Source organism: Porites lutea, chromosome 4 (assembly GCF_958299795.1).
Source record: "Porites lutea chromosome 4, jaPorLute2.1, whole genome shotgun sequence".
NCBI lineage: Eukaryota > Metazoa > Cnidaria > Anthozoa > Scleractinia > Poritidae > Porites > Porites lutea.
Window position 1 is genome coordinate 42,011,302 of NC_133204.1, and position 71,021 is coordinate 42,082,322.

A 71,021-nucleotide genomic window follows, 5' to 3' on the forward strand; every position below is an offset into this window, starting at 1 on the left:
GATTCTCAAATGGAGCCTCCGCAGTATTTGCTTTATCCGTCTTGTCCCTGTGTTATGGGCCATAGGACAATGATTAGTTTAAGTTTTTATATCTGAACTCGGATAACCAGATATGTATCTGCCTAGTAGTTGTTAATACATTTGGCAAGACAAATGCCATCCTACACGATGCTACATACATACATACATACATACATACTTTATTGGCTCGTCCCCACGGGGCTTTTCAGAGTCAATTTTACATTACAAAATTATAAACCAAGTACATGACAATAAGAATATAACAATGATAAAAGAAGACAAAGGTCAATAAAATTAATTAAATTAATTAAATAAAGCAGTCATTAAGAAGCTTTTGCCTGAGTAAACACTTGAATTCCGTCACGGATGGGCTAAGTTTGAGCGCAGGCTGCAACTCATTCCAGAGAGAGGTTGCTCTATATTGAAAGGTCCTTTGGCCGCTGGCAGTGCGGAAGAGTGGTATGTTCAAAAGTTGAGAATTTCTCGTATTCCTTGTCGAGACGGCGGATCTTCCAACGAGCTTTGATGTCAAATACTCCGGAGCACAACTCGTCATGCACTTAAAAACCAGAACAGCAAAACGAAAATAAAGTTGTTGCCTGATTGGTAGCCAGCGCAAGTCTTTTAGCAAAGGAGTTATGTGATCGAATTTTTTAGCGCCGCTCAAAATACGACAAGCGAAATTCTGTACTGCTTGGAGCTTGTCCAGATTAGTTTGAGTAGTATTGCTCCAAACAGAAGAGCAATAGAATAATTTACTAAAAACTAAGGCATTTATAATAATAATTAGCGCGTGTTTATTAAAAATGTATTTAACGCGGTTAATTTGACCCAAACGTGACATGCATGAGGATACAGTAGAAACAATATGCTCATTATATGTTAAGTTAGAGTCCAGTGTGACACCAAGGTCTCTTGCAGCCTTAACGGGCTCGAGTTCCTTCCCCAATAGAAATAGCCTAAAGTCGCTAACCTTAGCAGTCATTTGCCGGCTGCCGAATATCACTAGTTTTGTTTTATCTGGGTTGAGTAAAAGCTGATTATCAAAGCACCAATTCCTAATGCTTAACAAGTCCTTGTTCATTTTTTCTATCGTTTCGTGCTGATCGCGGAGTTGAAATGACATGAGAAGTTTGGTATCGTCGACGTAACACTGCGATGTACAATTTTCTGGCACAGAAGGGAGATCATTAACGTAGATGTTAAAGAGTAATGGGCCAAGGATGCTCCCTTGTGGAACGCCAGAACTAACAGGTAGTTTGGTCGACAGAGTTGTATTTATTCGCACAAATTGGTATCGCGAGGTTAAATAGCTTCCGAGCCATTTTATCGCAGGTCTGGACGCACCAATGTCCTGTAACTTAGCGAGGAGTATTTGATGGTCAATACTGTCGAAAGCTTTGCTTAGATCAAGGAGGACAACTGCAGTCAGTTTCTTTTTGTCAATGGCATTTAGGATTTCGTCAGTTGTTTGAATGACAGATGTTTCCGTTGAATGCCACTGCTTATTTCCGCTTTGTTTGGATGATAAACGGCCTCTCGAAAGTAGATATGACGTAAGTTGATTGTGAGCGACACGTTCACAGACTTTAGAAAGGACAGGGAGTAATGAAATCGGTCTATTATTGTTTGGAATATCGTGGTCTCCAGCCTTGAGTATCGGTGTCACTTCAGCTGTTTTCCAGGCCAAAGGGAAGGTGTCAAACTCAAAGGTAGCATTAATAATAGACGTTAACGATGGCAAGATAGCAGGCAAACAATCTTTGATCGCATGGATTGGGATTTTATCAATCCCAGGGGCCTTACCACTGGCCATTGATGTGACAATTTTTTGTACCTGTTCGCACTTCACTGCGTTGAAGGTGAACTGCTCTGACAATGGGTAGATTCTCGGAATAAATGAACATTGATTAAGAGTATAATTCGATTCCTCTGCCAATTTAGTAATTCTATTGATGGTACTCTTTCCTACAGAGGAAAAGAAATTATTAAATTCATCAGCAACAATTTTGTCATCTTTGGAATAATTCCTTTGAGAAGCGGACTTCTTGGGTATGCACAAGCGGATTGCTCTCCAGAGGCAATTAGAGTTGTTTTTGTTGTTTACAACTTGCTCCGCGATGAATATTTTCTCAGCCGTCCTTATTTCATGTTTGACTTCGCGACAAAGGTTTTTGTATTCAGACCAAGCATGTGGATCTTTGTTTCTTTGCTACCAGATATATCCAGCCTCGTTTCCATGTATGGGGTCACGTGACACTACTAAGTGGTACCAATCGATGCAAGATGTCTAACTGACTAAGGTGAGCAAGTTTGGCATGATAAGGATTTTTTTTGACAAATTTATGGAAAATTATGTGTTCAGCCTCGCTTTCATGCGTAAGGTCACGTGACCTACGTAAATTAGCATAAATCAACAGGGAGGATCATGTCCAATCATGTGAGCAAGTTTGGTGTATTTTCGTCTATTATTAACAAAGTTATGAGGAATTATGTGTTTTAGCCTCGTTTCCATGCTGGATTTCATGGGTCAGAATTTAACCTCCCTTAAAAGCCGTCTGAGCAAGTTGCAAAGCTGGCACCAAAACTTTTCATGTTTAGTAGGTCCTAATGAACACTTTTACACTAGGTGCTTGCTTTCAGCACGAACTTCACACGGGACCACATTTGCTCCCAGACTATATATGGCCGGTAACCGGTCAAGGTTTTCAAAACACTTAATGGCCGGCAGTCCCATATTCTCAGTAAATTTCACAAATCGAAAAAATTCAGCCGTTCTGAACTATCATGATCCATATCGTGATCCTGATCGTCATCCTGATCAAACCAGCCGGTTTTGTGGGATTTCTATATCATGTTTTTGTTGGTCTCGAGTCTTTGGATGTTCGTTACTATTCTCTGTCCAAGGCATGGCGTGACAGGCGACGTTTGACGTCATAACATCTTGACCTTTCATGCGGCCTCCGCGGAAAACTGGCGGGAAAAGTTTCTAAGCGTTTAATAGTTCCCTTCTGGAGCTGAGCTTGTTTCATCATAACGTCGACAAGATAATGTTGAAGCGTATTTCAGCTCCAGAAGGGAACTAACGCGTAGAGACTTTGATCAGGATCACGATTTATGATAGTTCAGAACGGCTGAATTTTTTCGATTTGTGAAATTTACTGAGAATATGGGACTGCCGGCCATTTAGTGTTTTGAAAACCTTGACCGGCAGTCGAGCTGAAAAAATTTCGAAGTGTCGCAAAACATGATTTCCTCCTCTGAGCCCAGCGCAAACCAAACACTAGACTTGAGATCTGTAAAGCATTTCAGGATCGCTTGACTTTTCTAAATCGACATATGATAGTTTACATTAGTAGCTGGAATCTTTCGATTTTGTGAAATTTACTGAGAATATAGAACTGCCGTAGCCTGAAATTTATCCGATTGCTTCGAGTCGTTTTCTCCTCTCAACAACGTTACTGAGGGAGTAATAACGACTCGAAGTAATCGGATGAAATTCAGGCTAGAACTGCCGGCCATTTAGTGTTTTGAAAACCTTGACCGGCAGTCGAGCTGAAAAAATTTCGAAGTGTCACAAAACATGATTTCCTCCTCTGAGCCCAGCGCAAACCAAACACTAGACTTAATTGAGATCTGTAAAGCATTTCAGGATCGCTTGACTTTTCTAAATCGACATATGATAGTTTAGATTAGCTAGAATCTGTGAAATTTACTGATAATATAGGACTGCCGGCCATTTAGTGTTTTGAAAACCTTGACCGGTTACCGGCCATATATAAAATTCCGAAAATAAGCCCCGGGGCTTATATTTTTCAAGGCCCTTTTTGGGGGGCTTATTTTTGGAGGGGCTTATATTCGGAGGGAAATTTGCGTTTAAAAATCGATTAGGCTAGCCTTATTCTTGGTAGGAAATTTACCGTTTTTCTTTGTTTTACTTTGTATTTGAGGGCAATTTCTAAGTACAAGCCCCCCAGGGGGCTTATATTTGGAGAGGCGATTTAACGAAGGGTTTTTTGCGTTACGAATTTGGGGGGCTTATATTTGGAGGGGCTTATACATAGAGGGCTTATTTTCGGAATTTTACGGTAGCCACTTAATTCTCCTTTACTTTCATTATTCGCGTCTCAGGCTGGCCAGTGTTCTGTTCTTTGTGACCATCACGGTGCTTGATGAGGTTGTAAGATAAATGGTCTTGTGTATTCACACGAAACTGATCATTGTTTGCCGTAGACTGCGAGCAGTAAAAAAAATGAGAGACTGCTCGTAGTCTATGTTTGTCGTGTTTGCTGCGGGAGCAAGAACAGTAAAAATGTTTCATTTCGCTCGATTATGATATCACCCTAAAAAAGCGTCTCAACTTGACAATTTCCGGTAAACAAAGTAAGTAAGTTCGGACCATGCTGAGAAGCCCCGTACTTATGATTGGTCACGTACTGACAGTGACATTATCGGATTAGTTGAGAAAATGGTGGGCGGATTACAAAAACACCGGCTCTTATAGCAGGCGCTCCCTTCCCTTTCCCCTCTTTCGTGCCTTTCTCCCTCCCCCTCTCCTCCCCTTTTTGCGCCGCGCCTGCCACGCAGGCTAGGCCAAAAAAGGCATGCTCTGCTCGCCAAGAGGTCGACTTGTAGCAAGTCTAACCTAACCTGAGTATCAGGCCTTCCTTAGGGATTGGGGCAGAAGAGATTTTAGAGGGCGGAGAGAGGAGGCGAGAGAGAGAGAGAGAGAGAGAGAGGGGGTGGGGGGGAAGTCTTTCTTTGCTGTCTCCCCTTTTCGTTTCTCTCTTCCCACCTTTCCCCCAGAAACGCCCAATGTTCAGGTGACTTCCCATCCCAATATATGACGTCAACCGTTCCACTAAATGAAGCCTTGAAAACAGACTAGGAACAGCTAGTCGAGGAGGGAGGGGTGGGGGACTAAGAGAGTAACTCGCTGTTTTGATAGTCTAGTTTACTCGCTCAGTCAAAAATAAAGAACCAATCAATCATGGGCTCCAAGGATGTACAAAGTTTGGAGATTTCTATCTCTTCCATCATTAAAACAGAAAAGAAACAAAGTAAAGCCATTTCACTCTGAATCGTATTGAAATGGACAACAAAACCACAAATCTTGATGGTACAAAACTTTATTCAGTAAAGCGATACTACTCCACTGTAACGGCATGAACGGCGTAAAAAATTGACACCGTGTGTAGGATTTCGGTATTTAAATATCTAAATAAGGCTACAGGAAATCCGACAACCGGCGACAAGTTCTTAATCGAAAAAAAGCACAACGTTTGTACTCTCTGTACATTATGTTACCACGTATAAATAAGGCAAAATGATTATATACAAACATGAATGTGTAACCGCTTTGAAAATATGAGCAAGCAAATTCGCGCTCAGTGCCCAACTAAACTAACAGAGTGGCCGTAAAAACAGTTCGTCAATTATCCCGACAATTTTATTTTGGCATAGACTAACTCGATAATCTGTATCTCAATAAACCTTCACGGATTGGTAATAAACGCACCATTTTGGTGCGTTTTGTGGAAACACTGTTTAAGATCTATATCACAAGAGTACTGTACAAAATAATTATATTAATCATGCTTAAGATCTTTGAATTAAGATTGTACTTATAACTTATTGTACTAATTGTACTTATGGTAAGTGCATCTGATTGTGTGTTAACGTATACCATTATCTTATCAACCTATGTCCAACCTTTTACAAACAAGAAAACCCCCTTATTGCATGTGATCAGATGTAAAGTATTTTCCAACCAGTATAACAACTGGGGCGACTAAAGAATCACTGCGCAACTAACATTTTTCAGCAGCCTAACCTTCTAACGTCTGGGCACAAAAAAGACATACGACTCACTCACTTCAATCATACGTAAAGAAAATACGACGTATCAGCAATTGCTTTGACGACAGTGCTCTCTGTCAAAATCGAAGAAATTAAACTAGTCCTCAGGTTGTTCGATTCTGACCACAAATATCCAGTTTCCTTCCATAGCTACCTACCGTTTCTGTGGACTTAACTAGGGACAAGTGAGTACAAAATTGTGTACGTGTCAGACAAAATTGTATGCTTGTCAGACCCCGTTGATTTTTTAGATCGATCTTCTTGGGCATCAAGATGAATGTGTCCAAATCATTAGAAGAGGTTATTAAAAGGGTTACAAGAAGATTTTCTATACAGAGACAGTTATGACTATAATATGTTATATATAATGCTCTAGATCGATCCAAGAGGCTAGTTCCGCGCTGCCATCTGTCTAGCGCCCAGATGAAGAGTTATATTCTGTTATATATTATTCTCTAGAAGGATGAGATTAGGGAGTTTAAGCAGTGACGTTTTTCAGTGATGCAGGTCAACCGAACGTGAACCTTTTTTCTTTTAATACGCTTTGACGCTACCAAATTTGGATTCCTAATTGTGCTAAACTCCAAGAATTTGTTCAAAAAAATCACAGCCGAAGAGTGCAAAACGTCCACTTCCGGTTGACGTATGTCGCTCAAAAACGTCGTTGCTTAAATTCCCTAATAAGTAGTCCAGAACTGTTATCTCTCTAGCGCCCAAATGAAGGTGTTCGAGTCACTGGAAGAGGCTTTTCTGTGGGGAGACAACTCCGAAAGACAGGCGGCTACAGCATGAGCAGCTTCGGAGTTTGACATGGCCACAATTGACAAGTGACTTTCGTGTCGTCTCAGCATACTGCAGGTAGAACAAAAAAGACCGTTAAAGAGGGTGCAAATGGAGTCAAAACATTAAAAATGTCACTAAAGATTTTGACAAAATATTTCTCCAGGGTACACCCAAAATGTATAAGAAAAGTGTGCAGAATACACCGTGACAAATTGATGTAAAAAATAAACGCCCACTTCTAAATAAACGCCCCCTGTCTAATACACGCCTCCTGTGAGAAATACTCCAAAATACTAGTAATCAGAAAAAAGGAGTAATTCATTCAGTTTCCTGTTTGATTAACCAGGGTTTGCGTATTTCATCTTGTTCAATGTCAAGATCAAAGTAAGGACAGACTAATGATGGCAACACAATAACCCTGAGCGAGGATTCTGACATCGTTGTTGGGAGCTGAAAGAGCGATATGGGCTCCTAGACGGCCTAGACATATCAATGGACGGAGTGGATATTCCGCTCTTTTTTTAACTCTCTTGATATTTTTGCCGAAAGCATACAGTATTAGTTTTTTTGAGCTTGTTACAGTTATGAAAATAAACGCCCCTCTCGCTTAGACCCCTGAAATTAAATAGACGCCCCGGGCGTTTATTAGGTCGTTTACGGTACATATGATCCCTATTGGCGCCACCCAAATGACACATGCAAATTCGAGAAACCCCCAGATTTTATCTCCAAACAAACAGAAAACCTATAGCTTTCAAGTGAAAGTACTGCTAAAAAGTTTCAGCTGAAAGGTCACATCACAGGATTTGGTCTCCAGACTTGAGAGTTAGTAGCATCCTCTGTGTCAAATTGATTGACACAGTGAAAAGGCAAATTTAAGACTAAGAGAGTAAGAGTGAATCTCTAGGTGCGCCTAACTCTCAGGTTAGGTTTAAGCAAACTTAAGTTGTCGTAGTGATCGACCTGCATCAGCGCAATGCATCAATTACGCTTCAACGGAAGCGGCCCTGGTAACGTAACATGATCCGTAGCCGGGTAGGGCTACTAATGGTGCATTCGGATCAGAATCAGTGATGCGAGATCACTCGGATCATAGCCATCAAAGGAACCGACGAATATAACCTGGGAAAGGATTAAACGGTTTTTTTGATGTATCATGGTCGACTGACCTCGGATCACTGATCCTAATCTGGATCATCCCATATGACCGCAAACTTTTCAAAAGTCCATCTCTGAAAAGTTTGCAATAGACTCCATATTAAGTTGTCATGGTAGTAAGTGGGTCTGTTAGGGGATGATAAAGATTGGGTGAGTAAGGGGACTCTAAATACTGAGAGCCAGGCTTTTAGCCAGACAATGCAGAAAACTGGCCGTCCAGAAGGCATGTTTTCCCATAAAATTATAAGAGATTAAGTAAGTGTATTTTCCTTGCATTTCTTCCAAAAATGGGCGTCCATAGGACGGCTGGACACCCTTCTGACTAAACCCTTGCTGAAAACAAACGTACCTTCTCGCCAAAGCAGAATATTGGGCGACGTTTCTAAGGACAAGCGCTGCAGTTAGTCTTACTGTCTTAGTCAGTGGTGTCTCTTCCTCGCCCTAATAATGCAAACAAGTATGATAGGACATTACGAATTACATGCAAACTTCTGCCTTGGTGTTAGAGCACCTGCTGTCACCAAATGTTGTCATGTCAATCGGAAAAATCGAAAGACAGAAAAAAAAGCTCACAAAATGACACGATAGTTTTCGCAACACTTGCAAAAATTCAAGTTTGCCCCTAACTGCCTAGAAGGGGAGTGTAACGATGAAATTGGACAGGGAACGAGCAACGAACATGACTCTCGCCTAGTTCGTGTTACATGGGGCCTCAATGCCTGCTTTTTGAGCCCACGAAAACTGAAGTTCGTTATATAAACCTAAACAAATAACCTCTCTACACTGCTTTTACCTGAAATGATTGAAGCATCCGAGCTAGAAAGTGATAGGCTGGTACAAAGGTCGTTTTCTGATTTGGAGGCGGAGCCTGCGGCTGAGGAGGAGGCTGGACCGGGGGAGGCTGGTGCTGAGCTGGAGCTGCCTGTGGCGGTAGAGTACTGGGAACTGGTGATGGCTCACTGTGCTTTTGCTGGAATAAAATATACCTTATTATGCTTCAAAAGTATTTATTTGCCTAGAACTCTACACACCACACAACCTGGAGGTGACTGCATCACCGGGCCAAAAAAGTTACCGCACTGCAAGAAATTAAGTCGCTGCATTTTTTACCCCTTGTGATATCTTTATCATCAGCAGAAGCAATGGAATGATAATATAGAATCATTTTTTCCTCTTGAATAACAAACGCATATCTTAACGCGCTAGAAAATATCGCTAATGTTTGTGCAAGACAAATCGTTGGATATTCCGCCAAGTTGACATCCATCGTCATCTGCGCCTTAGTTACTGGGCGACTAAAACAATCAGATTACAGGCAGAGAACAATGAAGAGCAAACTGATGATTAAAAAGTTACCAATACAGGTAATCGTCTTTTAGACTTAAAAGTTCTGTATTTTCTGTTGTCTAGAATAAACAGGTTCCACGGCAATTTCTTGTATTGGCAGAATTAATCATCTGTTTGCTCCCCGCCCCAAGAGAAACCACGTGACATTGCTTTTATCTCATCGGTCCTTACGCAAAGATGGCGATTGTATCATGAATAAGGTCTGTTCACTGTCCACTTAACAGTAATCCGATTCCTTAGTACTTTTCAAGTGGTCCAGTTTAACGTGTAAGAACGACTCCTCATTTTTTACTACATTAATTGGTATATAACGCACGTATAAACAACATTTGACTTGCTAACCTGCAAATGAAAGAGCAGAGAGGAACGTGAGCGGCGAACAGGCGGACATCCTTCCCACATACACGACAAAACCAAGCTGTCTCTAGGAACATGTTCTTTTACCACGTGCGAGAACAGATCTTTACTTGTATCAAACGAGCTAGTTAAGGAGAAAAATAAGTCAAGGTTACCATTGAATAAACTGCATATCTTATTACTTAAAGTGTACTCGTGTTAGAGTCACATCTGAAGAAAAAGTTCTAAGACAAAATGCATGTATTTGGTGGAAAGTGCAAACAGATCTATTAAAAAATGACTTTAAAAACAGAAACGGAAATCCACATATTTTTCAATTAACTTCTTCAGAAACTTCAGAGAGAATGGGTAAAAGCTTTGGGTGCAGTGATTTCTGGGATCGCTTGGGTGGACAAGCGATGTTATGATTGGTCGATGGTATTCAAGGCAACCAATAACCAATCACAAGTAACGCTTGTCCGCCCAAACGATCCCAGACGTCGTTGCGCCGAAAGCTTGTACTCATTTCCCTTGTAGATTCTAGCATGGACAATGCCAACAGGAAATTCCAGTAGACAATAATAAGATTTAAATCATAAATCATGCGTTCCTTCATTCATTTAACAGACGATCTAGTCAGTTATACCTCTATAAACGCATTACCTGAAGCAAGTAGCCCACCGACATCTGTATGGTTTAAATGACATGACTGGAGGTACAACAGAGTCAGACAGGTGTCCCTTTGCAGGTAGAGTGGAAGGAAATTCCTGTGAGCCAGCTATGACTGGATTGGACGCCGCCGCTACTGGGTTTTGCACCCCAGGCTGCACAGTCTGCTGATATTGTGAAGGCTGCTGTCTACTCTGAGATGCACAAGTAGTGTCGTACATGACTGAAGCTGGAGTGGCACTAATTTGAGTCCTTATGTCTGGATAAACATTCACAGTTTTTTGCTGGTACCCCGAAGGTAGCGAAACGTTTGGAGGTCCAGAAGGTACTTGTGCTCCAGCTACAGCATTCTGCTGTAAAACAACCTGCCCAACCCGTTGCGAATTTCTTTCCACTAAACCTAGCTGTTGTTGAACTCCAGTCTGTGCCCAAGCAACTGACTGAATTCCTCCACTGGAATCAGCATTCACTCTTGGTAAAGACGTTTGAATCGAGGGCGCTCCTTGAAAAGGAGGTCGTACTGACAAAGGCTGCTGCACGCCTGATCCTTGAATCCCAGGAGCTATACTGTTAATGGTACTAGGACCGTGTGACCCAGGCAATGTATTTTGAAGCGCACCAGATCGATTCATTACAGCTGGGGGTTCCTGAGCAGTTCTCACTCGCTGCGGGTTAGACTGAATATTCTGATGTTGAAAAACACGCTTTTGACTCGCGACTGTTGTTAACTGAGACTCTGTGCTGCTTATATTATCCAAAGGCGGCCTAATACCTACATGCTGCGGCGTGAGACCCTGTTGTGAGTAACCAGGCAATCTCTGCTGAACATCAGGAGCAATTCGTTGATTAACATATCCCAGTTTTGACGTTTGAGAAACAGTGTTTGTAGCATTCCAAGTAGAATTTACGGCAGATGGATTCCTACTGATAGCAACATTGACAGCTCCTTCGTGAAGTCTTTGTGTATCTGATCTAACTGAGGGAGGTATTGGAATTTTTCCTTGTTGTTCTGTAACGACCGAAGAAGCTCCTTTTACATTTAGCACATTACCACTGTCGTGAAAAGGTGCTTCAGTAAAAGTAGGCATCTTTGACGACTGTACAGGGTGAGTTCCTTCAGTGCCATTCTCCATTGGATCAATTCTAAGATCTCCTTGTAGGACATCACTAAACAGCCCCGTGTCAGTATCACTTTCCTCCAGATATTTCCCGAAATCCGAGTTTGTTTCACTTCCGAACAAATCTGGCGAAGAAGCTTTGCTGCCGCTGAGTCTCTCTCCATCAGAAGCCAAAAGGTCCAAGTCAGAAGCATCAATACCGCAAACCCCATTCAGGGGCAACCGAAGATCTTTGTCCAAGAGTTTATCCATGAGCTTATTTCTTGGATCTCCCTTGATGTCACCATTGACAAGATGCGTTGGACTGCCAGTCCTAGAGGGTACAGATGTCGAGTTGTCCAGTTCACTTTCTAGCGATGACATTCTCTTCTCCAGCCTCGGTCTCTTTGCAGGACCACAATCACCGCCGATACTGTTGTCTCTTCGGCCATTGAGATTTTCCTCGACCGTTTCATGCATCATGTGTGCATTCAAGTCTCTTTTTAAACTGCCATTGCTAGAGGGGTGACTTCCCTGTGGCTTTTGAGGATTACCGGTATTTGATGCAAATAACTCACCACGACTATGTTGTACAATGTCAACTTGATTTGTTGGGATATCATGAGTTGTCCGTGCATTTTCAGAGTATACTGAGTGGTTTGTTCTATTTTTATTTTCCACCACTACAATTTGCTGCTCCTCTGCACCGTCTAAGAGCCCTGATGAAACAACGTCGGCAGCTCGTTCTTCCTGTGCTATGAGAACGACGCCTTCTGGCCGCCTATAACAAAACAAAAAATCTGTTACAGGTGACAAAGTAGCAGCAATTGCTGAGAGGGAAAGTGAGAAGTAGTGTTATTCAAGAAAACTTCAAGTTGAGACTACTAAAGTTAACAAACAGCCAAGGTAAAACAAAAACGAAAACATCACAGTGGAATCCCGATTATTCCAACAACCTGGGAAAAGAAAAGTGGTTCGAATTATCAGGAGGTTTTGAAAACCTTGGAGTAAAATTACAGTGTTTGACTGGCGAAGGGAGTTAGATTTGGTCCGAATCATTGGTAATTAGCTGAGGGTTTAGCAGTTTAATCAGTAATCAATCTGAGGGTTCGGGAAATTGGGATTATATTCTAAGTTGAACATGGAAGACGCTTACCAAGGTAGCAACAAGCCTAGCTATTGGGGAACAGTGGGGTTTATTGATCATACTAATAACTACTTTGATGGTGGACAGAATGAAAAAAGAGTGGAATCACATGAAAACAAGTGAGAGAGAATAATTGGACAGAGGGCATTGGCCTGGTTAGGTGAATTTCACTGCAGTTATTTTTAGAGTTGTAATTAAACGGAAGTCTGATTCCAGAGACGTCTGCACAATTTAATCGATCGTTTGAAACGTCATCAAGTCCACCCACAACAGCCTCAAAGGAAACAATGCAGAAAATTGTAATGGTGACTGTTGAATTCTCTCTTGACAACACTGAATAAAAGTTTCTTGACTCTTCAAAAACCAACTTTTGATTAATTCAAGCATTAAATTGGTCTAAAAATAACTTTGGTGAAATTCACATATCCCAAGGGCTAGACTAAGCATTTTCCTCTCTCTTCCATTATTCTCTCTTGCAACAACGAAGAGTTTCACACAAACAGAAAAGAACTTTAACCTGGTTGATTGTCTACTATCTTGCCCAACTGCAGTCTGAGTCAATCCACCATGTACATCCTGCTGAGAACGAGAAAACGGTTGCCCACTTGGCAAGTTGGGAGGGACCAGTGGAGACCGGGCTATGTTGAGGGGTGGTACTTGTGGCTGGAAGTTCTGCCTCCCAGCATCAGACTGCTGGAGTGGAGAGCTAGGAACTGGCCTGGCATGTCTTCCAATAGCAACGGTATTGGGAGGAATTTGTTGTCTAGCTTGGTACTGCTGTGAAAGCTGCACAGTCATTTCTGGGGCAGGCTTTGGGGCTAGAGGTGGATAGTTCCCGTAGTATGTAGGTCGGCTGTTGTATGCGGGTGGAGCAGGTCTTATGTTATGCTGCTGAGGATAGGGAGGCGGTGACTGCTGGTAACCTGCTGGTGGTTCTGCAGCTAAAGACGGCCTTCGCACTGAACTTGTTGGAGGTGTTGTCTGAGCTGGTTGAGCAGTAGAGGGTTGTATAGGCCTAGGAGGTACAAGTGGAGACCTAGACAAAAGGCTTTGTGGGGGACGGTTATTTCCAGTCATACCAACAGTCGCACCCTGAGGAGGCTTTGCCATCAATTGTGCACCAGGCACTGCCATCCTTTGACCCGGCAACATTGGCACAGTCTGTGGCTGAATTCCCTGAGCAGGATAAGTGGTTTGTTGTTTCTCCTCTCTGAGTGGACCTGGACTTGGAGGAGGTAAGGAAGTTCTTTGTACTGCCTGCCCTTGACTATGATATTGAATGGATTGTGTACCTTGGCCTGGCAGCGAATTCAATCCCTCCACACTTGCTCTACGCATGGCTGTGATTCTTTCAAGAGGTTGCTCATTGCCTGTTGAAGCAATGGTCCTCTGTATCTGCCCTGCCATCATCTGCCTACAATCAGTAGCTGTTTTGGACACTTGTTGCTGGATGGTTGCCGCTGGATACTGTCTAATACCCTGATCAGTGAAAAAAGCAAACCAACATCAAGAGATTACACAAAAGGATAAATGCATTAAAAAAAACGAAAAGAAATTAAGGAGATGATTATATACTATTGTAGAAAAAAATTCCCTAAACCACTGTGAAAAGCTAAACTTCGGTGAAAAATTTGGGAAACCTTTATTCATCTTCAAAATATTTTTTAGCACACACATGTGTTCCAAACTAGCGTGCAGGTAGTTAAACCCGTGCTTGGGACTTAAGAGTCACAGGGTTAAAAAAAATACCTGATCAGGAGTTGTTGACATGTTTCCTTGGTTGGAAAAGCTTGGTCTTCTAGGCACTCGAACCATTCCAGGTTGATGCTGCTGCTGCTGACTTCCTCCTGCAAACTGTGAAGGTCGCTGCTCAACTGTTCTTGTCATGGACTGCACGGGTGTTGGCTGTGCAGCAACTGCATTTTGCTGCCGAGGATTCCATGCAGGCTGCAATTGACTCTGAACAGGTAGGGTAGGGGTTCTAGAGATACTTTGTTGTCCTGGGGATACTCTGTGTCCTGCTGAATGGGGACTCGCAGCACTAGGTTGTCTAGCTGTAGCTGGTGAGTCAGTACGGGTTTCGACCGGGAGAGGGTTAGCTCTTCTTTTTATCCCAGCTAGAACATATTGCGCATTATCCCCTGACTGCACTCTTCGAAGCTGGCCATCAGGGAAAGCCAATCTGCAATTGCAAAAGGAAAACTGAGTTCTTTACCCAAAGCCAACTGTATCTTACCATTCATGCTTAGGTTTTTTCTCTTTGAGGGTGATGGAATTGAGGGCGAAGCCGTAAAAGCAAGCTGCAAAGCACCAAGAAAGACGTTCACTCAGCATATTTATGCTTCTCACCGCTGGTGAGCAAGAAGACTTCTGGTATCCAGGGTAACTGTATCTAGGTAGCACCTGTATATGGGTATCATTGATTGTTTTACTGCTACTGTAACTTGTTACCAATAGCCTTCATTATACTTAGTTGGCCTTTTGCAACAGCTGGTCACATGATCAACTTTCTCACATGATCATTTTTCTCTATTAAACTCATCACCAATAGATGAGATTGGGCGCTGCTGCCCACAAGGTTGATGGAGCCAGCCAATGCTTGAGCTTGAGAAAGGAGGTATGCATGGTAACCTTGCAAGCGGCCCGCACTAGGTACTGTCACACTGAACTGTTCAGTGGGAATACTCACAAACAAATACTTACCCTGCAATGAAAAAAACTGGGAGGGTTGGGAAAAACACAGCACACAAACGGCAAGCAAGCAACAAGGCTATAGCAAAGACACTTTGTGAAGAACCGCAAGCAAACGACTGTGTATGCAAATCACTAGGTGCCCTGCTAGAGGCTATCATGCTGCCCCCGGCATAGTACAGAAAACTGCTAACCAGCATTGGTTCAAAAATAACTTTGCCTAAATAATTTACATTTAAGCCCCATTTACACGGCCGAAAATTTTTGGCACGGCTTGGATGAAAAAAGTACGCGTACCAAAAAAATTGGTTCGGCACGCATAGATTTAGTCGTGTAAACGACTTTGGCCCATCCCTGCCGGAGCAAAATTTCACCCGTGCTCGGACCATGTCAAGAGGTAGTCCGAGCACGGATAAAACTGGTACGTGATCCTGAAAATCTAGCCCAGCTCGGATAAAGTGTGCAGTGTAAACGATTAGCCGTGCTGAGCTAATTTTTCTCTGATGAGCCTTCGTGCCTTTAACCAAAAATATAAAATATAAAATATTAAATATAAACCAAAAGTTCAATAAACATGACAGTGGTTTAATGACCACACGTTAGTTCATTGATGAGCGTGGACAACATGCAGCTGCGGGGGAAATAGCCACAAATACGTTAGAATTTTTTAATATAAATGTGTAGTATTAACTAAGTGGTAAATACTTTTTCGTTAGTTCAGTGTGTTCAATAACCACACAATAATTCAATAACCGCACCAGTATTCAATGACCACCCATTTGTTCCTTGTGCGTAGACTACATGCAGCTGTGGGAATTCTAAGAACTTTTCGTCCACCATGTTTTTACAGAGGAAGCATCATGCGCACTAGGCAAGAATCGAGTACGCTGGCCGACATGCTGAGCCTTTTACCCGTACCAAATCATAATTTCACATCGTTTAGCACGGTAGAAAAAAGAACGTGTAAATGAGTAATCAGTACTATTTTTTTGGTACGCGTACCACTTTCATCCAAGCCGCGCCAAAAATTTTCCGCCGTGTAAATGGGGCTTTAATGACATGACACAAAAATGATTCTTTTTTTGAAAAAATAGCTGAACTACAAAATGTTCAGGCTTACATCTCAAAAGAAGTGAGTGCTTTGGCCGCCGAAAAATTAAGGGGATTTGTATGGGAAGAACCACTCTTGGAGGGGGCAGCTGTACACAAGCTACCACTCTTCCTACCCAGTCATGGATCACCGGTTTTCCATACAGACCCTTGTAAAAAGCTTTTATATCCATCCCAATCTTCCCTATAATAAGGCACCCTTTCTTTTGAAAGAGGTTAATAATAGATATTTTACCTGGGAGGTAAGAAAGCAGGGTTGTCAAAAGTAGCCGGCTGCCAGTGAAAATCGCCGCCTACTTGGTTAGTACTGGCCGGCTACTCTGCTTGGAATTTCTTTACAGATGGTGTTTTTTAAATAAAATATCCCTGGACTAGCCACTTACTTTGACAACTCAGCCATCTACTTCAAAACTTTCTGACAACCCTGAAGAAAGGCTTTGTCAATCTTTAATTACCACTAAGGGGCAAACTCACCTAAACTCTTCTGGTGACCAAAATGCGAATAGTGTTATAATAATATTACTATCTTACTTGCGCTTTTCACAAACATGCGAATTCTGAAGTTCAAAAGCCAACTGATGATTGCATTTTTCGCTGCCGTCAATCATCTTAACGGACCTCTTAGGAAACAAAACTTTACTTTGACGGGTTCAAAAGGTCAAGGTTTGTGATTTGTGATTGGTGGATTTCGATCCGTTTTATGTGTTTCTGTGTTTCAAGGTTCGTTGCTTGTGATCATAATTGTGATTGACGGAAGCGAAAAACGCAATTGTGAAGGCAGCTTTTGAACTTTAGAGTTCGCATGTTTGTGAAAAGCTCAGTAAATCACAGAAGATTAAGCTTACTTGATAATTCTATTAAATGCTGTTGCATTTAGAATCCCTATTCTGGCCAACTTGCTACAAGATGATAGGTAGTCAGCATAGATGTCAATGCGGGACACAGAACTGCCGGGACAAGACTCATAAGTTCCTTGCAACCTGTAATACAGTAATGGAATTGTAAAAAATAAAAAGTTACCAGAACTAAGAATACTGTCTAAAAGCAGAAGGGAAGGTATTATCTCCTACATGCACATGCAGGAACAGCACGGACACATGAGTGGTACTAATACTGTGTCACACATTGCATCTTGTGTTCAGACGTTTAGACTCACCAGTTATAAGTGAATGTCTCTGGTTCTATCTCAGTTCCAGTTGTTTTGATTGGCACTGGGCTGGGCGATGGGCTGCGTATTGGACCAGGTGAAGGGCTAGATGGTGGTGCTTGGTGCTGAACGACTGGCTCCTTAGGTTGCTGTGGAACAACTAAGCAACAACAAAAAATACTCTGAATTAAGACGTATTCAAAAGTATGATTATCCCAACCAGTGAATCAGCTGGTTTGGAAATTCTGGTTTGTAATGCAATATTGAACATCCCTTTAATAAAATGCTCTGCACCAACTGTTCAGATTACATATATATTTATGTTTCTAAAGCTTACAGCTTTGGGTGGCAACTAACTGAAGCCTGTAATCATAATCATTAGCTTGGTCGAAAACGGGCATGCATGGGCTGCTAAGACACGGAGCATTTTCACATTTTGTGGACTTCCAGCAAAAATTATAAGAATGTACAAAATGTGTGTTATGCTAGGCAAAGTTTAAATCACATGGAGTTTCCCTGCAAAGGGTAATTTATTCACACATTTATGAAAAGGGCACAATTGATCCTCAGTGAGCTTTGTCATCTAGGCTTATGATGGTTTACACTGTATATCGATAATTTTTTGTCACTTTCAAAAATCTCCCTACTAAACCTATCCTCCTCATTCTAAACATACCTCCTACACTCATTAACCTTTGGTTATTTCTAGCCTGGATATAACTTTTTAAAGTACAGCAATACTAAAGAAAGACTAAAGTAAAGACCTGGCATTGGAGATGACTGTGGTTTGGGTGTTGCTGGGGATGGCATGGCAGCTTGCATGGCTGGTTGCACAGCAGCAGGCACTCTTTTTTCCAAGATTTGCACCTCTGATAAGGCTTCTGGACCAAAGCATTCTGCATCCATAGTCACCAAACACACCAAAACATCTGCACAAAGTAAAAAGCCCTTTGTTAAGAATCATTAAAACAAGGCAAAACAAAATAATGATGACGATGATGATCAGTAAGACTATTATACAGATGATGCCGATGATGATGATGATGATGATGATGATGATGAACATTGTTTGAAGTTAAAAGGCATTAAAGGTATTCAATCAGAATGATCTTGATTGCTTAAATTCTACACCTGAGTTGTGCCGAGGGTGACAATGCTATCCACTGGATAAATCACTACTTAGCAGATAAGCATAAGTAGAACAAGAATAAATATTGTATTATCCAATGGATAAAGCTTTTCCAGAAACCAATGCTATACTATCCTTAAAATAACTGGAACTGGAGAAACAAGACCACATTGATGTGTACATACAAGAACAGCCCATAATAATATAAGGATAAAACTAAAGGGAAAAAGCAATCAAGGATTAAAACAGTTTATGTGGAGTGAACATACACATGCATCAAACCATTCACCTACCTATACTGTGATGAACCTCGGCAATGTGATCTGAGGTCACTTGGCCAACTCCCGAGAGATTGTACAATGATTCCAGCGAAGATAACACCAACTGAAACAGACATGGAATTTCAAGAATAATTTCTACCATGCAAATTTATGCAGCTGTTGTTTATTGCTGTTTAGGTGCTGTAGCAAGGAAGAATTTCTACAAATGAACAAGTAACTCTTAATAACTAAATACACAAATAAATAAATAAATAAATAAACTTCCAGATACTTGTATGTGGAATGCGCAAAATTACAGAGGCAAGGAAAACCCAGTGAACAACAACTGCCATACACCTTCTTCTATGAGCTTATAAAACAAACTTAATATTTCCAGTCCATCTTTTTGTAGTCCTATTTTCTTTGACACTCTTCAAAACAAACCCTCACTTCCCACCTCAACAGGTCCAATTAGACAAAGTCAACCGTATTTTGAAAGTTACACAAACTGGACATTGAACAAAACAGGTTGGTATTTTTCAACAAAGTTCTAGCTTAAAGTAAGAAAATAAGTGGCCCCCTATTTTGTTTATCACAAGTGGTGTATTCTAAGTAGGTTAATGGCTTTCTAGCGAGGACTGAACTGGACTTCAAGAACAAACAAACAATGGCTTAGAACACCATTTTGTTAAACACTATTTTAGTAACCAGCCCAATGATATTTTTTTAAGTTTCGTACATTACCTGAACATCACTGACAATCAGAACTTTGATGAGGGACTGATATGCTTCAGGTTCAAGGCCACCTTCTATGACCTCATCATTTCCCTCAAGGGTACACAACTTGCCCAAGACATCCATGGCTATCAACAGCAATGAGATTTAGATTCAGATTCAGATTTACTGTTTTGCACTTTTATCAGCCGTTACTTTTGTTTAAGGTAAAGCAGAGTAAAATATTCCCAGTCGTCCGGTCGTCCCAGATTACAATCTTGTACGGATGATTAAGATAACTTTCAAAAGTCGCCCTTTGGACGAGTGTGGTTTTGCTCAACCAAAAAATCTTTTCAAAAATTCGCATAGGAAGGGGGCAAATTTTACATGAACGACTTGGAATTCAGTTAAGAAAAAATTATACACTCTTTTTTAAAAAACTTACCATTTGTGACATGGTATCGATCTTTGTGATCCAAAAAGAAATGAAGCATCTGAAAGAACATCTGAGTATTGGATGATTCTATGGGCTCCAATAACATCTGTTTGTATGAAAAGAAAATCATGCATAAACAACACTATCCTTTCAAAAAAAACAGAATGTTAATCTTGTAGATTTACCTTTTCTGCCAAGTTTGACAGAGTCTCCCAGGCCATTCTTTGAAGAAATCCATGTTCACTACAGATACACTGTATAAGAAATCTGCAAAAAGGCAACAAAAAGTCACTCAATACTTTCCACAAGAAAACCATAGGGAGTGAACCTCCTCATTACTGATTATCTACCTAAAGCACCATGCTGACAATTATCCACGCATTCGAAAGATGTTTCAACCAAGGGCTAACATTTTGAACTTCTTGAAAATGTGATATCGCATTAGTGTAGGTTACAACAAGACAAAGATCTGCAGGCAATGACCCCAGCACCTGAGGCAGGTTGCATAAAGCTGCTTACAATGAAATGTGAATTTTCTGTGATTGTTTCCTCTCTTCAGGAGGAATTCTTTAGCCCTTTTTTGTTTCCCATGCTAGAAATTCCACTTTAGCCAAGTTTTCTAAGACAGGGTACAACAAAACTCTCCCAAACAAAGAGACTGGACTAACAGGAAATTTGCACTGTTTATCTTACATTTCTTTTTAATGCAAATGGCTGAGGATCGTTGCTGACGGTCACGTGAATAGGTGGATAACAAGACAGTTGTCAATTTTAAGAATACCTAGGCACTTTTAATGGCCAAAAGATATCATAATTTCAAAATGAAATCCATAATATTGTAACAATATTTCAGTCAATATTTTCACAAGCCAGCTGTCTATGTGGAAATGATGAGAGACATATGACTAAGTGTGAATAGCAAGCAAAATGTGCTCTGAGAGGTCTAAAAAAAGGAGGGATTCTCTTCCATATCCCAATTCAGAAAGTAACAATTTTATCACGACAGTCTTACCTCAAACACAAAGGATGACTTGCAAGGACACTAGCATTTGTGTCATCAAATGAGAAGTTATAGAGGATCATTCCAACCTACAAAAGGAAGTTGAAAAATTGATGACAAGGCCTGACACCATTGCTTACTTACAATAAGGCTCAGTTCAAACATCAATCTTTTCATGAATCGAACCTAATCCCTTCAATTAAGTATATGAAAAGATCAACGTTTGAATCAATTAAGTTCAACATATCTAATTTGGGTCGGCTCATGAATTATGATCGAGTGGCCCACATGGGAATTTCGACTGTGGAGTGACTTTGTTTTAAACATCGAACTTCTCATGTGCCAAACAAAAGGAATAAATAACTAAAATTTATTTTCACTTGCAAGCATTTCAGACCATTGAACATGATTCGTAAAAATGAATTGAGTCCGACTAATTAAGTTCGACATCTGAATCAACCATTGACCTTATATCATTTGGGTCCACCTAAATTGGCATTAAGTTCGGTACATGAAAGATCAACATTTGAACTGGGCCTAATTGTAAACCACTGACAAAGACAGTGTGATGGCGCAGAGAGGAGTGTTATCATAATATGTCAAGCACTCAAAATAACACCACTGTTTTTCTATCTCCACTGTTTACACCTATAACATGAAATGAAACAGATGGGCTAGAGTGGAGAAACAAGAACTATTAAGATGCGGCCCACATTGGCAAATAATATTATTCTGTTCTAATATGAAAAAGAGACTGGACAGAACCTTATTCTTACTACTTTTTCTGCATACATAATTTTTGGCAAAAAGGAGGCTCAATTTTGACAGTATTATTTTTAACATTGCAAAAAAATGAGAACAAAAGTGCAATAAAATTCAAGATCACTCGCCACATAACAAGGACGTACTGGAAAATTTCAAACATCTGGTTCATTGAAGACAATTCACAACAAGGGCTGAACTTGCATTTAAAATTCTAAATTGTTTTGTGTAATAACCTGGGAAATCCTCTGACATTCAACGTCTTTTGCTCCAACTTTTCTTCTTACAGGATGAAAAAGTGCCTCTACATCAGTAGCATTTGGTCCCTCATCTGCTAAGAACCATGAGACCAAAATTTGAACTTAGATGTGTAAAAACTGATACTTGAAACAGCAATATTGTAAGCTAGAGTTCACACATCAAAGGAAACCCAATAAGGTTCCAAAATACAAAACAATACAGAGCTGAGTGTGAAAAACAGTAGGACCATTAAATATCCAATGTGTCTCTAGAAGGCTCGTTTTCTAGCCTGTTCCATGCGTTCAGATCATGGGGATGGTGCAAAGAGATGTAAGTGGAAGAAAATGGCGAGGGGGTGGGGCAGGAGGTTAGAGCAAGGGAACGCCCGTAGTACTTTTTAGCAAAAGCTTGTTCTCGAATACCAGATTCTAGTATACCCTATTATTGGTCTATTTTGACAGCTCTTGTCTTGGGAGATAGATAGATAGATAGATTGCCTTTATTTTAAAATGATAAGTATTAAAGATACATGAGCTTGTGGGGTCGTTTGCAATTAACTAGCCACTAAATAAACTAAAAACTAAAATCTAGTTATATTTTAACAGACAAAAACATTCGAACATAAATTAGCGATATTTACAAAAGTGACAGGAGAGAGGCAAAGGGAAGCCTAAAAATCATCCCATAACTCTACCCATTATGTCAAAGAATCTAATACAACTAATCTAAATAGGAATTATTAAAACTTGTACATACCATTTTTGCTGCAGAGGATCTCCCGAACTCCTTCAACTTTTAAGTTATCTTTCCAAAACTGTCGAAAACAAGTTTTAAGTTTATATTACCCAACCAGGTTTAACAAAGAAATAACATTCAATGCTACATGGTAATCATTTTTGTTCACTATAGAGCTGGAAACCTGCATTTCATACATTACCTTCACAAAATCTCTTTCCATGTGCTGCTTTAAGTACCAATCTTCATACAGTTCTTTTAATCCATGGGAATCTAGAGAAATATTAACACAATTTCTTTTAAGATGACAGTGAAAATAAGTAACCAAACAAAAGCTTGGAAAACGGCAAGGAAATACGCTTTACATAAGATACTAAACTACTGCAACCTTGTAGGGTGAAAATAAAGACAGGCTGGGGTTATTAAAAATTTTGTTCTCAGTGAAGTCAGGATAGCACAATAATCCTCTGGAAGTTTTGAAACATTATTGTTTCTTTTCAGATATTGCATCTTTGCAAGACTTTTCTGACAACGAGGATATATTTCTAGTTAAACTACTTCTCCCGTTTCTTTTTGCATGAACTTCTGCATACCTTCTGAAAATATCCCAGTGTGTGCCAACAATGTATCTATTACTGCTGGAGCCTAAATGAAATAAATCAAGTCACATAAGGAAAAGCGTTAGCATCAAAAAATGAAACTAAGTATAGTCTTTTGGTGATAAAATTGTCTTCTAAGTTGTAGAGAGTTTTTACTGTCACGCAATTAAAAATTATATTTGAAACCGCTCAACAAAACAAGAAAATGAAATGTTACAGAAGACTCATAAATACATGTTACAGGTCAAATTTGATTTCAGGTTAATTTTGATTTAATCTGATAATCAACCTAGGTTAAAACCTTTTAATCAGAAGTCAAATTTCAAACCTGTAACATGTACAATATTTCCAAGTTTCAGGTCTGAGCGGCGCACTGTTTCTCACTTATTCTCTGAGAAGTTTTATGGGCCTGCACATAATTGTCGGTTTTTGTAGGTCCTTTCCTGATTAACTATTGATTCATAGAAGGATTTCAAGAGGAGGTAAATTCATTCTTATCATACCTTGCTCAGGTTAAAAACTGAGTTGCTAACATTTGACAACAGCATACAAATGTTAATGGCAAAATCCACTTCATTAGGCATGCCACATTGAAGAGAGAGAACAAGTTTATCAAAGTTCCTTGATGGATCTGCAATCAAAATTCCATTGATGGTACATTAAAATAAAATTTTGAAGTAATGGGCTTCTGTATCAAAACAACTTCAACCAGTCACACATAGCAATGCAAAACACGCACTTGAAAACAATACCTTTACTTGTAGAAATGACAGAAACATAGTCTGGAAAAAAAAAAGCAAAAGGTGAGAAAAGGTATGCCCATCAATGATATTAATAAAATAATATTTAAATATCCCACAACATAATACTTTTTATCAGTATAGCTACGTTAGTCACGAAGCCTTACATATAAATACGGTAGAAGCCCTCATAAGTGGACACCCTCAGGATGTGGCCGTTTACGAGAACAGGTCTTGCATGTAGCCACTAGAGGTGAAAGGGTTTGAAGGCCTCTTATGGGGGCTTACCCAACAACAAATAAATACTGGAATGCAATTTAGAATATTAGTGGGGTACCTGCAGCTGCCACCGTGGGTATATGAGTTGAAAATGAGCCTCCTACAACTGGAGTGTGGGGTCTTCCAGCAGAAAGAACATCTTCTGCATCTTCCCCAAAGAAGTTGATTCTCTCAAAGCTTTCCAAGTAACTGAAAGAGTGAAATGAAAGCAGACTTACTCAATGATATGATCCTTAATTTTCCATTAGTTTTCTCTTCACTTGCAAAAAAGTAAGGTACCTGATTGGGATTTGTGTGGTATATAATTAAACCTAAATACAAAGGAACCTCAATAACTCAAACTTGGATAACTCGAATTCTCCACTAACTTGAACTCAATTTCCTTTCCCTTGATCAAAATTTCAGTGAAATTAACCCCAACAACTTGAATTCCCCACTACCTCGAATAGTTTTTCGTTTCCCTTCAGAGTTCGAGTTACCACGGTTCTACTGTACTATTAGTATTTCACATAGACCTTAATCTCACTTAATTTCAAGAGTTTTCAATTTCGCAATTTGGGAAAAATCGTGAAATTTAATACTTGCGATATCTAAAAATCTCTAAAAATTCACTAAATATCCCTATAAATCCCTAAAAATCACGAAATTAAATACTCAAAAAATATGGCTCATGATTTTTCCCAAATTTAATACTTGCGAAATTAGGTGAGAATAAGGTATATAAGATCACTCAATTCAGCAAGAGGTCAAAAACCATCAGGACAAGACCAGTAATTTTCATAACTTTTTTTAATGGTCTCTATGATGTATGACTTCTATTTCCCAGAATCCAGTTTCATTACTCATGAAATGCAAAAATATTTTACATTTCCCAAGCCATGACACTTGATTCTCAAAAACAAAAGTCAAACAAATAGTTACGGTAACAATTTCTAAAGTGCTTTGAGCACTTCACTTCATAGGTGGTGGAACTAGAAAAAACATTTTCTCAACTCAAATTTTGAGTTGTATGGCTTGCTCGCAACCTACTGAACAAAAAGCTACACTGAGTTAAATCAAGCCACAGAGGCCTGCTTTAATTTCTTCAATATCAGTGTATTCACAATTCACAATCAAAGATCTAAGCATTTATCATTTCACAGGGAGCACTCGAGTTACAATTCACAGAATGATTTTTCATTTTCCAGTAAACTACACCCCTACTTCATTTAGTACTGACAAAAAAAACACAGGTAAAATGCTCTTTTTCTAATCACTAGAGTTAAACTGACCAAATACATACTCTGAAATACCCAGGCTTGTCATGTAACAATAGTCATTTGGCTACTTAATAAACTGTTAGTCACTATTTGTCATTGATTGCAGCTGTTGTAGACTTAACCCTAAATTTTTTTTCCTTGAACATGCAAGAATAATTTTGTTGCCATTTAATAATCATTCAAGAAGAAAATAAGCAGCTTTGAAACATTGTTCTGTTCTGTCTCAAGAACTTCTTTTTTTGCCACATTTTTCTTTTTTTTTTAATGGATGAAATGTAACAAATTAATGTGAAGAAATATAAAAGAAATTACAACTTGTATTTAAGGAAGTTCAAGAAATACTTCACTGATATGACAACACAAGCTTTAATTTTACCAGCAACCAGGGGTATGACATCAAATGTAAACATTGATTTTTAGAATTAGTAACAATCATTAAAACTGAGATGCATTTCTTAATCATTGTAAATTTTCCTTCTATTTTCTCAATAGAAATGTGGAAGTGAGGAAGGTTTTGGAATAGGAAAGTTCAAAAATCGTGTAAGCTTTTCAACTGGGTATTTTCCTTTACATGGTAACAGAAGTCTCCTCTTTCTCTATCAAAATTCTTCAATGAGTTGTGCCAAGCTTATTGTATCTACTAAAATAAGAATCTAAACAAATGCGTTTGAGTAAGAGATATCTTACTTAATCTCTGAATAATTCTCTCAAAAAACTTCACCTCGTCTGTGTTTCTTACAAAGGTACGAAAGCCTCGATGTTCGACTTAGGCCAAACTGATGGACAATAATTATATTGTTTTACGTAGCACGTTTTCATTTGCATAATGAGATTTAATGCCATAAAACCATTTTAAAGCTTGCTTCCTGCATGGCTCAAGGGAATTATTTCTTTTTCAGGATAAAGCTAAAACCACGAACGACAAGAAGTCGTGAAGTTTTCAGATCGTTAAAAAATATTCGATAACAATGCACATAGTCACACACAAAGAAGTAGTAGTCCATTGTCAGTGGTTTTTTCTTTCTTTATCCGATATCTTTCAACAAGGATACATATTATTTTGAAGGAATATCATCGCTAGAGTCAAGAATACCGGAAATAACCCCGTGAAAACAAATCAATCATAAAATTATGTAAAAGATTAAGCTTACGAGAATTTTAGGAAACACACTGCTAAAAGAAACTGCTATTATCAAGGCATCCCCGGGCATAAAGACCTAACTTTGTTTCCCAAACTTTCACCGACTCTTCAAAAATTCCAGTGCTGGCAAACAAATGAAATACACCTTGCATTACGATGGAGAAAATGTCAAGGCAAATAACAGATTTTATGTGGCTAACGGAAGTTTCCAAGTGTATAATCTTATCACCAGCACACTCGTTGTAACGTGACTTTACAAGAATCGTTAGAGAGATTCTTGCTCGAGGTAATGTGACTTTTGTCAGCCAAAATGCACCATTCAAGAGGTACAGACGTAACGTATCCCCTAAATTTTCTTTAAACGTCAGTTAATTGAAAGGTTAGAGTCCTAAATGTACACAACTTTGGACGTGAATGGAAGGCTTGTGTTTCACTTACCGAGAATAATGTTGCCGTAAAGCGAAAGCAGCATTTGTACAGGTCGGCGGTAAATTAAAAACTTCGGCGATGTCTCGCCAAGTTTTCCCTTCCGTGACCTAGGATATGGACAGATACCGTTCAAGTCACATCTCAGTGGTTCGTAAGACGAAAGAATCGACGAAGACCATTATAAAATTTGAACAAAACGCGGGAATCTAGCCACCTACCTTCACCCAACCACCGGCCAATGTAACTTTACGGTACAGAAGATACAAGTCCAAATATTGCCCTCCTAACCACGGCAAACGTCTAAACGGCGTCCTAGGCGACAAAGTATAGGATAAAATTATCTTTAAGTATTGCGGAAATAACACACAAAATATCCGTGGCAAGAAAACCTCCAAACATTCACTAAGCTCACCCTTTGGACTCGTGGAAGTTCTTCAACTTTGTCATGAATGCATTGTACTCTTTCTCGTAGGTTAGAGAGTCTACACCCAAATGTTGGGCCATTTTTTGAAAATGCGAGGGTTGAAACATGGTGTTCCTGGTTCAATCACCCCTTGTAATGAAGCACAAAGTTGTGTGCCAGTAAAAAGGAGGGAGTTTTAAATTTCGACTCTTACGCGAGTGAACCAATCACTGAATCTCGCCGATCCATACAACGGATCCAAAACAGGCCAACAAATCTCTGCTTTTCTAAATTTCTCGCACAAAAAATAATCCAATACTAGTTCCAAAGTAAAGGCAATTCAAATTCAATAAGATTTAAAAATCGTTCTAAGCAAAATTCCTCAAAGTTTTCGCCAGAATTTACGCGACCAGTGGACCACGGCCATTGTCAATGAATCGATTACCTCAGTCCATCATAAATAAAAGCAAAACTGCATGAAAGGTGAATCGCCGCATACGGCTCGTCGCAAAAACACACAAAGGGACGTCCGTGCACGAACAAATTGACCTGTTCCTTGACAATTTACTCAAACTTCCACAGTAAAAGCCAGAAAAATTCTTGAATGCGCCACAACCGCTGTCCTTCCCGCTTCTTGGTCTAAAAGCCGTTCTACGGCAGGTATAACAATGTTTTCGATTCCAAAATAAGTAGCACAGCTAACAGAATTATTCCCTTTGTACGCTGGTAATAACGTTACCACAAGAAACGGTTCCATAAGCAAGGAAATTCTCCCATTTCAAACAGTATAACACGATCGCATTCATCGCATCGAGCCTGAACTTTTACTTCAAACACGAGATCCAGCTCACTAAAGCGCTGAGCGCACAGGTAGTAAGAGGTTACTTGCAATCTTCGATGTTTCATCAAAATTTTGAAATTCTTTAACAACCATTATTTAGAATCTTCCTCTAAGAGTCAGAATGCACCTAACTGAATTGAAGTAGAATATTTTGAGAACCAAAAATGGTTTATGCGAATTTATATTGAAGATTTCTTTTTAATATTTTTACGATCTATAATGATTTTCTCACAACTGTTCAAGCAATTCGTTATTAGGCTCTAGAGGGGGGGTGCGACTATTGTCCCTATTTAGGCAGCACGAATTGGCGAATTTCGTGACTTCGTGACTCTTCGCGCCTGAAGTTCTTAGTGTGAGAAACAAAAGGAAATTTGAAACAAGGAAGGAGTTTCATAAAATTTTGTTCAAAAAATCGCAACTGCTTCTAGTTTACCTTTCGCAAAACCATAAACCAAAAGGGTGTTTCCTACATCGAGAAGCAATTTTTAACCTGTTATCCCCTCTGTGCGTCCTGGGTGCACTGGCTGAACATGGCTGAAGAACGAAACATCGTGATTTCAGTTTCACCTGGGAACCATTCAACTGTTTCCCATCTTGAATTATTCTTACGTCCATAGTTATATACTGTTTGAATAGTATTTTTATTAAGGCATTCGTGACTATGTATGAGAGAAGTACTTTACTAAAACAGTCTGTAGTTGGCAAGCTCAGGGAGTTTGGGAGAACCAGCCCAGCACTGTACTGTTACCGCTAAAAATAACCTTCCTTCTTTGACTCAACCACATCGTAATCCGAGCGGGCCTGCGCTGCAGACTAAATCTAGAGTTGGTACGGGTTAGAATTGGTGATGATTATAGTCGATCATATGATCGATATAAAATTTTCACTCGTTACAGTCACGTGATGTCTGGTACGAGCACCTCCTGAGTAAGTTACTGCAACAAGGTACCGGCTGAATGATCTCTCTAAAGTTGTGTGATATCCTGATTGAAACACATTTACTTTTTAATTCTTCCATTTTTTAAGTTCAGACCAGAGTCACATTTTATCCCTCGAATTTGTCTTACAATAGAACCAAGATCATCAAGATAGAACACAAGGCAAGTATTTCTAGATCTGATTCCTGTACGTTTATTCTCTGGTTCCCGGGACTTAAAGATCTATATTACCTCGGTTGTTGAAAAGTTGGATAGCGCTATCTAACGGATAAATCACTATCCTACGGATTAGTATTAGGGAAATCAATTGCACTATCCACTGGATAGAGATTTATCCAGTGGATAGAGCTATCCACCTTTTGAACAACTGGGGCCTCATAGAGAATTGGCAGAGTTATTTACGTCGCAAGTTCTTTTTTTTGCTTAGCCCCGGATCGGCGCCAAAGCGCTTAGTCCTTTACTGAAGGGACTCAAAATTTTATAGGAGGAATCGAAACCAAGGGGTTAAGCAAAATTTGGGGAGGGGGGCAAACAAGGTGTATTATATGGGAGATGTGCAAATGGTGAAATTCAAAATGAAAACAACCAGATTCATGTTAATAAAGTTTACCACGTCACGCAGACCAATGACAGTTTTTCCTGAATCCGCAATTCGATGTACCATTTAAACAAAAGGTTATCCATTCTTTGAACAACATTGGTTCCCCAAAGGGAATTATTTTACTTTCATTACCTTGGGAAGCCCTCTAGGAGAGGGGGTAGGCTTTACTTAAAACCAAACTGAATGCGCTACAAGGCTGGTAATATGGAGCAAAGGGCTGATTTATTTGAGGGCTTTGGTCTTGTACGAATTAAGTCAAAAGGTAGATTGTAGAGTATTTTGCTCACTTCAGACATGGAGGTGGTTAAAATTCTAAAATTTGTTAATGTAATGAAATGTCGTAGATTAGAGGACAACAAGACGCCCCCTATTTACATGTTAACAGTAAGCTCGGACTGCAGCATACAAGCTGGGGTGCCACAGGCAGCCGCTATCAGTCCATTTATGAGTTTACGGTAACCCAGTCACAGCCTATGATATAAATGATGCATGATGCCTGAAAGGTAGACGACACCACCAAGGAAACTTCCCCTACTCTTTTCAAACAGTAGTGTGGGTTCTTTTACGTCCCCCTTGATTTTGACCAATGAAAGAAGAATGAAGGAAACAAGTCCAACGGCTTAACGTCACTGCCCAATGACGCGATCATCTTAACTGAGGCAAGAACTCAAATCACAGCCAGCGTGATCTCAACAGTTTTTGAAAGACCCTGGTTGTTGGTCCGGCCGGGGATTAAACCCACGGCCTCCCGCTCTGCAGACGGGTGCTCTCCGAACTGAGCTAGGCGTTAACAAACTTTAACCCTACCCTTCCCCCCATACTAAAAGCCTCCTAGATGAATAAAAATCGGACTCTTGTCATCGGGGTGCATAGCCTGTGCCAGGGATCGATTCCCGTCGCTGACCAAAAGAATCGCGGCGTCTGAGAACGAGACCGAGCTATGATCTACCAGAGGACTGGCCCCGGTTGTTCAAACGATGGATAGCGCTATCCACTTGATAAATCCATATCTAGTGGATAAGTATTATGGAAACCAATTGTGCTATCCACTGGATAGTGATTTATATGCATTTGAATGCAATTTAAAGAAGTTGACAACCAAGAGCGCCTAAAGTGCCTGAGGTCAGCGGTCTTTTGGCATGCGTATGCCCAGTAGCTCGCTACATCGATCATGTGATTCACTGGCGCGTCCAGTTTTCCCTCGTGCTGTTTTTTTTTTTTCAGCCCACGAGGTTCTTCCACCCATTTTCTCCCCCTCCCCCCAACCTCTCCCTAGGCTTTGTTCTTGTTGTTGCTGTTTTTTTTTTCTCCACTGATGTTTTTAAGTGTGACGGGTGCCTGTTCCTTTCCTTTTTGTGTGGGGGCTCATGGCTGAGTTGCACTGTTGTGCCGGTCATGGGGGCATTATTTCAATCTACGGGCTGGCTGCCAATAGTGGAAGCCCCTGGATACTCCAGGCACCCAACCTCCACTTTAGCGATGCAGTTGTTAACCAGTGGGTAGTACTATCCACCTTTTGAACAACTGGGGCCAGATGCACAGTCGACGTCATTATTAACAACTTTTAGTTTTTCTGTTATTTATTTAGACGTTATTTTACCCGACTGGGTGGATGACACTGGTCTTACCGAGGCTGTAGATAAATACGAAAAGCAAGAAGAAGAAGAAGGATTAAAAAGCGTTTCGCAAAAGAAACGGAACTCGAGGAGTCTCAGTCGATCGCCACTACATTTGTTCCCTTTGTATATAAAACAAATGGATTCCATATTGTTGTGCGTCTGTTCAGTAATAGAGAGATTAAGCATCGCGTTTAGGGCAGACGGGTAATTTGAGATTCAAGTTGAGAAATTTTCAGAATGAGAAATGAGCAGATAAAAACAGCTTAAAACAATTCGTATAGACAGAATTGGAGTTAATTTACCGATTTCGTGTAGTTGCAATGAACAGTATACGACAAGTAAATGGAAAACTTGCTCAAGTGGTACAAATTCACGTTTGCCGTAAACGCTATGCTTAATCTCTCTAACAGATCACAGAAGACGTCAAAATGTGGTGGGGACATCGGTGACACACTCGCCTGCGGCTTGTGTGCCACTTTTTTGTTCTTACCACATTTTGAAGTCATCTGTGGTCTATTACTGAACTGACGCACGGCAACACGGAATCTATTTGTGAAATAAATCGACTGACTGATTGTAAAAAAAAATTACATACCCCGCACTCGACTTCCCCACAATAAGAAAGAACTAGTAAAAAAGTCGAAAAGTAGAGTCAGTTGATAGACATTCAGTTAGTCTAGTTTCACCCATCAAGGAAATAAATTCACGACAAACAAATGTTAGAGCTAAAAAAAATCACTTCTTTTTATTTTATGAAAGGTTAAAAAAGCAACAAACACACCAGTGAGTTCGTTTACATACCCTAGCTGTTTACAGAAAACTCACCGACTTTAGAGCAAAATGTATAAAACAAAAAAAAATGCTTTCGTAATCCGCGGTTGACCATTGTTGTTTTCCGCCGCGGTGTTGTAACAGAACCTACATATAAAAAAAACCTCGCTATAGTGAACACATTTTGCCAGTCCCTTTGAGCTTTTCGACCAAAAAATGTTCATCAAAAGGAAAATAGGCTACAAAAAAGACGAAGAAAAATAAAATATAACTAAGTTAAACTTAATACAAAAGATTCTCTTAGAGCTTCTAAAGTCCTCTCCGTTATTGTCATAATAGTTTTGTGTTTATCAATGGGCAGTAGAAAAAGAGAAAGCAAAAGGCTTGGTCTAATTCCACACGTGTTCGGTGCAGTGTTTCAAGGCCTGGGGAGATAAAGAACACACCAAATTAAGTCATGAATTAAGTATGAATACTACTGTGATCCTTTGAAACAGGGCCCTCACTAAAATCACTTTAGTGATGTGGGCTCCTTGTTTAAGTGTATGTCCAAAGCGCAAATATAAGAATATTTCCTACAGGGAAGCCTTCTTTTTATACCTTCAATTTCACTAGTTTTGTTGTTGTTATTGCTTTTGGGTTTGGCATCCAATTCATGCAGAAATATTTGACATGCTACTGAAACATCTCCCTGTTTCAGACCACAATATGTTTTTTTCCCTAACATACTTCACATCCGAACCACTCTACTCAAGAACTGAATAACAAAAAAAACCCTTTGCAGACCCAAACGGCTAGAACCAATACCCAATTCCAGATCAAAAAGGGTCAAAAACCGTACCGCATTACACATACCTTGATGGTGTGTATAATAAGGAAGTACCACCTCAGGAAAAGCGAAGCTGGTAGGGGGGTGGAGGGGGGGGGGATTGCAAAACAAAAGACCTACTAAGAGGAGTCTCCCAAGCCTGGCCCCTTCACTTGGAAAAAGGTTCCGTTGTTCCTTCTCCTTGCCACCCTTCTAAATCAAAACTATATTAACTACGTTTGTCATGCATTTAGTATACGATTAACTAACATTGCAGTTGATGGCATTCTGCTTACTAGCACACCAGAATGATGCACCAAGGAAACAGAAGTCACCGCCCTTCTTCTTTACAACAGCTGAATCACACAGACCGATTTCCTGAAAAGTAAATATGAAATGACATCTGTTAACTCTGTTTTTTACAATGAGCCAAATGGATGTTAAACAAATTTTTAAGTTTTCGCTTGGCAATCCACCTTCAACTGTAACAGCCTCTTTCCTTAAAACAACCTGACATTGCTAGCGTTCTACTAATTTCATTTTTTTTCTCGCACATCGTGTATTACAATTCCCTATACTATGCTGTCGTACTATTGTCTGATTTGAAATAATTAAGAGGACCTCTTTAACTTAGCCATAATATGCGCACGTACAATTTTACAAGTAAATAAGGCAAGTATTTTCTCGAATATTTATACGTTTATTTTTTTACACGCGTGTTTCGCGCGTGTATTTCTCGTGCAATTTGCGTGCAATACGGCAGATTTACAAAACAGGTGAAATGCTGCAACTCCTATGTCCTGTACTATACGTTGGACATTTTGTTAATTGTTGTGAGACTTTACTTAAGATTACCATAATTTAGGATGGCTTCATGAATTTTGCATAGGGTGTGGTTACAACAGTAAAGCCACTTGAGATTAAGTAGAAATTTTCTACAAATGTTTTTATGTTTCAAGGTATCTTTTTTTGCGATGTTTGTTTTGGTCGAGTTATCTTTGACTGTGTGGAAAAAAAATCCTTGTAATCAAACAGAATGATTGCAGAAAATTTTCACTCTGAAGCATACCATGATCTAAGCAAAAACGCCCTGGGCCCAGATGCATAATGCAGCCTACGATTAAGTGTGAATTTTCTGTGCAATGAAGGAATTTTTTGCACTCTCTTTTTGTTTTCCGTACTCATTAAAACATAATCTACCTTTGGTCAATTTCCAAAACATACCCTGGAACAAGTCTGATAGGTACAATCTCAAAATTAACCCTTTCACCCTAGCTGAGATTGAAAGACGGAATCTTGTCCAGTGGTTCTAATTTTTGAGTCTCTGGATGAAATCCTGTGGTATGACCATACAAACAAAGCCTCTTTGCCAATTCTCTCACATGGTGTTATTTGTCAGCATTTTTACAAAATGAAATTTGGAAGTTTTATTGCAGTTTGACTTTGATCACTTTTGGAGATGACAGGGTTAAGGACATCTGGAACTCCTGCTGGATCCATCGCTGTAAAGAGTATTCTACTGCGGTGCAGATAAAGAAAACAATACTGATACCTTGCACAAAGCGTGAGGATCAGAGTCGGCAATCAGATCCAGAATGGCTTCACCATACTCTGAGACAATAGCACTGCACTAATAAAATGACAAATAAATAGTTTTAATAATCAAATTAATCAATCATTGTATTTTATTTTCAAGCAAGCCCCAGGTAAGCACAGAGCTGTGAAGACGTGTTTTTGTGCACTCCGATCTTAATTCACAAATTCTTCTCTTATCCTGAAAACGCATATTCTGAAAACCACTCAGGAAAGAATCAAAGGAAAATCAAGCTTTGCGTAATGAAATTGAAGAATTAAAGAATGACGACCTGTCAAAGAATCAACATGTGTCAATTAGATCACTTAACTTCTGTGTTTTATTTATTTTTAGTTGCAATCTGCAAGGCTTTCTAATAGTTTAGGGTTTCTGTTCTACTAGATAATTGTGTTATTGATGTACTTGTCTTGCCCCGCCAGACTAGCTTTCCAGCTATTTGCGGGGCAAGCTATTCAAGTTTTGTATTTTTGTACAAAGAATAAAGTTGTTGTTTTCATCAGTTCACAAGTTAGTGTAGATGATATCAAATCAAAATTACCTCCGAAGCAATCTGGGATGGCAAGTAGTTGCAAACCGCTTTCATAAGACTAAGGATCTCTTCCTAATAGAAAACAAAGGAGAACAAACAAGTGAATCCAATGATATTTTAATAGTGCAATGGTGCCTATTCCACTACCCTGCGAGCAGAGCTTTCTCTCTTGCATGGCGTTTAGCATTTACAAAGTCATTAACGTTGCTTATTAGCACAATGCGACTGACCAGCGATGCAAACGACTTTGTAAACAATAAACACCATGCAAGAGATAAAGCTCTGCTCACAGGGTACTATACTACCTACACCCCAGCTTAACTTAGAAAACTTGAAAAAACAACAATAACAAACAATCAAAATATAAACTTGGCAAATATATATACCAGTAATCAATCTCTTGAATGGAAGAATAGGCCATTTGCAAGATGGTGTCATTTTACTTCTAAGACCAGAATTCTTTTCGTTTTTCCTTTCACATTTAAATTTGGTAATCCCAGCGAGGTTTAACTAACAAAGGCGATAATTTGCACAAGAAAGGAAAAACGCGAAGGATTCTGGTCGTAGTAGTGAAATGAAGCTATCATGCAAATGGCCTATTGAAACACTGATAACGAAAGCCAAGCTTTACAAGTTACCTTGGTGGCATTGTCAGCAAGCGCATTCTTCAGATATGTCATGACAGTTTCACAGATTTCACAAGTCTCATTACTTCCAACAGCAAGAGCCACAGGCTTCTCCATTGCTGAAAGATCAAAACAAGACCCCAGTTGATGAACACAACTATTGCCTTATATCTCCAATATTCAGCTATGTTCTGTGGCCTGAAGCAATTAGAAGGTTCTGTAACCCAAGAACATATGCAGGCGTGATGATCCCACACATGTCAGGGAAGAGGGAGGTCACAGACAACATGTAATAAAGATAAGCGTCTCTGTGTAGAAGCACACAAGTGCATAACCTTCTAGGGGTGTAACAATTCCTGTTCCCTGCGATTCCATTTGATTTTGATTATTTCAATTTGATTACGTAAATTATTAATGTTTCTTAATTCTTATAATATAATGCATAATGTAAACAACATGCAACTCTAAACCCTCAATTTGAGAATAGTAAAAGGGACAGGAGGATTCACGGTTGCTTAGTCGTTCGTCGCCATGTTTGAGAACCTGACAAAGAGCGTATTGCATGTGGTTTGCCTTATTTGCAAATTCTCAAGGGGTTGTTGAAGGACAACGCTATAACCACGCAAGACAAAACGATGCATGAACTGCAATCGTCTTTGCTCATCAATCAAAAAGGCACATTTTAAAGAGTTCTTGACTCTGATTTTACAATGTAATAACTCACTTAGGGCACCCTGAAAAGGGTCTGCAAAAATCGAACCAAAATCGAAACTTGGAAGCAAAGAATCATGAATCGAACCAAAAGGTCATAATCGTGATAAATCGAGGATTTGAGTAATAATTTCACCACTACAACCTTAATGTCAATGTCATTACCGTCTTTACTGTGTTGGATAGTCTATGTCTTAGCTATGTTTGATTACATAGACCAGTGTAGGCTGTTTGATAATAAAAACAATTCCATACAACGGAAAATCTAAACAAAATCTTCCTATAAAGTCTTCCCTATTTCTACAGATAACAGACATAAAAATCTTTTAAAAAACTTCAAGGACAAGGCCTCAATCTGGGACCCTTCAGATTTAAGACAGAGTACAAAGTGTTTAAATCATCATATCATCACAGCTTTATCTCAGGTGGCTCGTCATTTTAATGACAGAACATTGCCATCCTTTACCTTTCTGGTGTTTCTTTGATGCACAAAGGTTAAGAGCTGTACAAACCATGGATGGATCAAGTTCTTGAACCAGGATTTCAATAATGGCTTGTTCATACTGCTCCACAAATTGTTTGCACTGTGGAGAAAAAGAACACAGTATTATGGCGCAGTTATCAAGGAAACCCTTCCTATAACACATCTTTTCTATCTGAATGGCATTTTCAAGAAGTGACAGCATTGTTAACTTGTAATCACCTCCCCCTCCATTTCTAGCATCGATGACTTGTCCTCATCATGACCTCTATTTCTCTTTTCTGCTAATCCAGTTTACCGATTATCAACTAATTTTCACCCCCTTTTTCTCTAAGAGTTGTTATCTGTCTCCTGAGGTCTGCCACTACATTAAATTATAGAGACCCTGTTAAGGTATTTGCACAGGCAAATTTTCAACATTTTATTTTGCCCTCAAAATCTTTCTACAGTAAGTTCAGATGATGTAATATGCATATCTGGTGTTCTTTTTTGAATATACCTTGGCATTTAAGAGAAAATCTACTCAAAAGTTGACTGATTTACCGGAAGTTAAAGAAAAATTTTCATTTCCGTTACTAAGGAAAAGGACGGCAGGAGCGCAATTTGACTCCTCTTTCCAGCATCAAGTTCTATTGATGCGCTGAACAAAATCTATTCACTGCTTGGATTCATTGACAAACTACAGCCGCTGTGTGTCCAACTTGATTTTTCTTGCTTCTATTAGAGCTGTGATGACTAATATTACTTGCTTCTTGTCAAAATTTGTTATGTTCTTGAAATACACTCCGTTTTCCAGGGCTTATTATTGTTTTAAATTTACATTACATCGGTATGTCTTCTCACCTGATATTTTCTGACAATTTTGCCAGGAGAGTAAAACGTTTTCTTGGCCCCTAATCCTCTGGTCTGTTTTTCTGCCAATTTCTTTCACTTTACAGAAGCAATTCTTTTCAATTTTGAATAAAACTCTTCTTCAATCTTCATACTTCGGCGCGCTTCACTGCATTAAAACTGACACTGAGTAACGCATCTTCCGGAAATGAGTCACACCTAGCAACTGGTCACGTATCAAAATCCAAGGGGGCTATAGAGAGGTCATTTGGCATTTTCTTAGGCTTCCACGAGCATTTTACACAGCGGTGATTCAAAATGGCGGGCAAGAAGGTCTGTGATGGTAGTATCGAGGAAAAACAGTTGATTTTGAGAAGAAAATAAGCTTTTTCACACTGGAAAAGCGTTAATTACCGCGTGACCGATTTACCTTGACTTACGGGAACCAGTTTTTTGGAGGAATGGATCATTATTACTTCGTGAAATTTGGCAAATACACAAACAGCATGTTAATGAACAGATCTGTGTTTGACTAAAGGTTAGAATTGCCGTACCGCTGAGTTATTGATGCAAAATATGGGTCAAATTACAAAATAGCAAATTGTGCCCTAGAGGCTGGATTAATTGGAGCTGTGTCGTGGTCAAACACAGAATTATTCTATCTTACGTCCTTATTTGTGTTACATTTCTTTTTTAACAATAACTCTAAGGATTCTTCTGAAATTTTGATTTTTCTCTTTCCGTGCCACCCTAGGGGGTAATTAAATTAACACCTTTTGGGTGACATAACATAGTTTATTTTGATATATTCTAGTTCCTCAAGAACTGAGGAACACTGTCAATGTAGTGACATATAGATATTATCCATAAAACAACCACTAAAAATGATGCAAAAATGTGCAAAATTTGCCTGTGCAGATACCTTAAGCGATAAACCACATACAGATGTATTAAATACTGACAGGGATATATCATTGAAATTCAAATTCAAACAAGGGACATACTTACTTCCCCAAGAGGGCCTCATTATGCAAAAGTGAGTTTACACAACAAGACAGCAGGAGAAAAGAGGATGGCAAAGGAACATGATAGGGCTATAACTTGCGTGTTTTGTCATAATCAACACTTAATATTTTCTGGTCTTTTACAAAAAGATCTGTTTAAAGGAAGGTGAATTTTTTTTCAACAAATTATTGTCATGCTTGTCACACAAGGTTTGCCATCTTCTTTCTTCTCCCATCCTGTTATAGAAATTCACTAATAACAAATGGGGGAGGTGGGGTAGATAAATAGGGATGTTCACTGGAATCAGCATGGCAGGCCAAAAGCTGAATTACCCTTATGCTGCAAAAAATACTCAATTCCTCCACAAAAACTGAACTGTACTAATATTTATGAAACATATCAACTAGTAACTACATGAACTAAAATCTACAACATATTGAGCAAAAAAGTGATTAACTAAGATAAATCAGATGGTGCAGAAGAAAACCATGAAAAACAAAACCACACAACCAAAAATAAATCTTTCATACATTTACCTCACTTTGTATAGTGGAAGGAAGCAAACTGCAAACCTCTTCCAACGCCTCCTTTATTTCTTCCTGCAAAATAAACAAAATAAAGCACATTATTGACTTTGCAAATTGAACAAGAAAGTAAACGCGTGCCAGTCTTATGAATGACAAATCTGTGGCTCCTAAGAGCCACGAAACATCTCATTATTACTCATGTTTAAAATCTCTGAAATTTAACGCCTAAAGAAACAGTCCATGCTGCACTAGTCTAAATTTAAGAAGACCTGTTTGTCCCCATTAGGTAATGAAGTTTTTTTGTGTAGCAGTACATTTCAATTTTAACTACTAAATCTTTTAAACTAGGCAAAAGGTTTAACCAGGTGTTAGGGTATGGGTGAGGGTGACTCTAGAACTAAAACATGCGATAATATTATTCAAGAAATATATTTATTAAAAGCAAAATAAGGACTTTTCCAACTCATCTTGCACATCATGGTCCCAGTTAAAAGGAAACAACTGATGAAAATTATTCACTACAACACACATTCCATTTTTGCAAAATGAAGTGAGAACAAAGTTGCCCTTTTTAGGTACAAATTATGCTGTGTGAAGGTAGTTTTTAATTGCCGTCAATCTCAGGGGGGTAATGCCCATGACATCATTGACCATAGAAGTTGTCTTAGTTGCAGGTTAATTTTGATTTAAGCTAATAATTAGCTTAAATCTATTGTAGGTTGATTCTCAATTTCCTTTGTTTTCTAGCTATAGGACACAAAGGAAATTAAGAATCAACCTACTAAGGTTAAACATTTTAACCTGAGGTCAGCATATTTGACTTGTAACATCTAAAACTGGGTTGGCAAGTTTATATCCTATTTTATGACACCTATGAAGAAATTTGCACAGGTGGGAACAACAGAAAATGCCTCATTAAAAATAATCAAAAATAACCAATCAATATTTTTGTTTTTATTCAAAACAAAATTTATAATTACTTGTGTTGCATTTTCGCTAAGCAAGGTCTTGAGTTCAGTCATCACAAACTCGCAGAGCACGCACAGAGGAGAAGCCTTGTAAGGCTTTGACTTGAGGATGGCTTTTTTAGGTTTTGAAGACAGGAAGTTTTTCGCCAGCGGTAAAGTACTCATGATAAGTTTCGCAGCAATGACCTTCTTCTGCTTGGATTGGCAAAGCCCCAAAGCTGTGCAGGCTTGCTGGGGATCCGCCTAAAAATAAAGGAGAAAAATATCATACCATAAAATTCAATAAAATTATATGGAAAATAAAAAAATTATATCATTGGTAGGGCATCCATAAACCAGCTCTATATGTGACCCTTCACGCGAAAAGGTGGCTTATCTAAATTTCACGCTGGAGCTATTTTCACGCTCCAAGGCGTGAAATGGAAAAATATTATTGGAATGTGAGTGAAATTTCTCCTTCACGCCGTGAACACGGCGTGAAAAAAGTCACGGCCAGAGTGAAATGTTTCACGCCGTGAAAAAGTCATTGCCAGAGTGAAAATTTTTCACGCCGTGAAACATTTCACACCGTGAAAAGTTCACGCCATGAAATATAATCCTTGAGAGAAAAAAATTAACGACTCTGTAGTCTTCGGCTAATGTGAATGTTATCAGCTTACAAAAACACGCAACCAGCAATTTGACAATAAAAAGTTGGAGAAAACGCGACACTAAACTAAACAGTAAAAAGAAAAAAAGGAAGCAATAACCAGAATTTCTATTTAAGTGATATTCTGCATGAAATCGATGCACTTATCTGTATCAAATGTCAGACTTTTGATATTTGTAATAATTGGTTTATTGCGTTTCTTTCTAGGAACACGCAACGTTATAAATTATTTCCGTCGTGTTTCGTTTCGTTGATGACAAAAATGAAATAATAATTTCAAAAACTAATCATTAGTTTTTTGAAATTATGCAGTGTTAAATTTGTCACGAAAAGTTTGTCTAAACAACTCATGCAGGGGAAGTGTGAACTGAGTAGTTCAAGTTACGAAAGAAAAGCGAAATCACGACTTATTGAGTCACGAATTTGCAAATATTTATGTTTTATCGGGTATAAATAAGTCAGTGTATTTTTCGAGTATTTTTACCAAAATGTAATCTTTTTAAACGGAGCTTGTAAGTTTTTATCCCTATAAGATATCTGATTTAGCTCTCTTTTACAAGCAAATAACGAAGATACAGAAAAAAATGTCTGCGTATACGCTATCAACTTAATTAATGTCAGACTGCGTGGTACCAAAATAGTCTGCTACACCGCCGTTTTTTGTGTCGTCACGCAACGCTCCTCCGCACAAATGGTTTCTTTCAAAGCATTCTGGCGGTCCGGACGGCATAGTCTTGCATTGCCTGCTGTATTTTCCACATCATAAGCATCCCATTTAACTGTAGTGATACAGCTTTAAGAGTTACCGATGCTAAGATAGGCCCGAAAGTTAACATTTTTGTGTTTCGCTATGTTTGTTTTGTTTCCCGAATTTGGCGCCAGAACTCGTCCCCAAGATCTTTGGCCTTTTCTCATCTCGGAAACCGGGCTGATATTTCTCATATGAACCCAAGGCAAAATTCATCCCGGTAACCGAGCCAGCCCGGTCAACCGGGCTCATATGAAGAGGCCCTTAAGACGCGGAAAAAACGCAGGTAAGATTTCATAGCGTGAAGTTTCTTTCATCACCCCAATCGATTTCACGGCGTGAAAATTTTCACTCCTATATTCACGGCGTGAAAGTTTTCACTCTATCTTTCACGGCATGCTAGTTTCACGCCGACAGTGAAATTTTTTCACCAGAGAGTGAACACGGCGTGAAATTTTGAATTCACGCCGTGAAAAGTCCAATTCACGCACCGTGACCGTGAAAAAATTTCCCGGTTTTCGGTGAAATCCATAAGCCCCCTTTTCGCGTGAAGGGTCACATATTTGTAATAGTCTGGATCAAACTGGAATTTAGAAATGTTGGTTTTGAGGAGAGGGAAAAAATGGAGAGCCCGGATAAAAACCTCTTTTAAGACTGTTACCCGGGCCAGGATCCAAACCCTTGCTACATCAATGGAAAGCAAGTTTTCTCACCACTCTCTTAAGAACCAAGGTCCTTAAGGACTTCATGAAGATGGCTTCTGACATATTTGTGACCTTTCCGGGAAAACATAAACTATTGCTTTTCCGTTTAACGGCTAAAAGCGTTTACAACTCATTAGATAAGCGTTAAACCAGTTTTGGAAATCATTGAAGGGGTTTGAAAAACTGTTACAATTTTTTAACCTGCCGTTAAAAGCATTAGGAAAACCATTCAAGGCATTAGAAAAAGTCGTTTGAGTTGAGAGAAGTTGTTAGAATTTTGTTCGCTGCTCAGAAGTTTGAAGCATGAGCCACGGTAAGTTTTGTTCATCATTACACCTAATTCTTAAGGTTCAAGCCTCAAGCCTGACAATGCATTGATTTGAGACAAACAGATAGAGAGATTACTTAAAATCACAAAGAGCATGTTGTTTAGTCTACACGTTAAGCAAACCGTTTGGAAAATCAATCCGTTCAAATGCTTTCCAAAGCCGTTAGAAATTTTCGCTCACCCGATAAAATGCTTTGAAGAGCCACTAACAAGCCGTTCATTAGCCATTAGTTTTTTCCCGTTTAGTTTTTGCATCAGGGTACGTTTCCCTGGAGAAGGTCACATTTGTGAAGTGCTGATGATAATTACAATTTGACATGTGAGTTCCGTTTTCAGACTCACAGCAACGTTATATTGAGCATGTCTTCCAAAAATGATTTGTGGATTAGAATCACTTACACACTTTCTGCGTACCTGGGCCCTTCATTCAGTTATTGTGGGTTTCTGTTTACAATCATCATCAAATCTGGATTGAGTCATAGCATGGGCCTGTAAGTACTTATGCCCTGAACCCTTTAAATATTCTCAGTGATAAAACTCACCATCAGGGCAAGAAGATTTTTCATTATCACAGGCTCATATTGATCTACCAGAGACTTGCACTAAAAAAAATAAACAACAACAAAAATAATCAGTTATGTACAACTATGATGTACCTGCTCTATGTGTTAATTTATTAACAAAAAATTATAAGTCATGAAACACTATGTATTCAAAATAGCAAAAATGAGATGTTTTGAAAAATTTGGATTACCCAGAAAGAAACCTCTGAACACAAAGGAGAGAACTAACAACAAACTAAAACCACATGTGGGGTTGCATCAGGGAATTAAAAGCGGATCTCACTGCTGAGTGCTCTTGCCACTAATACACCCTTGTTCCACACTGCACGTGTCAAGGTACATGTACATATACTGTCATTGTTATAAATCTAACAAGTTGCAGGTCTCATTTACAAATGGGTATAACTAAAAAGATAATAGCATGTACAAAGACCTCAACATGGGCGCATCTAGACCCGCAAGACCAGCTTTATATATGATGATCATGTGTGCAGCAAAGAGGGACCACCTTGGTTATAAAATTATCGCAAATATCCTAACTTAGGTCCAGCACCATTTCAACCCTTTCAATCTTAACAGTGAATTTCTAAAATCCAAAGAAGTAAATAGCACTGTGCAAATGTTCGCCCAAAGAGGTTGCTTTAATAAATAGGCAACACCCATGGATTTTATCCACAAATTTAAAAGTTTGACTGACTTAATAATAGTGCCACCATAATGCGATCTTGACTTGGGAGAAAGGGTTAAAGATTAGTTAAACATGGTAAGATACTCGATTACCATTCCTGAAAGTTCAGGTCCAAGGTCATCACAAGTTTTCTCCAACACAGATATTACCTCTTCCTGCAATTAGATACAAAATAAACTGTTGAATAAACATACATTGTCTTATAATCTCTGTATTGCAGGAAATGAAAACACCATTAAGTTATTTACAATTACACTTTAACTAAATATGAAAAGTGAAAGTAAATAGACTAAAACAGTTACCTGGGTGGCATTTTGTGATAAGAATTCTTTGATTTGAGGTATGACCAGTTCACAGATCTCGCATGCAGTCTAAAATGAAAAAAATAGAAAGGCTTGGCATTCTTACAAAATTGTGATGAATCTGTAATTAAATAAGTCTAGCAAGGCCAACTAGCTATATAGTGCTGCCACGTTTTGCACGAAATGAAAATGTCATAAGCACAGTTGACTCCCGATAACTTGAACCTTTAAGGGAAATCGAAAAAAGGTTAAGTTATCGGGAGTTTGAAGCAAATCACTGGAAGTACGGAAACAAGCAAACAGATGGGAAGGAAAGGCAATTAAGCAACAAAGTATACAGGAATGGACACTGAATTTGAACTGGAGTGACAAAAAAATAAAGACAAAGAATTGACTCGGTTGTTTTTAAATTAATTCAATATTTTGGACTTCAGTACACGTTTTTTCCCCGACTTGTCACGCACTGATAACATGGTTCGAGTTATCAAGGGTAAAAATGTATAGAAATGAGCTGAAGGGAAACAAAATTTACTTCAAGTTAGCAGGAGGTTCGAGTCATTGAGGGTTCTAGTTACTGAGGGTAAAATTACAGTAAATGTAGGAAGGAAATCAAGGGAAAATCAATTTTGGTTCGAGTTAGGACGAGGTTCGAGTTAGCGAGGGTTTGAGTTATCAGGAGTCAACTGTATCATCAAGGTTAATAACATACTGCAACTTTTAAGAAGGTAAAAAAATTTGACCAAGGACCACCTTGAGGTAAAACAGGTTTCTTTACAGCCAACTAATCATTTCAAAAGTCAAAATGCACTAGTTCTTTAGTTGCCAGTCTTAGAAAAGGGTGTTTTATGACCATTTCATAATAAGACAAGCAGAGCAAAGCACAAAACCACTAAATAAACGGTACATACACTGCTAATTGCAGTTTAGACATCACACACCTTCTTGGCTTGCTCCTCACAGTAAAGTAATATGCCAGTAATTACTGTAACTCTTTAATTTAAAACAGAAATACAATAATTTTCTTCTTTATCCTGAGATGAAACTTCCTCCAACCAGCCCAGTTAACACAGATATGGAATAACAAGACTGTTCTTTTTTTAAAACTTTGGATCAAACTCACTTTCTACCCATAATTGCTCTTTGCCGAGCATTCGGCCAAGATGCTTAATGTAGCTATAACATTATCTGTACAGCTATTAACAAAATAATAATTACATCATCTTTGACAGCCCACACTTTGCTGCGGCAATGCTCCAATGCTTTACACTCAACAGCTTGTTTGTAGCTCTGGCACCAATAAGATGGACCCCAGGAGCATTTGCTTTGTCCCAAGGGGGTTGCAGCAACTGAAAAAAGGACATCAAATGCAAAATTTAAAACTGTCACGGAACTCTTTGAAACCTCAAATTTCATTACTCTGTTTTTGTTTTTCTCATTTTTCCAAGAGTGCCCAGACAGCCCAAAATTTATGCACATAATGACAAGTAATTTATAAACTAATGTTATGGCCCCGTAGCAGTTGCAAGTGTAGCATCTTACAAGATGGTTTTACAGGGCATAGAGCAGGAAAGTAACTACACAGTTTAGGCACACGGTGATTTAGAATATAGTCAGCACTGGTCTGGAGGGCTTGAAGAAGAAAGACAGAATTCCAATTCTAAAAAATTAAGTCAAATAAGTGTTCATTTCAGAGGTGTCCACCTTGTGGGGGGTCAATGATAGGAAACAACTCATTGGATATTCATTTTTGGAGTCTATTATTAAGATGCATCTGTTTACTAAGAGAGAGTTGATTGTATATTTAACTATCCCTTCATCACTAGTCACGCTGAAGTCCTATGACTATTATCTGCTAATAATAACAGTTGCTGTTTTTCAATCTTTGAAGTAGACTTTGGCCCTGCATGTTCACAATTTAACCTGCAAATGACAGTTGCCCCCACAAAACTGCAGCACTATAAAGTAGCTTGAGTACTAACTGTTGAAATAAGGTCATTATTATGAAGAGGGGCAAAGTCTAAGCAATGAGCATGATTTTAAAGTGGATAAGCAGCATTGGAAGTTTAATTTTTCAAACACTCGCCACCTGGGCCAGTACTGTTAAGGTTGTACATACCCAAACTCATTGTTACCCGTCAAATACCTCCAACCAACCCGAGGTAAACCAAATTAAATATAGTAAAGGAAACAGCACTATCTTCTAGTAACCAAGGCCAGTCAACTTGCCATTCTGAAAAATTTACCTTGTCATGCACTCTAGAATCTGCTTTTTGAAGGATTTCTTTCTTATCTTTTGTTGGGAGTTTTAGATATTCCAGGAACAGTTACAAAATGTCAAAAGATTTTAAAATCAAAACCACACAAGAAAAGATATATCAATAGCACTGTTGTTTCTCAACTTTTTGTGATTGCGCTATTATCAACGCAAAGTTTGAGTCTGGGAATGAGTTACGTCTTAACAGAAGTAATATTATTCTACAGTAATTTGAAGTCAATTTTCAACTGTATCCATATTTTTCTGATTAAAAATGTGCTTGTTCCACGGACAATTCATGTCAAAGGTTTGCATGTCCAAGCTAAATTTCTACCTGTCCTGGACGATTGGAGATGGGTTTTGCGGGATGTTCATTAGGCATCAGAGATCGGAGAATTCTTCGTTTTCTGCTCGGAATTCTCCAGCTAACGTGTGATAGCCAATGACTATTTTCTATTCAGACATGGAGCCTCTTTCACAATATTCTCCTGTAGAGTTACACCTTTCTCCCGCCACTAGAATTCTTAGCGAAAATCCTGTTTTGGAGCACCCTGCACCAATGTCAAACCTGGACTATGAAACTAACATTTGACTGCAGAAAAACCCTGTAATTTTTGGGAAACTTAATATTTAAAAAAATTGAGAATCAACCTTCTTGTTGAAACCAATTTGACCTGGGTTTCATTTTGACCTAAAACATACATGTACATAACATTTCTTCCGCTTATGGTTCCTTCCAAACATGAAAACCACTAGCTTTAAAAAAACAGAAGAAAGTTAGCTGACTGAAAAAAAAGGCGGGGGCAGCTACACTTTTCTTTTTCTAAAGAACAAGAAGAAGGAGAAAAAAAATTTCATCGATATAAGCTGAAGCGGATCGCTCAAACATATAACGTTTCGAAAATATTTCTTGAGTTTCGTGTGGCAGCTGAAAGGTGCTATCCAAGCTAGATGAAAAATAACTCCATATCAGTTTAAAATAATATAATATGAGAATCTTTGTAGTTTTTAAAAAACGTAGAGAACTTTTTACGTTACGAGGACTATTTACAAAACGTATGTTAGCGAATCTTAAGGAAAGTAAAATTTCTTTAGTTGGAAGTTTGCCCTAAAACCTACCACTCGCTTTATATGTCAAAGGTTTTGCCACAAAGCTGCATGCAGAAGGAAGCGAAATCACGCGGCTTAGAGGAAAATTTCACTTTCTAGGTGAAAGAGTTTTGTATAAGAGCGTTTTGAGGCGTTACAAAGACTTACCCGAAGCTACAAGAAGTACAAAAACCGCCAATGTAGGGGCCATTTTCAAATTATTCTTACTGCTGTAGATCTTCTCACTGGTTGCGAACCGGGAAGAAAGTATGCAAATTTGTAGTGCTTAGAGCAATGTGATAATCACGAGACATCCTACCAAGCTACAACCAATCAACAGCAGCTCAGGAATCACGTGACATCATGCCATGGTGAAGCCCCCTTCCCCGCCCCCTCCTGATTTCGCGTTCTCGGACGTTGTCACCTTGCATGAACTTTAGCAGTACAAAAAGTACAAAAAAAGCGAGGCTGAGAATAGTCATCATTGCCACAGTAACTTTTTTCAACGGAAGATTTTTAAAGATAATACAATAAAGATTGTATTTTCATATTTTATTGTGATCTCTCCATGAAGCCATGATCTTTTGTTCAGACTATATATATGGGACTGTCACATGGATGTCAAACCCGGCATTATTTACTCTAGCCTGCGTGGCAAGCGTTTCCATTTGGCGCGCGGTCTTTGACTCTCTCTTGCTACGCAGGCTATATTTATTCCTAAGGCCCGCCGGGTTCAAACGTCGAACTTTACATGTGCCGAACCTAATTCGTGGCGAAAAGAAGTATCATCCTTACTGCTTAAAAGAGGGAAATTTACTGAAAAAAGTAAAAGTCACCAAGCCTGGATATTCTTGTTTTGATTTTAGTGTAATTTGTGTTCTGTTATGGCAAGGAGACATCTGAGGAGATCGTGATCGTGGTCTTTGGACTAAATAAAGTAACACCATAAATTTTAAAATACATACGCGATTTCTTTATGGATAAGAAGAAAAGCAACTTCTTAAAAGACCGTTTTGAGCTGTCCAGTTTCATTCTAAAAATCTACAACGTGAATGCTGGTAACCGTCGTTACGCTTCTGTGAGTTCTGTCCGCAAAGGTGCGAAAACCCACTAAATAGCCAATCAGAAGCGCGGTTACATTGAAAAATACGTGAACGTAATTTATGCATTAGGTTCGGCACATGTGAAAATCGAAATCGATCTTTCGCCGTTCTATTCGACAAGCTCAGTCGAATAGGACAGCAGAGTCGACCCAAATACAAAAGTTAAGAGTGAATAAAAGTATCAAAGTAAATCCAATTCTCTGGAAAGACTCGAATTTCTCTCCGCGGAACCTCTTTGGGTCGTTGGAGCTTGGGATGCCTGTGGTATTAGACGAGAGGAGTCTGGTTAAGAGTCTGGTTTTTGCCACTGGTTTCCCACGCATGCTCAGTACCTTTGTTTATTGTGAGTCTGTAAATTATCAGAAATATTTTATTGTGCTGTGAAAAGATTCTATCCGTTCGGTATTTTTTCTATGTAAAGTTCGGAGCTTGGTTCTTTTAAGTATGAATGAGCCACAAAACAAGGGAGACAACCCCGACAATAGACAAACTACGCCACAAAACACCGCGGACATTATTACAAACATGGCTCTCGCTCACGAAATTTTGATGGACGACTCGTTCAAACTTCAATCGGATCTTCCAGAAAACTCGTAAGACTTTTATTTACGTTTTTCTCTCTTTTCGTAACAATGCTTTTAATTTTTTTGTATGAATTTCTCTTTGTGTATCTTGCCTTTTGTGCGAGTCACTGAATATATTTTTATGTATATGAATGACACTCACATGTCAGACTAGATGAGAGGATTAGTTGCGTGACAAACTATAAAAGGCACTCGCTATTAAAGGAAACAGATAATCAGATAATTCAAAAAAGTTCATGACATTTTCTTCCATTCGAGGCAATTCACTAAAGAGTTTCCATTTCTTTATAGTTTCTTTTTGTAAAGACAATTTTTAAGGAAAGGTTATTAGTTATTCTGAACACATTTCACTTTTGACACATCTGGCTAAGTAAGCTTATATAATTATTAAAAAATGCCATTTCCATTTTTATTTATTTTTCCGTTTATAATGTTTATCAAATCATATGTTATAACCAAGCAACATCATACATCGCAAGTTATTACTAGCTTTAGACTATTCGTTCAGACATTCAAATAGTTCCCTCATTCAATTTCAATTACATGTTGCAGTTAATTTTTTATATTTTCAGGGTATATTCCCTGGCGATGATCCAGATCAGGATTGGTGATCCTTTCCCAGGGTGGATTCTTCGTTCCTCTGATTTCTCATGATCCGAGTGATCTCGGATCACTGATCCTGATCTGGATTGTCCAAATGGATTGACCCTGATACTTTGGGGTTTGGTAAAATGTATGCTAATGAATGTGAAACAAACAAAAAACAAAAATTAACTGAAAAAAAATAAATGCTTAATAAAGAAGAAGAAGGAGAAAATAAAATAAATGGCTTTGATAGAAGTGTACGGTAGTCCGAGGAGATTAGCTTTCGAGTTAACCACCATTATATTATGAGTGGGAAAATATACATAAAAAATGTGTGTTGGTGTCATGGCAACTATGGACGATCCAGTGGTCATTTTTTGGGAAACAGTCATATTACATTGTTACCTTTGAGAGTGAACTAGAACTTGCTTGTATTCTTTTTTGAACTTATGGCAGCTACGTGTTTTTATCTTAGTAGGAATCTCTTCCCAAGTTTTGGTTATGGCAAACTTATTATTGACCTGCCAATGCAGGTCAACAATATTATGATCTCATTGTGGCCTTGGCCAACTGTCCATATCAACCAAAAGTCTGTGAATTCATTTTAACCTTTAAGCAATTAGAGGAGTTTTTAACCAGCCTCGTTCCCAGTCGTCCTCTGCGATTTCGGATTTGACGTCACCTGTCAAGCTTGTCAGGAAAAATTGCCGAAAATTGGCACTCGGTTCTAAGCCTTCTCTGGTAACTCGAATAGCACGAACTGGCCTGGGTACAAGGCTGGTTTTTAATGCTTCTACATTAATTTTGTAAAGATCTGCCGTTAAATGTATTTAGCAGCTTATATGTATTTATATGCAGATACTGCTCTGTGTTTGTGATCACTTCATGTCAATTATTACAGGCTCGAAAAGCAAGTCAGGGATGTTGTTCATAAAGCATTTTGGGATAAGCTTCGTGAAGAGCTTAATCAGGAGCCACCAGTCTTTAGCCAGGCAATGTCTTTAATTGAGGAAGTTAAAGAGGTAATTATAGCTGTTCCTGTTGTATCAAAACTATATATGTCAGTTGCAAGAGTGTCAATGAATATTCAAATAATGTTATTGTTTCTTTACAAATTAATTTTAAATTCTCTGGGAATAGACCCTTCGACAGTTTTTTTCAACTTTTGACATGGACCAGGTAGTAAAAATCCATCGACACTGCTGAAAAGAGAGCCTGAAAAATAATAATATGGCCAAGTTTGAGAATGATTTGTTGGGAAAGAATGAAGATATTATAGCTCGGTAAAGTTACAAAATTTTGCAGATGTTTATATGGTGAGGGGTACCAACCTGCCTCAGCCACCACACAGACCTTTGCAAAATTTTTCGACTTTTGTAGAGCTATAAGTTTGCTCACTTTAGAAGTATTACTTTCAAACCTGGCAGGTTTAATACCGGTAATGTTAAGGTGCTCTTTTCAGCAGTGTATTTAAAACAGAAATGTCCTCAAAAGTTTATGGCTCAATCAATTCCAAGTGTGGCCAACACCCGGGCTTTTGTCATCGTGTCAATCCCGGCGGTGAGCAATTTGTCAGAAAACCTCTTCCCGGGGGTGGGGTGTAATGTCAATTCTTCTAGAAGTAGTTAACATCGTTCCACTTCCAATATTTCACTAAATTAATCTTTGTCAAAAGATGTCTCTTGAATTGCTTATTGTTTAACTCTGGTGGGATCACCTACTCAAAGTCACACACGACAACAGGAAAAGAGGATGTGACACATATCACAAAACATCATAAAGATGCAATATATATATGGATGTATATAGCTTTGTAGAATGCCAAACTGAGAGTCATCTGTTATTATTTAAGGGAGACCGCAAGCAGTTATATTAGAGCGGTTTTCACTTGACTGTCGTAAAACCAAAACCAAAGTAAATACACTAGCCAACCAAAGGGCGTAGTAAAACCAAAACCAATCCCTTTCGACAGTCAAGTGAAAACCGCTCTAAAATTAGCAGAAAAGAATGTTTAAGTTAAGGAGTAAATTCCCTGCTCTCACAATCGAATTAACCGACTAAGTAACAAAGATTTCGTTCTCCAAAGACAATGCATAGCTAGTTCAATCATTGTCAAGAGTTTCCAAAGGTGGTATGAATGTGTAATTGTAAAGTAAACAATTTTGAAAAAGTACTGTTATCGCCTTGTTAAATATAGCATTTCTAGCTCATATTTACAGGGTGGAAAAGGCAATTTTTGTGTTGTCACAGGGTGGGGCATTTGCACAATTTTTCAAGCCCCACTGTGGGGTTTAAGTATGAACCGCCCAGCCCCACCAAGGGGTTTTTGCAGCTTTCCCCCCCCCCCCAAAAAAAAAAATGACAAATGCCCGAGGGGGATGGGCACGCTTGGAATTGACTGAGCCATTATCTGGACTGGTATATATTGGAACCAAAATTTCCAGAGATACTGATGGAACTTTATTAACTTTCATTATTGATCACAGTTTCTGTTTAGCTTTAATATCAGGAAATGATGAGTATATAAAATTAGGCCAAAAGTCACAGTAAAGTTGAAAATAATGCACTTATTGAAGTTTCTTCTTTTCCTTGTTTTTGCAGAATATGCTGTCACTGCTTCTTCCTCATCACAATTCACTAAGAGCACAGATAAATGAAGTTCTTGACCTGGATCTAATAAAACAGCAGGCTAGTCATGGTATTCTGGATATTTCAAGGCTGGCACAGTTTGTAGTTGGTATACTTAGCAAGCTCTGTGCCCCTGCTAGGGATGAACAAGCCAAGAAAATCCTTCAAAATGAGGATCTTGTAGATCTTTTCAAGTGAGAGAAAATTTAAAATGCATAATAGAGTGGGCATGAAAAAATTTTAGTTGTCTGTGCAAGACAAAATATTTTTTTAAAGTAAATCATACAGTATCTCTCTTTTCTGATATTTTCCAGAATACACATGTAATCTTGTTCTCAATGGTAAACAATCTTTTTCTAAAAAGAAACAAAAAATGTTTTAAAAAATTATTCCATTGCAAGATGGGTAAAGAACATGCCAAAACAGATAGAGTTTCGAATTGAATAAATGCCCTTTATAATTTGAGCTTAAATAAGTAGGGGCTGCTTATTTTGACACTCCTGAAAGCAGCTTATACAACTGTTCAAAAGTGAGCTGTTAAAATAGAAAACAGCAGATGACCGAAACCTTGTGACTACATCAGACATGTTCAAAGCAATAAATTACTGTTTCAAAGTTATATTATTATTATTACACCTTTTGCTGTTCATTACAAGAAAATACGCAATCATCTGTGCAAAACGGCGACCAATAGTGCGACGATACAGCTGTACATTCATTAGCCCAAAAATACAAACATCTGCGCACAAATCAGATTCAATTACGATTGTTGCATTTTAATCAACATTCAATAACACTTTTGGGCATTCATATGCGTCATTCAGCAAATGAAAGAGAAAAATGTACTTTCAAAACGCCAACATCAAAGTCATTAACACCATCTTGAAAGTCAATAGGGACAACAGACAAACATTAAAGTGCAAACACTATTCATTAACATTTTTATGACGCTCTTTGCAATTCAATAGCATTCCTGGACAACCTTAGGATTAATATGCATATGAATTAATGCCCAAAAGTGTTATTGAATATTGATTAAAATGCAAAAATCATTATTGAATCTGATTTATGCACAAATGTTCTTTTTTTTGCGCTAATGAATGTATCTTCGCACTATTGGTTGCCGTTTCATGCAAATGATGGCATATTTTCTCGTTATGAACAGCAAAAGGTGTAAAGTGGCCCATGGGTTAGCATATCTTCTAATAAAGTTAAGAAATGATAGTTTTTCTTAAATGGTTAGTGTTCATTCTTCAGATTCTCCAGTGCAACCTTGGTTTTGGACTTGCAAGTTACTGTTACCTGGAAATGGTGAAACTCACATGAAACAATAACTTTCATTTGCCTTTTGTCATTATGTTTTTTAGGGAAGTGTTTAATTTGATGGATGCAATGAAGGTAGACATGGCAAATTTTCAACTTCAATCCATTAAGCCTCATCTAGTGCAACAGTCTATTGACTATGAGAGAAACAAGTTTAAAGATTATCTTCAATCTAATCCAGGTAAATAGGTAAATTTACAACAACAAAAAAATATATTTGTGTAACATGTATTTAATTTGTGAATTTGAGATATAACAGTAAATACAGTCAAACCTCACATCAAAACGCCAAAGGTTGCTGATAGGAATTTGAATAAAGGGCTTGTACTAGCAGGAACAGGTCTGTCAGGTCTGCTTATTTAAATAATTTCGACAATTTCCGAGATGAAATGATAGATAAATAATCAAAGTTTGGCCATACTGTGCATATTTTGAGTTATGAATGTATATGGCAATCATTGGGAAATAGAAAGAAATAATTTGTAAAGAAAGAAAAATCTCGTTGTCTTATCAGTCACTGTGCAGCATTAAATTATTCAATTTTCTTGGGTGGGATATCAGACCCTGTAAAAAGTGACTAATCAAGCAAGCACGGTTAGCTCGCTAATATGTAAATACAAATAGCAAATACTTATTATTTATTCAAAACATTTCACTTTTTCTGATTGGCTCCAATCCCCTGGCTGATTCTTCATAACCAACTGGCACTTACTATATTTGGAATATGTGAGCAACATAAATAACGATTGGATGGTATATTTGATCGGAAACTAGGTTGATTAATAGACCATATAATTTGATTGAAAATGAGGCTGCTAGCCATAGGGAAATAGACCATCGCCAAGCCGAAAACAAATTGCGTTCACAGGAATCCGAAGACAAAATCGCTGAATTTCGAACTAAATCTGAATGGAAGAAATACAAGAATACGCTAAACATATCACTCTATGGATTTTATTTATGTTTTGAGGAGTATCGACATTGAAGGAAAAACATCTGTTTATATCAAGAAATAGTTGTCAAGAAATAGGCTAAAGGTTTGAAGAAAGTCTACGATGAGGTAATCTTGTTAAGAACAGTTCAAAAACTACATTAAACATATCACTCAATGGATGTTATCTACTTTTTGAGGAGCATCTGCGAGGAAAAACATTTGTTTTTATCCTGAAACTGTTCCAAGAAAAAGGTTAAAGGTTTAAAGAAAGTCAGCGAGGGGGTACTTAGAAACATTTTGAATGAATAATTATTATCGAATTTGCCTTTCGCATGATGTGAAGACTTATGCAGATCTGGGAGGATGTTATCTGCCTTTGCCTTCAGCCTCGGTGGATAACATCCACCTAGATCCGCTTAATTCTTCGCATCCTACTCATCAGCTTCATTCAATAATTGCTAATTATGGACATTATTTTATTATTCTTTGGGCACAGTCATGAGCACATGATTAGGTTATTTTTCTTACAAGTACACAAAATTAAATCATCTTTATTACTTTTCAGCTGGTCTTATGTCAACTAAGGTGTGGTTAAAAAGAGGAGCAGAGGTGGCAGCAGGGACAAGTCCTAGGACTGCTGCACAAAACTCAGCAGAGGGAGTAGACAGTACAGACTTTCAGAGGAAGCTACAAGACACTAGTCTATCAGATGTTTTAGTTCATGGATATTTAGGAATTATCTTCGGTGAACCAGGCTGGCCTTACCCTGAGGTATAATGGTATTTATAAACACTGATCATTACTGGGCCAAAACTCTTTCTATACTTCCATACCCAAAAAAAATTGGCGGATGTTTTTGGTAGCACTTTCATTCTAATGTCATTTAAGTCTAATACATTTTTCCATAGCCTGGGACTAGGCTTCACAGTGAGGGAAAAGGCGAAAAAAAAACTTAGGAAGGGGGTGGGGAAAATTGGTGAGAGAAACGAGCTTGCTTAGCTTGCCGATTTTAGCTGCTTCACCCCATTTTTTGCCTTTTCCTCCAGGTGCCTGGTCCCAGGCTAATTTTTCTAGTGGTTTCCTGGAGCAAGCCATCATGGCCTTGTTAGACTTCTAAGCAACTGCTGCTTAAAAATTCTGGTTGTTTTAGCATCTAATTGTAGAAGTGACAGGTAGCATTACAATATAAACACACAAAATCCACAATTCCTCTGAATTTCTGTGCAGATGTGATAACACACAAAACATCAACGTCAATAGGACGTATCACATTCCTATTTTTATCCACAATTTAAGCTGTCAGCTGCTGTCAGAATCGTGCCTTGTGCTTTAACGCTTTTTATTAAAATAAAATACTCCTAAAAACAGTGTTCACTATACTAGAGGAAACATAAATATGTCAAAGAAAATAGATAAGTAAATAAATAAATAATAATAATGACAATAATCTGACTATACAGTTAAGAATGTAAGATTATTTCATGTGAGAAGTTCTGAGAAGATGCACTGTATCTACAGGGGGCAAACAGAAAGGACCTGTCAGATTATTTATTGTGCCTTCCAGGAGGGGAAGTGGGGGTCCCAATCTACTGTATGAATGCATTTTATGAAATCGCAAATTATTGTGTTTATTAGTATCTACCTCTCTCTTGTTTGTAGACTTTGATTATGGACGAGTTTCGATTGGCTGAGATGAGATGGAGTATCCGCCGCACCACTCTAATTGCCTCAGTTGTACTCGTAACACTGAACACTGTTGGTCAACAGCTGGCTTCAGATGTAGCTTATCTCACCAGTCTTAAGAAAGTGCTTTATATTCTCTTGGACGGTGTATCTGAGGGGTGAGTCAGAACATACCTTGAGTTCATTTGACCAGAATACCCCCATGCGCCCATCCTTTGCTCAATAGACCTTGTCGCGGTTTTGGAAGCCATCTTGACGAGAAGGCAACCGCGTGAGAAATTACAGTGTTTGTATGAGAATCTAATGTCGAATAATTTCTGTAAAACGGCTGTTCTGAAAAAAATATGAATATTTGCAAACTAAAGCTACATAGCAAAGGATTTTACCAACAAATTTTTGGGACCGTAACTGCGCTTAAATTTCACCGGAATTTTCACATATTTGTCTGCAATTTTTCCCGGGAAATTTTAGTCGGCTGGAAGAGAAATATTTACAGACAAATGTGTAGAAAATTTTAATAAGTGGTTCTAGCGCGTGTAGCTTTGCATGTAACGTCCTCAATTTTTTTCAGTAGAATCGTTAGGAGTGAAGCTTTAGTTTACAATTCAAGCAGTCTAGACTAATGAGGCTGAGTAGGTAGGATGTGAAGAATAATGCCGATCGAGGAGGATGTTATCCACCGAGGATGAAGGCCGAGATCTGCATAATTTTTCACATCATACTAAAGGCGAATTCAATGATTGTTTTATTATTCATTCAAAATGTTTCCAATTACCTCCTCGTCGACTTTCTTCAAACCTAATTAGCCTATTTCTCGGAAAGATTTCAGGATATAAAAGTTTTCCTTGCAGATACTCCTCAAAAAGTATATAACATCCATCGAGCGATATGTTTAGCGATTCTTGTATTTCTTCCGTTCAGATTTAGTTCAAAATTCAGCTATTTTGTCTTCGGATTCCCGTGAACGCCAATTGTCTTAGTTCACACGTGAATAAACAGCTTGGCGGCTTACCGATGATCTCTTATTAGCAGTCTCGTTTCTAATCAAAATATACCATCGAATCGATGGTATATTGCTCGCATCTTCCAAATATGGTAAGCACCAGTTGGTTATTTAACAATTATTCCTCTCGCCCTCATGGCCTCTGAGTCAATAGCCCATTTGGCCTTCGGCCTCATGGGCTATTGACTCAGAGCCCATTCGGGCTCGAGGAATAATTGTTAATTAGCCGGGGGATTGGAGCCAATCAGCAACGGCGAAATCTTTTGAATGAATAATAACAGTGATTATTTATTCACGATAACTCAAATGTTGTGCAGGAAATATTTCAGTATACTATATTTCTTTTCTTCTAGGGACTTCCCATCTGCTCTTCCTGGAATGTATGAACAGATTATACGAGAAACTGAAAAGTTTCTAGATGACAGAGGTTTAAACAAACTCACATCTCAACAAAAAGACATGCTGAAAGGACAAACTGAAGGAATAACATTCCCTGATAACACCGTATTTAACTTAATAAGTGAGTAGTAAATTATAATAGGCATTTGATAATCATCCTTTTATTTCTTCAGGGTTAGAGAACTTGTCCCAAGGGTGTCGGCTTACTAGAGCTTTTACAGTACAAACTCAGCATTTTTACATTCCCAAGCAGATAATTCCCGTAGGCGGCCGTGGACACTTTCAGGGTTTACGAGTTAGATGTTAGCTTTAGTTTTAAGCTCTCGTAAGCGGACACCTCATTGGCCTCTGAATCTTGTATTTTTTTTTATTATATTTATTATTTTGCTCTTTGTCATAATGGCTGAATTTTTATCAGTCTGTGTCTGTTTTTTTTTCTTTCTTTTTTTTTTCAAAGACACGTCCGGTTGCACCTCAAAACACCACGTGAATTTTATGCTTGCGCCTAAATGGCAACGTCATCAGAACGGTAGTATAGCCAAACACTTAACAAACATTTTTTCGCATTCCCAGTATTCATTCTTTTCTTTACGTTTTCGTAGAAAAAGATTGTAATGGGAAAAAAGATCGTTGGGTCGTGTTTGGATGAAATAATGATCGTCTTTTTCCCGAGAAATATACAGTGAAGTTCTCTTTTTGCCCCAAAAGCGCGCGTAAATACTGAGCGAGTGCCCCCTGGGCATCCCATAATACTCCTTAATCTAATAAATTCAATATGGCCGCCGTATCGGTAAAAAGGTCTATTACGGACCCCTTTTTATCGCCCCGAGGGTGTCCGCTTACGAGAGCTTCCACTGTATTGCATAGTGGATATGAGATTAATGACTCGCTTGGTTCAAGTTGGAAGCTCATCCTGCCAGTGTTTTTCCTCTTCGTCGTCTTCTTCTTTTTTTTTTTTTTTCTCCTAACTGTAAAATAAGTTCTACCTCATGAAATTTTAAGCGAATTTTTCTTTTCACCTTGCAGGCACCCGGGTGTACGACTTCATGTTAACCCGAATTAAGAGTCTACACCATCAAAGAAGGGATGCTGCGCGTTATTCACCATCTCAAGATAGAAGATCCACTTCACATACCATTCCTCAGGGACTAGCTTGTGTGAACTCTGAACTATCAGAAATTACCGGCCGATTTGCGCGTGTAATCGGTCACAATATTGCAGTATTTACACCATTTTATGAAGATATTTTAGAGGAGTTAAAAAATTCTTGACATTTTTCATTTTTAGGTGAAAGTTAGGTTGTCTTCAGGCTTTCCCATTTTAAATCCGACTTTATTTATTAAAGTGTAAATGTATTTAGCACAATATATATCGAAGGACATTTTTTGGCGTCCCCTACTGCAGACGTGACCGCCATTTCAACGTGCTTACTTGAGTCAAAGGCAAGATCCCAGCGTTAGCAAGGAGCGCAGAGTCAATACTTCTAAACCAGGGCGGATAACCTTTATCCGCCCTGTTCCAAACTCTGTTATTAGCGCTAGTCCGGCCAGCGTATCGAACACTGATTACCCCACTCTGCTGTCTGCAGACAATTCTAAAGCGGTCTATCTGCAACACGAAGCGGCAACATTTTAGGACCGGCCACGGTTTCAGGTCAGCTGACATACTAGTAGATCAAGATTGAAATCTTCACGCATAGTTGAAATCAAATTGGTAAATACAAGCTGAGCAATTTCGGTAAAAAAAAATCATAAAACTAGCTTCTATACTTCCACAGTATTGCTTCCAACAATCTTTAGGGGTGCACGAAAAACTATGGCGCGCAATATTCTACCTTGTGGCCGGACCATAGGTAAGGTAGCTTATGCCCTTAAAATGTGATAAGTTTTAGCAAGAGCCATAATAGGACAGGTCCTATTATAGCTCTTGGTTTTAGAGATAGGTGGACTTACACTGTCTTGTCACTGGTTACGGATCAAAAGAGGATCAACACTTTCAGTGTATGGTGCCTCGTCCCCAAGAAAGCTTCCTTGCTCTAGCACAGTGTCTTCTGGGAATGTACATCCTTCCCATGATGCCGTGCACTCTCTGTTCTTTAGTACAGGGACCGCAGGTATCGCGGAACTGTGGCCTAACTTTTATTCGATATTTTTGAAAACATTCTTTCAAAATATTCTCGTAATACGTATGTTTTTAGGAACGACTTTTAATATGTTCATCGGTAATTGAGTCGGGCTATAAAACAGTCTTTCATGTAAAACATTCGCGGTTCTTTTAGTTCTTTAAGGAAATTTTTCAACGAGGCTTGGTTTGTTGGAAGTTGTTAAAAACATATAGAAATTTGAAACTGTAATATATTCCAGAGTTGATTCTATAAATGTGGTTTTAAAATAATATACTTTTTCATTACGGTGCTAAATTGTAGAATTATCAGAAAAGGTTTGCTGTTTTGTAGTGTTTACTGCCTCGAATGTATCTTTGTTGTAATAGAATGTATTTAAGAAAAAAGTGAAGTATTTATCTACGCCCTTTTAGATACTGCAAATTATTATTCTATTGCAAGGGGCCAAAAATAAATTGTTATGTTGCTGGTTACACAGTAAAGTAATGATCTATTTTTCTGTACTTGGGTGATTATTGTGTGTGTATGTATGATAGTCGAAAACTAGAAAGGCTTGTATTATAGGTTTACATGTAAGAGTGTATTCAATAAACTAAAATGAAATCGTGTCAGTGCAACTTGTTATGTTGTACCATTCAATTAAAGAAGTTTCAGCAAAAATGCCGATAAAAAAATGTTATTAGTTCATAAATCGATTGTACTGTTGCCAAAATTCACGCTGCAACTAAATCTCTTTGGAAAACAATAGAACACATGACGGTCCTTGGATTAGACTCGTGATACAGACAGGCATCAGCGATTCAATCAGCCTACGTAACTGGCGGTATTAGCGGGCGAGTGTTGTAGTTTTTTGTGGCGGCGGAGCCGCAAGAAGCTAAGATTGGAGCAGGTAAAATTAAAGTCCTCGCGAAGAGAAAGAAAATAGCCTGGGCGAACATGAAAAAAAGAGAAGGTAACTGGGGAGAGGGAGGGCTTCCTTCCTTTCTCCTTTTTCCCGCCACATTTTCGCGCGTCTTTCACTTTCGCGTCTTTCCCAGTATCTGAGTCGATTCTGAGAACCTGGAACAGGCTACCAAGCAAATTATCCCGTGTATAACAATCCCGTAAGCTGCGCAGGCTACTACTCAATAATCAGACTGTTAATAGCTAGCTGTTGTGGAAGTTTCAAACTGTTCATAGGCCTTCAAGTATTCGGCATGTTTGTCCCATGAATGCGCTAAAATGGAGCGTTTATACGTTCAGGTCAATGCGAAGTGCGGGTAGGGTTACTATAAGTATCGCGCGGCACGATCTCTCAATCTTGAAGTTTAATGGGTCTTGCCGCTCGTTTCGATGATTGGCCGGTTCCAGATTGTGTAAGGAAATATAGGGGCTGTCGGCGTATATGGGCTGTTATAGCGGTTGTATTTCGTATATATATGAGCGTAATCGTGTGTCCTTTAATTTTTTGGCGTTACCGTGTGGCTGTTTCTTATTATCACCCCGCTAGCCTCGATATTAACAGCAGTTATGATCAGTCATGATCAGTACTGAATGAAACTGAGGCCGCCCAAAAGTGGCAGATGCGACATTTGTTTCAGTTGAATTCAGGTTACTCTATCTTTAGATTTTTTTGTTTAAGTCGGTGAGTGAAGGAAAAGATTAGACCAGGTTAGTTTATAATCAGCACGGCCATTTAGGTTTAAAGATAAGTCAATTGCTAGGAGAAGAGCGTTTAATTACCTAAATGCTCGAATTCGTGCCCTCCCGATCCTTTTTCGAACTCCCTTATTCGAAACAGCGCCTTTCTTCAGTCTAACTTAATATCACTCATCTCTCTCTAAAACGGACACTTTCGGGACTGTTCGACTGTTCGGCTCCTGGTCCGGCTATAGAGAGTTAAGGTAACGTGACACCAGTAAAAACTTAAGCTGAACCCATTCGCGTTGAATAATCATCTGTTTAACTTATGAATTAGGCGAATCAGCTAAAACTGGAACATTGTAACAGAAAAGTGGAATCATTTTCTTACGGTACGCAATCAAACGCGTTCATTGTAAGCAAACGTTTACGGCTTTGTTGCCTAAAAGCGTAACAGTATACCGTGCTCTGCCAACTGGAGAAAGACTACAAAATATTAAAAATTTTACAATTTGTTGTCATTTATAACACTATCCTCGGAGACCCAGGGGCAGATAAAGGGGGCGAGGGAAAGTCTAAACGGGTGGAAAAATATATATGGAACGAAGAAAAGTAAAGAACGGCGAGAAGAGCTCTTCTCGCCGTTCTTTACTTTTCTTCGTGCCATATTTTTCCGCCCGTTTAGTTTTTCCCTCGTCCCTACTATCTGCCCCTGGGTCTCCGAGGATGTTATAACACCTACATTTTCGTTTTGAGGTATTTTCTTAGTGCATAAAGCAATTCTCAAGTGTCCGTTGACGGTTTCAAGAGTGTCCCTTAGCCGTCTTAAAAATAGAGAGTACAGTTACAGTAAAATGACTGAAAAACGGCAGGGACCAACATCAGGCTAGGTGTTTGTCTTAGAGAGGTGTTCGTCTTATAGAGGTGTCCGTTAAGAGAGAGTTGACTGCCTGTTGAATAGGCTCCCAAATCCAAGAAAAAAAAGAGACATCGAATACACAGCATAAAACAGATAGAAGTTGGACAGTGGGATTTGAATTAGTGCCGGATCCAGGCCAGAACGTGGAACTTGGATGGGTAGAGGAGACAGGACTTTAAAAGTAAATACATACAGATTAGAGTTTCTTCTTACAGGTACGTTCTAGTTTACTCAGTTAATGTGTATTTATGGAAATTAGGGTCCCTAGTCTAGATTCAGAAAAGTAAAAAGTCCAGGCGCTAACTCGGTCATTGAAAGTAAGTCAAGTATTGCGAGGAAGGGCAACATGCTGCACCCTGTTTCAGCATTCGATTTTTCACTGATTGTTTGACATCATTAACGATAACTGAGATTTCGGCAGCGAAATCGAGCCTGTATCAATTTCAAGTGTCTTTGCTAAGATAATATTAGTCCAAGCGGTGGGGTTTCACGGCAGTTTACAAATGTTTATCCACTGAGTTTTCTTTACCTTTCTTTCGAGCCGGCTGTAATATTAGCGGGCACACACCCTCGGATTTCCCTGGATTACCATTATCATGACTTGCTACTTGTTTTGTGTTGTTCATAGATGTGAGTGAAAGTTTTCCTTAGCGACACTGTCTTAGCAAAAACCAAGCGACTGATGAATTCAATTTTTATATTTACTGCTTTGCCGCTGGCCAGAGAAATTGAAGAGAAATCTCAGAAATCTAACCGGCCAAGTGGCTGAGCATTTTAGAAACAAGAAGCCTTTTGGTACATATAGGCACTGTCTAAAAACAATGCCGGAAGTGTACAGACAAACCGGAATTGGCAAAATCCTGCAAAATCCTCTCTTTTGCCGGGCGCCCACCACCGGTATTTAAAGCTTATAATAATGGTCTTTCCGGACCCATTGTTAAATTTAAGCTTGCGGCTCCCTGTAGCTCGAAAAGTTTTTGTGAGATGACAAATGTTCGTTTAAAAGCCACTATCTGTTCATTTAACAGAAAGGCTTTCGTGACCGTTCAAACGGCTGACGTAGTCTTTTGTACTTCCAGTATTTCACAGGAGATTAACTTATTAACCTGCCATTATTTGAATTAGCATGTTGGCAAGGCGACCGAGTCATTGTTGTGTGAACGTGATTTATATAGCAAGAAGCAAAGATGGCGTGATGTGGCGTACTAGAGAGAATGCCAAGAACATTTATGCTACTTTTTACAGAGTAATGGTCTGTTGAGTAGATGTTTTCGCCGCTAGCCCGCGGAAAAGCTGGCTGGGATGGTGGTCTTGAATTTGAAGATGGCTTGGATCACACGGTACGACAAAAACTGCTCTTTTCCTTTCGGGTTTCTTTCTGTTTTGAAATGATCATTCAATCTATGCCGAAATCTGCATGCACGATGAAACTCGTCTGGTTTTGCTTAGCGTAGAATTACACAGCGCGATCAAGGGCAAGGGGATTGAAATTCTGGGAAAATTGATAATGGCAGACTGTTTCACTTTAGATGCGGGTGAATTCAACACCTTTAAGTTTTGTTTATCAATGTAAGGCGCTTAGAGCTTTCAACCCTGGTCGGTCTCGTTTCATACAAACCGGCTTAAAGCCTGATCTTTGAATAACTTTTTGGCGCATCTGCAGTTCGTTTTGGTGCTCTGAATAATTGGACCAAAATATTGTAGAGGACTGAGAAATTTGAGACGGTGCAAGTAGAAGTAATAATTTACAAAAACCGTCTGGCTGATAATTGACCGTGTTCGTAAATTATTACATAAGTTCTAACTCCAAACAGAACGAAAGAACGGAAAATTCGAAGTTTAGGTCCGTATACGTGAACAATGCTTCTCATAATTGTGTGGCAAAACATAAAAAAGGTGAAAATAATTAGAGGTAAGTTGACAAGAGTAATTTAAGAGCAGAATGTAAACGGCAGGAGCACCATATTTGAACAATTACCCAAAAAGGACCAAAAAGACACCCCAGTGTGCAAACATAGGTAATTTTACTTAATGAAATGTCAGAGCAACCAAGCTGAGTGTCATCTTGTTTAACATTAATTTAGCCGCTAAAAGAAACAAAACTACATCAACCTTCGACCGTTACCGTATTTTCATGCACCAGTAATTTCGTTTTCAAAGTTATGACTTTCCAGTAATATTAATCATTGTGATCAAGGTATAAAAAATTTTCTATTTTTCAGGCTGTAGATTTGGACACTGACATAAATGGATAATTTTTCGTGAACAACACTTAAAAAAATGCTGGCAGAAAAAATATTGCCAAAATATATGATTGGGATGCTTTTCAAATTGTGCATAATAATATCTTGAGGAACATGGCATTCATATGATTTTTCAGTGTTTTATGTAATTATATGTCAAAATAAAGAGGAGGGCGAGTGCTTCATTATAGCTGGGTGCTTTCATCTGTTTCAAGGTGTTTGGAACTGGTGATGAAGCACATATAGTCCAAGTTTTTGATGTCTTTTCAAATGAAATAATAAGAAATTATGACATGTCAGCGTGCAAAGAAAGTCGTGTCCGATAGCCCGGGGCTAGTGGATTTTGTTATCGGGCTATTGATTTTTGTTCTTAACTTGCCCAGCGGGCAAGTGCTGTTTCTTTTGGGAAATTCAAATCACAGGATTGTAATCAATCCTGCTAATTCAAAAGGGTTTTGGGGCTAGCTACAGCTTGCCCTAATGGCAGCCTGTAAAACTCACTTTCTTTGCACCCTGCATGTTTTCTCTGGTATGCATTGTTTCATGAGTTGTGTTAATCAACAAAACATCTCATTTAAATGCGAGTGTTTGATCTCAGATGAAAAACATGTTTCATGTCAGATGAAAACCTGGTGGTGTTTTGTCCGATGTTTTGTCAGATTTATCCACCTGATCTAAATGGTCATCATTAATATTGGCTTTTGACTGCAGTGAATAATTAATGAAATCTAGTACATCAGTTACAATACATAAATACAAATTATACAATTTATTGATTCTCCCCAAGGGGCTTTTCAGAATATTAAGTAATTTTCAGAATTATATATGTATTGATCGTATTTCATTCTTGTTTTCCAGTCTCCTATAGAGCCTCTTTTTCCTCAGTTACTAAATCATACATCACCTCGTCACAAGTCTGCCAAGTCTACTGGCAGTTTTGTTTTGGATGATGGACAACTTTCCCTCCCAAAGACATTTGTCACTCGCAAGGGTGCTATTCTCCTTTTTACCCCAAGTGATGATCTTCATTGCCATGGTAATGTGGAGAGCCACCTTAAAAAGGAGAGTGTGTATGAAGCAGGGCTAAAACTAGGAACTTTGGGAAATTTGACCCACTCAGTGCTTGAGTTTGGAAAAGAGGTGAGCTTTCAAAAATCTTGACTAAAACTAACCGTCAATTAACCACTGTATAGCATGAAACTATCTGTTATTTTGATGATTTGTTAATTATTAATCTGTTTTTGTTGGTGTGTCTGTTTTGTTTTGTTCTTTGTTCTGGCAGATGTTAGAGTGAGATAGGTATCAAAGTTATTGGAACATACTCATTGATTTTCATCACTTTTGCTTTAATAAAACAAAAATACTTTATCTCTGCATTCTAGCTAGATACTTTCTTTCCACAGCTGTCAGCTTAAATGATCTGTTTCCTTTCTTTGTTCCCTTTAAAGTTAAGGTAACTTTCTGAGGCACACAGGGTAATCTCCTCTTTAACATAATTATTTTCAAAACATTTTTTTTATTTATTTTGGACTTCACCCTATTTTTTGAATTTAGGATGAAGAGGCTTGGGAGGGCAGCGTCGTGGACAGTCCAAAGCAAACATCACTAAAAGGGAATCTGGAGAAAAGAGACAAAACACTGTTTTTAAAATTTCTTCACTACCTTGACTCAGAAAACCTGACAGCAGATAAAAATGTTCAGCCAGGTGCTGACCCAGATTACTACCTTGAAGAGCTTAAAAAAACCAGGTCTGTAATGTAAAAGTGGTGAACCTATGCAACAGGAGGGCAGAAAGAGGAGGCTGGCAAAACCTACGTTTGTATCTGACAAATGTGACATCAATTTTACTTGCATGTTTTATTATGATCTTCACTTAATATAACTGTGTTCTAGTCTTTTACAAAAGGGTGTGTTTAAAGGAAGATGAAGTTTGGCAGAAAATTTTTTCAAACATAATTTTGTTATGCTTGTCACCCAAGGTTTTGCTGTTTTTTTCCTTTTTCCATTCTGTTGCATAAGTTTAATTTACCATTATTGTGTACACTGATACCTCTTTATTAGAGTCACTGTAACCGAAGTTACGCGTATTAGTGTCCAACCGCTTTATTTTATAAATCACACTCCTACGGTACTGTACAACCAAAAATACAAAGAATACGAAATTACGAAAAATGTAGAAATCAGTACAAAATAACAAATACATCAAAGAAAACGGAAAAGCGTACAAATGGCGTATGACTAAAATTTACCTTAACGGTTTCTTGACTTAACGTTAAAAGGAATGAGCTGTTCTTGACCGATAAAAACTGTAAAAAACACTGACCGACAAGGCGGGAGAATGTAATGTTAATTCATCAGAATTCACTTTATGCTGTTTTCCAACAACCCCTTGGGTTTACAAGAATACAGCTGAACTTAAATGGTTTCATATTCTAAAATCCTGTAGCACCACCCCATCCCCCTAATAAAATGAACAGCTAGAGTGCCACCAGGGGATACTGCTCAGTTAGTTATTGTCCTAACACTTGACTGTTTATTTTGTTTTCAGTGGTCATAACTCTCCAAGGAGATTCAGGTCACACACTCCATTTTCAACCAGAACTTCTTACTCTGGTAACACTTATTCTCATTTCCTGGAAGATGATGAGGAGATTACTGGTATCATCCAAGACTACATGAAGCATGGCAGATCAACTGGGCATGGCCACAATAAGGAACACTTAGAACATGGAGTTGTTTCATCAGATCACATGTCTAATATTGACACTGAAGGGTAAGTAAATGTTACATTTGTAAGGGCTAGTAGTTTTAATAATTTTTGGGGATATTTTATGGTTATTTTAAGTTGCTACTTGAAGTCAAGTCTCTTAATAAATTGTTGTACTGTCTAGTATTTACCCCCCCCCCCCCCCAACCAGAACACAACGTGAGACGTGAGAGGTGCCCTTGTTTCTTGTGTCTCTGCTTAGCGATTTGATGCTTGTATGAACTTCTAAATCTGAAAAAAAAGAGAGAGAGAGAGAGACTGCTTGCAGTTTAGTCAAAAGTTGACAAGGACTTCAAATGTTGACTCAGATTTAGCTGTTGACGCTTGCGCGGGTATCTAAATCTGGAGAAAAAGAGAAAGAGAGAGTTTAGTTAAGAGTTGACGAGGACTTCAAATGCTGACTCAGATTTTTTAAGCCTACTCTTCAGGTCTTTAAGTGAAACAAAGTACTTTCATCTTTTATTTATTGCTGAACTTACTTGTACCCTCAGCTTTAGTTCTTGCTTTGCACAGGCTGATTTCTCCTTCCTTCTTTCAAACAGTGGTGAAAGTTACTGTCAAATTCAATTTAAAAAATTATTTGATAATAATAATGATTAATATCTGTAAAAGCAGATAGAAAATGTTCATAAAACCTTGTCTTAGTTTCTTCACATGTCAAAACTTTTAAAGGAAAATTGGTCAATTTATTTCAAACTTTGTTCCAAAAAAGGGATAGTAGAGCGAGCGAAACGCGAGCGCGCGATGTCGCCTTTTCTCGCGTGGGGTGATTTTCAAGCGAGCTCGCGTTTCACTCGCTCTACTATCCCTGAGGAAAAATGGGGGACTACTCGTAGTCCAACAAGGTGTAAACGTTTGTATTGCAACGCCGTTGCACTCAAATTTAGGTTTAAAGGTTCAGTATGTAACGAAGCCTTTAATACTAAGCCTTGGCATGGTTTTCTTTTAAATTCACAGACGCGAGGCTCCAGATGACACGTCTGTCTTTTCGTTTCCTAAATCACCCAGAATAAATCTTAACTTTAGTACCTTTTCGCCATCCATGCCGAGTATGTCGTCTACAATCTTCCAGGAAACTGAAGATTTAACACCAAGACCCAAAACTGCACCAATCCCGCCCACCCTTGAGTCACCAAGGGCTAATCCTAGAATTACAAGTGCAAAACCACCACCACCCCCACGAGGTTTGTATTTGCGCTATACTGCGTTGCTATAGTTCTTTGACTTAGTGCACAGCTTCAAATAAGCGCTCTTTCAAGTTTTCACACCCTGTGGAGATGCAAACACGCACCCAGGACGATTCCCTCTTTTCTATTACCAGTAAGAGCCCGTCATTAGGAGAAAGGTATAATAAGCGGCCATTTATTGAAATACGTTACGCGGTCCCTGACAACGGTGCTTAACGACTGAGATACAGATATTGAAGTGCATTATAGCCTGTGTGCAGCCGCCCCCTCCCTCCCTCCCCTCAAACAAAAAAAATTGTTTAAGAGGAGCGGAGAGAAGCAACTACCAGAAATAAGTCTGCGTTCGTAGGCAAGCTGTACACAGGCTAAGTGGATTATTACTGGTGCTTTGTGATATGAGGACGATAACAGTAACATCTTGGGCGCCAATGCGAGTATCTTCTGTAGTATTAAGACTAGTTAAACAACATCATACATTTACTTTGTGTTTTAACAAGCCTCCCAAACAGGCGTTTGTGGAGACGGAGGAAATACGACTACCCTAAAAACGCCTGCTCTGGGGGCTGCGTTTTTACTGGTTCAAATTATTTAGTTTGCTTTTGATTTTACGACGGCCAATAATTCATTCGAGTTCAAAACAGCTTTGTGACTAGAATAATTTCTTTGCAGCTCTTGGAACTACGCCAAGCCATTTACACGAGATAATTAATGCAGATGTAGGTTTTGGCCGCTATCAGCGCCAGGCTCCAGTTCCCCGACGAAGACTCAGTCGCAGTCCTTCTCCATCATTCCAATTGGGTTCTTCTAGAGGCACCACTCCTGACTTCAACAAAGTTCAACGTTTGGCCAGTCCAGACGGCAAGGTAGTTCTCTCTGACCTTGTTTTAAATTCACAAACGCCCATCGTCGGAGACTTAGCCCACGAGCAAGATCTCCATTCGTGGGATACCTTATTAGAGGAAATTAACGCTTCATAAAATTAATGTATTAATTTTAGTCGCGTCAATTTCTGTAAACGTAAATTTCCGCGCCGTTGATTAAATGTTGCGTAGATTTCGCGACCTTAATTTCCATTATTTTGACCCCAGTCTCAATGCACATCTGACGTTCTTGACACCCAAGAAAGAGGAGTATTTATCAGGGTACGGAGCCGCCATTAGTAGAACTTGAAGTGGCCAGATTTCTTCGCCTAACCCCCTTCGTAGGTTTAAGGAAAGACCCACAACAAAGCTAGAAACTGCGTTTCTGAGCTTTTTATTTTAAAAATTTCCTTGGGCCATGTCCCCAGATCCCCCGAGGTAGCTTGCACCTTCAGCGCTCATAAGGCGCCCTGCGGCGCCAAAAAAGTTGCGTGTTCGCTGCTTTCAGAAACATGTCCGCTACTTTAGAAAACTGATGAAAACCCTACTGACCGTCATTTTTTATATGAATTAGAGTGAGGACTGGAATCGTACATCCCACGTTATCGAGGAAGAGGATGAAGCCTCATTTCCAGCAGACCAAGGGGAGTCTGGGAGCGGATCTCGCCGCCCATCAAGCGCGGGTTCCTTACAACGTCGTGGTGAAGAGAAAGTTAGCGTGCAACGGAGAGCTTTGAGCGCTGGTAAGAGTGGTAATTTGCAGAGCAGCACAGAACACAAAGCAGCCTTTAAAAGGGCTTCGCCACGCTATTTGCTATCTTGTTACAAAGCTAAAACGTTTCTTTGCATCAGTTGAATTCCAAAAATTATGGTCCAGTTTTGCTATTTAAGACCATATTTAGACTTAGAAACTGTTTCCTGTCGTCTGTTGTAATGGATGGCCAGGATGGACATGGATTGAAACTTGAAAATTTGGGCCAATTTTTCTTAAGTTTAATGCTATGGCTGCAAAAATCGCCGAAAAAATATTAAGGGTAGTGCTGCCTAATGAAATTTCTTTGATATCTGCTTCATACCTCCAAAGGCGCATGGTTTGTATGGTTAAAGGCACTATATAGCGACCCCAGCACAGAATTCACCTAAAACAGCAATGTCGTTGTGACATATCCCATTTAACATTTAAAACGGACGTACTGGGACAGAGAACTTTCCTTTTGTTTAGTTGAATTTAATAGGTATAGTAACAGAGACGGTATATGGTAGCCTGTACCAGGCTTTCAGATAGAGGGGAGGGCGCGAAAACAAGGTGAAGCTGTGGAAGCAAGAATGGAAATTAGGACTTCTGAAGCTGAGATCTCGAACTCGAGGTTAAATAGCCACTTTTTTTATTTCAGT

At 38.8% G+C, this 71,021-nt stretch overlaps 4 protein-coding genes across 5 annotated transcripts in view; 2 read left to right on the forward strand and 2 right to left on the reverse strand.

Moving 5' to 3' along the window:
* Window positions 1-5,132: 5,132 nt before the first annotated feature.
* LOC140933639 (uncharacterized) lies at window positions 5,133-28,339 on the reverse strand. Of its 2 annotated transcripts, none has more exons than XM_073383242.1 (25): window positions 27,501-28,339; window positions 27,307-27,400; window positions 27,098-27,195; window positions 24,318-24,448; window positions 23,993-24,022; window positions 23,744-23,871; window positions 23,235-23,286; window positions 22,844-22,914; window positions 22,663-22,720; window positions 21,903-22,000; window positions 20,917-20,993; window positions 20,090-20,171; window positions 19,914-20,010; window positions 19,499-19,617; window positions 18,788-18,878; window positions 18,130-18,294; window positions 17,375-17,525; window positions 17,064-17,198; window positions 14,167-14,599; window positions 12,935-13,896; window positions 10,168-12,051; window positions 9,511-9,649; window positions 8,615-8,791; window positions 8,171-8,262; window positions 5,133-6,732 (listed from the first exon to the last, which is right to left on the reverse strand). In XM_073383242.1, the coding sequence occupies exons 1-25, from the start codon at window positions 27,617-27,619 to the stop codon at window positions 6,579-6,581; spliced, it is 5,637 nt and encodes a 1,878-aa protein (XP_073239343.1). In that variant the 5' UTR covers window positions 27,620-28,339; the 3' UTR covers window positions 5,133-6,578. The 2 variants fall into 2 exon arrangements, with proteins under 2 accessions (XP_073239343.1, XP_073239344.1); XM_073383243.1 differs by having other exon boundaries at window positions 21,903-21,997; window positions 27,501-28,338.
* Window positions 28,340-32,209: 3,870 nt separating this feature from the next.
* Window positions 32,210-47,973, reverse strand: LOC140933644 (prosaposin-like). Its single transcript, XM_073383250.1, has 13 exons — window positions 47,835-47,973; window positions 45,539-45,669; window positions 44,324-44,392; window positions 44,114-44,176; window positions 43,313-43,372; window positions 40,354-40,584; window positions 39,383-39,445; window positions 36,996-37,113; window positions 35,831-35,937; window positions 35,202-35,264; window positions 34,622-34,699; window positions 33,340-33,447; window positions 32,210-32,686 (listed from the first exon to the last, which is right to left on the reverse strand). Exons 1-13 carry the CDS (start codon window positions 47,875-47,877, stop codon window positions 32,651-32,653), a joined length of 1,170 nt encoding a protein of 389 aa, XP_073239351.1. The 5' UTR covers window positions 47,878-47,973; the 3' UTR covers window positions 32,210-32,650.
* A 1,145-nt stretch (window positions 47,974-49,118) lies between these two features.
* On the forward strand, window positions 49,119-60,587 carry LOC140933642 (T-complex protein 11-like protein 1). The gene is made up of 8 exons (XM_073383247.1): window positions 49,119-49,362; window positions 50,840-50,960; window positions 52,540-52,760; window positions 53,934-54,070; window positions 55,389-55,594; window positions 56,483-56,664; window positions 57,863-58,029; window positions 58,935-60,587. The coding sequence occupies exons 1-8, from the start codon at window positions 49,214-49,216 to the stop codon at window positions 59,177-59,179; spliced, it is 1,428 nt and encodes a 475-aa protein (XP_073239348.1). The 5' UTR covers window positions 49,119-49,213; the 3' UTR covers window positions 59,180-60,587.
* Window positions 60,588-63,750: 3,163 nt separating this feature from the next.
* The window catches only part of LOC140933654 (uncharacterized), an 18,388-nt gene continuing 11,117 nt past the window's right edge, over window positions 63,751-71,021 (forward strand). Inside the window, exons 1-7 of the mRNA XM_073383257.1 lie at window positions 63,751-63,909; window positions 65,671-65,952; window positions 66,367-66,560; window positions 67,361-67,585; window positions 68,537-68,763; window positions 69,436-69,629; window positions 70,201-70,369. Coding sequence (XP_073239358.1) covers window positions 63,835-63,909; window positions 65,671-65,952; window positions 66,367-66,560; window positions 67,361-67,585; window positions 68,537-68,763; window positions 69,436-69,629; window positions 70,201-70,369 — 1,366 coding nt within the window. The 5' untranslated portion in view covers window positions 63,751-63,834. The remainder of the gene's footprint in view (window positions 63,910-65,670; window positions 65,953-66,366; window positions 66,561-67,360; window positions 67,586-68,536; window positions 68,764-69,435; window positions 69,630-70,200; window positions 70,370-71,021) is intronic.

What these genes read in the sequence shown, in the direction of transcription:
- LOC140933639 (XM_073383242.1), bottom strand. Translation starts at nt 27,619, where the DNA reads ATGTTTCAACCCTCGCATTTTCAAAAAATGGCCCAACATTTGGGTGTA. An exon ending in AACTTCCACGAGTCCAAAGG is followed by an intron (nt 27,401 to 27,500) that starts GTGAGCTTAGTG and finishes TTTGTCGCCTAG; the next exon opens with GACGCCGTTTAGACGTTTGC. An exon ending in GATAGTAGACAATCAACCAG is followed by an intron (nt 12,052 to 12,934) that starts GTTAAAGTTCTT and finishes GTTTTGTTATAG; the next exon opens with GCGGCCAGAAGGCGTCGTTC.
- LOC140933644 (XM_073383250.1), bottom strand. Translation starts at nt 47,877, where the DNA reads ATGGCCCCTACATTGGCGGTTTTTGTACTTCTTGTAGCTTCGG. An exon ending in ATCAAAGAAACACCAGAAAG is followed by an intron (nt 35,938 to 36,995) that starts GTAAAGGATGGC and finishes TTGATCTTTCAG; the next exon opens with CAATGGAGAAGCCTGTGGCT. An exon ending in AGAATGCCATCAACTGCAAT is followed by an intron (nt 32,687 to 33,339) that starts GTTAGTTAATCG and finishes TTATCTCCCCAG; the next exon opens with GCCTTGAAACACTGCACCGA.
- LOC140933642 (XM_073383247.1), top strand. Translation starts at nt 49,214, where the DNA reads ATGAATGAGCCACAAAACAAGGGAGACAACCCCGACAATAGACAAACT. An exon ending in CAGGCTGGCCTTACCCTGAG is followed by an intron (nt 55,595 to 56,482) that starts GTATAATGGTAT and finishes TCTTGTTTGTAG; the next exon opens with ACTTTGATTATGGACGAGTT. An exon ending in CACCGTATTTAACTTAATAA is followed by an intron (nt 58,030 to 58,934) that starts GTGAGTAGTAAA and finishes TTCACCTTGCAG; the next exon opens with GCACCCGGGTGTACGACTTC.